Here is a 69888-nt window from a genome sequence, read left to right as displayed (position 1 = left end):
GCAGTATTGGCCTTCCAGGTCCCTGGGCTTGTGTTCTGGGAGAGCAGAGCCATATACCCAGAGGCTGTCTCTGGCTGGATAATCACACATGGTGTCTGACTGGGCCTCGAAGTTGGTCAATAAAAAACAGAGATCTACCAGGTCAAAGCCTCACTTGAGGGCTAATAGAGTCAAAGAAAAGCCACTCAGAGAGAGCTCCCAAGGATGCCCCCAAAATTATTAGCTTCTGGTGCTCCTGTGAGTCCTGCTGATGACGAAAGCTGAGAGCAACAGGGTGAGATACCGAAACTGGGGAGGTACTTGTTATTATTATAGAGGAGTTAAGCTCCCAGGACTCACATAGTGACTCACAACCATCTGTAACTCCAGTTCCATGGGATGTGATGTCCTCTTACATTTGAAGGTACCAGGCGTGTACATGCACAAAGCACACATACAAATAAAATAAATCTAAAAAATTTAAAAAAGAAGTCTGAAAAAGTGTTTTCACAGACCAGTCAAAATCACAATGCCCACCAATATTATTCCTTGCCCCTGAAATTCCATTTTTCCCTGGGTATGTCTCCCAGTTTTTCTAGAGTAATTCTGAAGTCTGGAACAGATGGTTGTAAGAGGAGGAAGAACCTGGCACCCTCTGCTGGCCATATCTGATACTGCCAGAAGAGCCCAGAGGTCATAAATTCTTGGGCTCACAGGAGCTAGACAGCTAGAGCCTCAGAACTCTCAAGGCAAAATCACAGGTAGAGGGACACGAATGATAGATGATATTCATTATGGAGAAATCTCTATCCACCAGATGCTGGTGGGAATTCTATATTAATGAATTAATCTGCATTTTAATTTTCTAACATTTGCTCTCAATAGCACTAAAAGATTTTGTAGAGCAGAAGCAAACCTCAAGTGTAACTGTCTACAATTAACATTCTCTGTCCCACCTGCAGTATTTCAGTCCAGCCTTACAGGTGCCCCAACTTGAGTCATGATCTTGATACCAGCTTGACAACCCATTTCTGATTCCCGACTCAAACTCCAGCTGAACCCCAAGCAAGAATCTACCGGCCTTGCCCCCTGTTCGTAGAGTTTGCATTGGCTTACCTCGGGGTGGATAGCCCTTCTCCCTAGGAATCCGACTCCTTTCCAAGCTTGACAAGTTATTTCTATATGTCATCCATGGCTAGCAACCAAACAGAGAGAGAGAGAGAGAGAGAGAGAGAGAGAGAGAGAGAGAGAGAGAGAGAGAGGAGGAGGAGGAGGAGGAGGAAGAGGAGGAGGAGGAGGAGGAAGAGGAGGAGGAAGAGGAGGAGGAGGAAGAAAAGGAGAACAAGAAAGAGGGAAAGAGAGAGCTAGGGTAGGATGGGCTGGTAATTTTTCTGCAGGAGAATATAGCTAACTGGGGTAATAGGAGGGGGTGAACACCTTGAATTTCAGCCAGTCCGAGGTAACGTGCAGTCATGACTCTTGAAGACATTGAAGGCCTATGGCTGCTGGGAGTGAGAAGACTTAATCTCAAGCAGCCATGATCTCAGCAGGAAAGCCCTTGACATATTTTGACACTCTGGGGGCAAACCTAGCAGCACACTCAATGTAGGGGTGTAGATGCTTGCCCTGATCCCCACTTCTCCAGTGTAGCAGGTGGTTCCCACCTTTTCAGCTGTGTCCTTGAGATCACACTTCGTCACAATGGACAGCCTTGTCAGTAGGTCACAGCTTTGCTTTGCAGGAATGACTTGGTATCCCCTGGTTACCACAGTGACTGATTAAAAGCATCGCACCGCTCTCTGTAAGGAAGGAGCTTGAATTGCTTTAGCCCCAAAGCTGGCACTATTGCTGAATGAACAAATACATTAATACATAAACATAAAAATAACAGATGTAGGTTTCATTTCATTCATGTGAGTTAGGTTTCCTTCCATGTGACTTTGGAGCCCTGTGATTTGGGCTGTGTTTTCTAATCCCATAGCTTCGTTTTCTTCATTCCAGCATGGAGATAGTACTGACATCCTTCTCATAGGGCTGTAATGATGAACTGAGATAATACATGTAGTCCAGGACCTGGTGTAAGGTAATTCCTCAACAAATCAAGTCTAGTGTTTTCAGTTGCTCTCTGGGCTCCAGTTTCCTGCTCTGGAGAGAATGAGCATAATAGTAAACTTCCTACCAACGTCATAGGAACCAAAAATATAATGGGTGTATAGTAGTCATGAATGCCTCCTTAATGACATGAAGACATCTATCTATCTATCTATCTATCTATCTATCTATCTATCTATCATTTTGCAAATTTCATTAAAGTTTCTAACCATGTAACTTTCAGGGATTTTACCTTGGTTGTGTGTTATGGATTTGTCTGTTTTCCCTTCCCCAGCTTAGGGCAGAGTCTGTGGTGTTCTGACAGAACCAGCTGGGATGTGCCTCGTTCAAGCTTACACACTTTATGGGGTATACTCTGAGATTCCAGTGCTTCATGACACTGGGGTCAGCCTCTACTTTCCACAAACACTCAACTCTGAGTTCTTCCTGTCCTGTGCCCTCTGTGAATGTGGGACTTAGGCTGCTTCCTCCTGAGAGATTATTATAGTGGACAGAAATTTGGTTATTACTATTGCCTTCTGATTATAGCAAAGGTAATTAAAGCTAATAGTTGGCCAAATTTGAAACAGAGAAGTTATTCCACATGATTCAGGTTGGCCTAGCCTAATATGATGGGGCCCTATGAAGAAAAGCATTTCCTTTGCTTAGTCCTGGAAGTTGAAGGCTTGGGGGAAAGGAGGGTGTGGGCTTAAAGGAGACATGCATCAGAAAATCAAAGAGCTGAGTCATACAGTCAAGACTGGCAAATTCAGCCAATATCCTGAATGAATCTGGAAGCAGATTCTTTCCTGAAGCCTCCAGCTAAGAGCCCAGCCCAGCTGACATCTGAACTCAGTCTTAGCAGGCTCTGAGTAGAGCCTGGATCTGAGTCACATAACTGTGAGGTAATTAGTGGGTGCTGTTTTAGGCTATGGAGTTTGTGGTAAGATGTTACAGCAAGAAAAAAATACCTAACTTAATCTTCAAGATTCCTGTTCCTTTAACCAGTCTTAAGGAATATTCCACCTTGAGGTCCAGAAGTTTCTGTTCTTTCACCTCTAAGCCTGTGTAGATGGACAGGAACATTTGCCTCCAAGTGAATTGTTGGTGAAGTCCTAAGAGACCTATCTTTTGTAAACAAAAAGGGACAGAGGTTTTTGATGACTCCTGGTTTAGACCCCTGCAATTCAAATAGCTTCATGTTCAGGCAATGCAAACATTTCAGTTATTTCCTGAAATAACTGAAAATGGGAGGGATGATGCGTTCAGTTCCCCAAATGACTATTTCAATTACATCTCTTGCCATATACTGAAGTACCTTGCTTGGTGCTTGTTAAACACTGAGGTGGTGGGTTTTTTTTTTTGTTTGTTTGTTTGTTTTAGACTAAAAGAATTGACTTTTATTTTTGTCATTACAGAATCTTGAGATTGTGTTCTAGCCTCGCTACCTAGCACAATTCCAGACTGTGAAAGCACTGTCTTCAACACAGTGATGGGAACTGCTCCATAACTGAAGGACCGCATAGAGTGACATCCTGGAAGAACAGAAGCAGAAGAAGATCTGACCTTGAAACTTATTTTCCTGCATCCAGGCAGCTGGAGCTGGCCCAGTATCAGTGTACTTGTGCTGCTGCAGAGGAGGAGTCTATGGAGTGGCAGGAGTCACTCACTCTAACAGAGCCCCCAAGGGGGTCAAGTGTGTCTGGCACATTGTACTGACAATAAGCTTATTTCACCTCCCTGAGTCCATGAGGTAAGTGATGAAGCCATTCACATCGTACCCCTTCCCCATCCTAGTGCCTTGTGATTTGAGGGCAAAGATGGTAGAAAAGGCTCTTGAGGAACTGGTACCTATCTTCTCCCAGCATTCTCTGTTTCAGCTCTCCTCACCAAATATGTATGTGTGCACCTACCATGTACCAGGCAGTTTGGGCCCTGACAATATAAAGATGAATGAGGTAAACCCAGTGCCAACATTATGAATCTTATATTTTATTAATAAGTCACAAAATAATTACACATTTTAAAATGTTTTAAAGTGCAATATCCCTTTTACTCTCTCCCAATAATGACACTTATTTTCTAGCTGTATTCTAAGTTACACATCAGGTTCATTTTAAAATACCACCTGGCCCAGCTCGGACCTGAAGTCTGGCCATGCCCTGGAGCAGCTGAAGTGGCCACCTAGAGTGAACATAGTTCAGAAATGATATCAGCCTTCTTTCCCTGTAACTCCAACACTGTCCTGTGCCAGCAGACCTCCTTTAAATGTACAAAGGTTACACCAATAGTCCCAGTGCATTACACTGTTCTCTGTGATCATGGGTGAAGTGAGAGTAAGTCATAGTTACGCTCACGAGGATGCATATGTGTGCAGAAGACAGGAACATTTTATGTGGAACTCAGTCTTGAGCGTGTGTGTGTGTGTGTGTGTGTGTGTGTGTGTGTGTACATTTGCTGATGAGTATGGGACATACGTATGCTGTGACCCACATCCCTAGCTAGGCATCTATAGATCAATTTACCCAAGTTTCTGTAACCTAGCAAATAGGATGACAATTCCTGCAGGCAGGCTTTCCTATTTCCTACCACTCTGGATTTACTTGGGCTGGGAGTCACAGGGTCAGGGTGGGGTCATTACATGCCTGAGGGTCCCTCCCGGACAGCCTTTCCCTCTCCATCCTTAGACATTCCTTCTCCAGGCTCAGCCTCATCATCAGCCTCACCCATGTCCTCTGGCATGGGCCACTCTCGAGTCTGCCACTCCAGCCTTTCAATGCGGTAAGCTATCTTCAGTGCACTGGACTCCAGCTCAGCCAGGAGGCGAGCAAATTTGGTCTGTAGATCATCAAGCTGCTGGTCGAGGCCTTTCAGCCGAGACTCTGTGGCCTCCTGGAGGGCGATCTCAGCTGCCTCAGCATTCACATCCAACTTATTCATTTTGAGCAAGATTTCACGGCCCTTCTCCTCCATGACGGCCTGGGCCTGTGGGTACTCACTCAACACCTCCCGCAGATCCTCCTTGCTGAGGCAGAACAGGTCTGAATAACCTAGGCTCTTGATGTTGGCTGTTCGTCGGTTTCCAGACATGTTCCCTGTGGTCCAAGGACAGACACACACGGGGTGGGGTGGGGTAAGGTGGTGGAGAGAGCAGTTAGCAGAGACAGCAAGGTTGAATTCCACTCCTGAACCAGGATATAATCTCCACATTGGTGCTTCTGAATCACTTTTCCTGCCTTATATTTTTCATTTAGTAATATGCTAGTGAACAAGCCCGGTGCTTATCAGTAACCGCCCTTGCTAGACAATTAATGGGTAGTTATATAACAACATGGCTGGTGCAGTAATTTTTAGCTGGTCTGTTGGTACTTCTACTAGTGCCTGTGGAACATGACTGCTTTGTTTTCTAAGGATCCATCCCACCCACTGACCTTGTCTCAACTGCTTCCTAGGCAACAGATAATCCACATCCTGCTTCTTTTCTGAATCCTGTAGCAGCTCAGACAAGGGTCAGGTCTTCTTAATCTATGTGCCCCAAAGAACCATCTTGTCCCAGGGTTCTGCTATCCTGTCCCTAGCAGTTTCCCTTGGAGACTCACCTTTGATATTAATGATACTGATCTCCCCGAAGTAGAGCCCTGCACCAAGCACAGCATACTGTGTGACACCATCATCTGCCACCACAGCCAGCTGGCCCTCACGGATAATGTACATCTCCCTGCCAATGTCCCCCTTGCGGCATACATATTCGCCTGGTGAGTAGGTCTGGGGCTGCAGCTTCAGCACCAGTTCTTCCAGCAAGCTGGCTTCACAGTTCTGGAAGATCTGTACTCGGCTCAGGGTAGACAGGTGTACGGACACAGCGACCTCTGCCCGCAGCCGCTCAGGCAAGTGCTGCAAGATGGCTACCTCATTGGTCATCTTCTTGTTGATCTGCAGATGCTGGTACCTGGGAGAAAAGCAGTACCATTTCCTCACTGGAATCTAGTGTCTGCCTCTGCCTATTCATCCAGACTCACTTCGGCCAAGAATCCAGCCACACTGGCTTCTTATAAGAGCAATGGGATCCCTTTTCTTTGTTACAGACATTATCTTTTCTACTTCATCCAAGGTGTAGAGGCCCTGACCACTTGATGTAGATAGACACATTTCTTTTCCTCCCATTAGGCTCCACCCCCAGCCTCAGTGTCTTATACCACTTCCACACTGAGTTACGTTAGTCAGCAAGCTCCTACTCTCTTCAACAGGTATGGTGGTGGCTCCCTGACATTGAGACATTTCCTTTATCAGAACATAGTTTGTATTATCATGATATAATTAACCATCTGTTGGCCATCTCCCGGCTGGATAGTTCCCTTCTCTCTCATTCCTTTCAGAGCCTCCCCAATCCTCTCAGTCAGTAGCAGCTCTCATTCTCTGGTCTTTGTGTCACTCTTTTATACAAATTCTTCTGTCAGTCTCTTGCCCATTCTCTTCTCCTAGTCCAGATTCCCTCAGTAGAAGACTCCATTTTCTAAGCCCATTCATAAGCAGACTTATGTGAATGAGTGCCACCTTTCAGAAGGGAGTGAGAGCAGCTTTACAGGACTCAGGTCCTAAGGCCTACCTCCCCTCACCCCCACTACAACCAGCCCTCTCACCAGTCGATAACTCGCCGCTCCAGCCTCCGATTGACATGCTGCAGCTTCATGTACTTCTTTACCAGAGCATGGTCTGGGTAGAAGGCTGCATCTGCAGTGTTCATGTTATAAATGACAGAGCTCATGCTACCCATGATGGTGGCGAAACCCATGACGGCCAGCAGGAAGTCACCCACCATGAAGAGGTACTCTTCCTCTCGGGCTGGCAGTGGCGTGTCACCCACAGTGGTCAGGATCAGAGTGGAAAAGTAGAAGCTGTAGAGATACTGGCGCCGCAAGCGCTCAAAGCCAGGCTGTGCAGGGTCTGGGTATACCCATGCATCCCGTCCGAAGCCCAGGTATCTGGACAGAGCGAAGTATAAGCAGCTGTTCCAGTGGATGACGACAAAAATGTAGAGCATCAGCTTGGCTATGCGGAAGGCATTTGGGTAAGCTGTGCGGGTCTCTGTACGGTCGAAAGCCTCGAAGAGGCGGGGCACTCGGAGAAAGCGGTTTAGCCGGAGTGTAGGGATGTGGGGGCCCAGCTGCACATAGGCTGCATCTGTGGGGACCAGGGAGGCCAGGTCCAACAGGAAGCTCCAGGTGCGGACGTAGCGACTGGCAATCATACCTTTGTCTACCACCAGGATGCCCTGTTCTAGGAATCCTTAGGAGGAAAGAGGGAGGACGGGCTAGGGTCAATCAACCATGGGTAGGTCAGTAGCAGCCTGGGTATGCTGGGTATGCCAAGGCCAGACATGAAGGCAGGTTTCTGGGGTGATCACTGTGTTGTCAAACACAGTGGCACGTGACAGTGCAGCCCTAGAGGTCACTGCATTAACACTTTCTTGGGGAAAGGTTAGTCCCAGGGACTCACTGACCTGTGTGGAAGCGTACTCCGATATCTAGTAGGTACAAAAGGTCACTGGTGTAGTCCAGCACAAACCAGGCCACCAAGTAACTGTGCTGCAAGTCAGGAAAGCAGGCCCTGCAGGGTAGGGTCAGAGGAGATTTGCTTAAAGGTACCAACTATGTAATTGGGTTTTCAGGACAGGTCCCTCAGCCCTCTACTCTGAAAGCCCTTCCACGGAAGACACCTCTCCTTTAGGCCCCACCCTCTAAGCCTGCCCTTTTCTTAAAGAACCTCATTTTAGCCAAACCTGCATACAACGATGATGAGATTATACATGATTGGGAAGACCATCGTGTTCAGCCACCAGTAGTAATAATCCCCAGATGGGTCTAGGACTGGCAGCCACTTCCTGTAGGGAAGAAGAGACTCCTCTCATTTATCCACCAAGCATTCAGTGCTTGGGTTATGACCAAGATACCAAGAAGAAGGAAGCCCCAGGGAGTGAGGTGATTAGACCCCACACAGAGGACCAAATTTCTCACCTGGCTTTGGCTGGGTCTGGGGGTGTGGACTCTGTTGTCTTCACTTTGCTGTCCTGGCTCATGTTTCATGTAGCTTGGTCCTAGCCTGTAGAATATCCAGTACTTCTCCAGTTATAGGTGGCTTGAGAAAGTGCCTGGCTTCCTGGAAGAGGCTGCCTTGGGGCTCCAGCTGTGTCTTTTCTGAAGCTCTTAGCAACACAGCTAGAGTTAGCAGGGATGGAGTAGGTGGAGGCACCTTAGCTCTGGCACCCTGCCCTGTCTCTCAGGGCCAAGACTGGTTTACACCTGCCCAGCTAAACACCTTTAATGAGGTCCCTGGAGATGGTGGGAGGTGGATGCTTTGGAAGGAAGCTTCACTTTTGTTGCTGTCTTCTTTTGCCTTTCCCAAGCCTGCCTTCATTGTTGGTTTGAATTCGGTTTCACTTTATGCAGGCTCTCTGTTTGGGGCCTAGTTATTTATTTAACAATTATGTGCCAAGCAGCTCCTTTATGTCAGGTGTTAAACTCATCTCTAGAGACAACCGGGTGCCTCTCACTTAGTGTTTTCCTTAGCCACATCTTTATTACCTAACCTTTGGGTCTGTGTGGTCAGTCATCTTATGCTACTTTTGTTCCTTTCCTATTATCTCTCATGCCCAATGCTACAGGCTATTGGACATATTTCGTGGCCCCTCAACCTCTTTCAAATTTTCTTGTAAACTTTTTATAACAAAACAAATATATTTCCTATAATCCCCCCCCCCCCCAGACTGATGTCCCTGCTGCCATTACTATGGAGGTCAGAGGTCAGAGTACAACTCCTGGCTTCGGGTTGGTACATCTAGAGAGCAAATTTCAGTGGTGAGGCTCATACTTTTACCTGCCGAGTCATCTTGCTAGCCTGCCCCAACCCCCATCCCCCAAATTTTAAAGAGAACAAGAGGGAACAGGAAAGGGGAGGTAGTGGAGAGAATGAGGCTGAGTGGTGGGCAGAGGCCAGATCAGGAGAGTTTTGCCAGCCATGAAATTAACTTGGATTTTTTTTTTCAAAGACAACCAGGAACCTGTAAACTGTTTTGTATAGTTATGGGATAGTTTCAGATTTATATTTTTGGAGTTTCTTGAAAGAAATATCTATATCCCTAAGAAATTTTTTTCAAAATGCTTTTATCCATAGCTTTTGTAATGCCACCATTTCCTGGTGTTATGTTTATTTCTTAGTCTCTTTTATAAGTGTCTTTGCCCATTCCTTCTAGGTTAGTGTTTCCTAGAGCTCTTAGAGCTCTCTTTCATTTCCTCTTCCACACATGTTCTGGCTGATCTTGGTCACCCACAGTTACCTGGCTATCTAGTAATTCTCATGAACTCCCTTGAGCTTTGGTCAGCCACAGTCTAACTAACTGCATACTAGATCCTACTTTGACATCGCAATAATCACACTGTGTTAGTTACTGTTCTAAGGCTGTGAAGAGACTCCACCACCAGGGCAACTCTTATAAATGATTTGCCACATGTGGTTTAATCCTATTACTTACAGAAGGCAGAGACAGGTGTATCTTTGTGAGTTCCAGGCCAGCCTGGTCTACAAAGTGAATTCCAGGACCGCTGGGGCTGTCACACAGAGGAAACCCTGTCTCAAAAACACCAAGCCAAACCAACTAACCAACCAACCAACCAACCAACCAAACCAAACCAAAACAAAACAAAACATTCAATTGGGGCTTCTTTACAGTTTCAGAGGTTTGGTCCATTAGCATCATGGCCAGGAGCATGGCACCAGGAATGCCAGGTATGCTGCAGGAGCATGGCACCAGGAATGCCAGGTATGCTGCAGGAGCATGGCACCAGGAATGCCAGGTATGCTGCAGGAGCATGGCACCAGGTATGCTGCAGGAGAAGTAGTTAAGAGCTAAATCCTACCCATAGGTGGGGCAGGAGAGGGTGAAAGTGCAAGCCTGGGCTTTTGAAGCCTCAAAGCCCACCCCTAGTGACATACTGTCTCCAACAAGTCCATACCTTCCAATCTTTTCTTCATTTCAAAGAGTTCCAATCCCTGGTGACTAAGCTTTCAAATATATGAGCCTGTGGGGACCATTCTTATTCAAACCACCATAGTCCCTTTCAACCCACTGTATCTGCACCTTTATCTTCCTCCACCTACTCTTTTCTCTTTTTTTTTTTTTCAACACCCATTTTGTCCTTTCAGTCAAAAACCTGATACCAATTATTTAGTATTATGTAATGTGTTGGATATTTAAAAAAAAATGACTACAATTTTTTTTTGATGTTTGTCACTTGTGATTGTCAGCTGATAGAACACACTAAGGGTGATGCTGTGTGACATCTGAGGTTAGACCACCAAAGACACTGCTACTTTCTGGGTAGCATGGTCTGTATATTGTGATCACTGCCTCTCAGGGTCCTGCTCTCTTAGGTGCTGTCTATCACATTGTGAGGAACTTGAGAATTCCGAGTTGAGTTCTGCCTTTCAGTTGTTCTAGTCAAGCACTGAACATACAATTGAAGACGTCTTTAGATGATTCCAATGCTGGCTCAAGTCACTCCCATCCTTTCTGGACAAAGTTCCAGAGAATCATGGGATGGAAATAAGCCACTTCTGCTGCATCTTATTGGAGTCACAGAATAACAGGCCTTCTGGTTTGTGCCACTAACTTGGAGTGGTTTGTTACTTAGTACTATGGTTGGGATCTTACATGTACCCCACAGGCTATGTGTTGAGGTCTTGGTCAATAGCTTCTGGCACAAATGGAGGATGGTAGAACTTTTAGAAAGGGGCCAGGTAGCATGCCACTGAGGTATGCCCTTGGAAAGAATGTTGGGGTTCTAACATTTTGCTATCTTACCTTTTACTTCCAGGATGGCATGAGGTAAACAGCATCCGATGCCATATACTCTGTGGCATGACCTACTTCCTCACCAAAGTTCCAAAAGCAACCATGGGCAGAAATTTCTGAGCCAAGATAAACTTTTTTTAAAGTTATTAATCTCATTTTGTAACATCGATGGACAGCTAATACATCCAACATATTAACTACCACTATTGCTGTAACAATAATAATAGAGAAATATATAGCTTGATACATTTTCACAAATTGAATTTACTCAGCTCAGCAGCACTTGGATCAAGAAGCAGAACTATTATCAGCCTGAGGAGTCAGTCACTCTTCTCCTTTCCAGTCACTGTTACTCCCACTTCATAACAATCCCCCCAGTTCTGGAAAATTGTATGTCCTCGAGTAGTGTGTGTGTGTGTGTGTGTGTATGCACATGTATGTGCATGTGGAGGCCCGAGACTGATGGAAGGAATCATACTTGTTTGTTCTTCCATCTGATTTAATGAAACAGGTTCTCTCAATAAAACAGTTACCTTCCAAGGTCAGATACAGGTGGATCACCACACCCACCCAGTATTTATGTAGATTCTGGGGAATTTGAACTCTGGCTATCACACTTGCTCAGTCAGTGCTTTAACCATGATGGTATCTCTCCAGTTTCCCTTTGTTTTTTGAATTTATATACGTTATCAATATTTAATCCTTTCCCTTTCCTTTTACAGTTACCTAACTTTCAAACCCTTTTAAGGTCCACATACTCCCTTTTCTACATCATTACAACCCTATTTTGGGCTTTGCTTTTGAATGACCATTTGCAAAGATGTCCTGTCCACTTAACCATGTATAAAATTGTATCTCTCTATTATTCCAAGAATACAATACAAAGTAACATGGTCAACCCATCCTGCAGTACTATATACTCCATGTTCATTCTCATCTGATCTTTGCTTTGCATGCTCCCAGACTCCAGACACTGTACTGGTGTTCTCAGGGTCTTGACCATCTGCCTTGCCTTAGTATACCTAATTCTTTAGGGTGAAATTTCCATATCTTTCTTTCTTTTTCTTTCTTTCTTTTCTTCTTCTTCTTTTCTTCTGCTTCTGCTTCTGCTTCTTCTTCTGCTTCTCTCTTTCTTCTGTTTAAATACTTTTAATTTGAACCAATTTTAGGCTCACAGAAATGTCATAAAAACAACACACAAAACTGTAAATTCCTTACCCATGGTCCCCTGTCATCTATCGTCTTATGTAACCACAGAAGAATGATCATAATCAGGTAACACTGACAGAATACTTTCAACTACAGATTTTATCGGAAACTGCTAATTCTCTTAGTGTTTCTCACTCTTCTTTCAGCTAGCATCTCCTCCTGGAAGCCATCTCTCAGCTCTTTCATCCTCTATGCACAGAAATCATGCTAAGTGCTGCTTCTAGATGCTTTTCCTTGTACAACCCTAATACTGAGACAGGGTCTAATGGATCAGAAATCCAGGCTGTCATGTAGGAACTTTTTCCGCGTTCCACGAGGTCACGGAAGCTTCGGGGAGAGCCAGGAAGAGGCAGCCTTCGAGGGTAGGAAGATAAAATCCAACCTGCATGTACAAGTCTGGTGGCAACTAGCTTGGTGGCAAACAGCCTGAGTTCTAGGAGAGTATTTCTACAGCCCTGCCCACAGACTGGTCCTTGGCCTATCCTTTAGGGAAAGCCCTGCCCACTTGACGCCATAAGCACCGCCCAGGGCCTGCGTTCCCACCTCCTCGCCCTCGCCCTCTATCTCCGTGCTTTCCAAGGCCTAGTCTTTCCTGGCCTCAGAAGCTTGTCCCACCCTTAGAGGAGCCTTCTGCCCCCAGGTTCGAATTTTTTTCTTCAGGCTCCGCCCCTGCCCTCAGGCCTCCGCCTCTTCTCAGGTCGTCCCCTATGAAACGCTGGAATTCTCAGGAGGGCGGAGTCTGCGGCGCGAAGGGGCGGGGCCTAGGAGAGTGCAGCGGCTCTTTTTTTGGAATGTGGACTGAGACCCCGCCCCTGCGCTCAGCCGTTGCCAGGAAACGAGCGTCGACGCTCTGGCTGGGGCCTGGCCCGGCCAATGAGCTGTCACGCCGCTGCCCATCCGTGCGTCACTGGGCGGTTGCGTGAGGTGCGCGGGGGCGCGGGCTGCGTGTGGCGCGGGGCGGGGCGCGGCTGGTTCGCCTGAGGAGCGATGGCGGCGGCCTGAACTCACCTAGCCCGGCCGCCGACAGGCCCGGGTAGGGCGGCGTGGTGCAAGCGAAAGAGACGCGTGGGCAGTGGCGCACGCAGAGGCGCAAGGTGCCGAGGGGATTCGGGATGACGGCACAGGGTTTGGGAATTGCTGGTGTTGAAGGGACAGGGTGAGGGGTTAGCAGGTGGTGAGGGGCTGCGAGCGTCTGAGGTAGGGGCAGGGGGACAGCCTAGGTGCTGTGGACCAGGAAGAAGCCGGTTAGAGGAGATCCTGGGCCCAGATCTGAAGGGCCCAGTTGAAGGAACTCATGGCCACCGTTTGCAAAGGTGTGGGTCCGCTGAGCTTGGAAAGGTGAGGGACGTCCTGGGACAAGAGTTGAGGGGATAAGGCCTGTGTGAGGATGGGGAGCGTTAAAGGCCAAGGCGGGAACCTGCGGGGGAAGACTGTGCCTTGATGTAGGAGTTGAAAGCAGGGCAAAGGAGGAAAGAGGGGTTGAAGGTTGTGAGACTTGGATGAGAGATGAGGTTGTTTGTGGGGCCTCCTTGGATGTCCAGGGAGAGCAATAGTTTTAGATCAAGTAAAGTACAGGTGCAAGTGTTGTGCACTTGGCCGTCCTGCGCCCATAGATATTTTAGAGAGAGAGGGAGGAAAAAAATCGCAACAACGAACCCAAAACAGCACACACAAAACAGCATCATGAGCAACAATAACTGTGATAATGAAAATATTTGAGGTTTAGTCATCCACAGAGTAATAATGGAACCACAGTTTCCTCAGGTTCTGCTTTTGTAAGGCAGACTTTAAGATGAGACCCTCATGAAGTTTTTGTTTGTTTGTTTTTTGGAGAGGTGGAGAGATGGAACTACCCATATTTTCTTTCTACCTGCTTCTGGACACTCTTACATTTCTCCTTACCTATGGTAGTCATCTGTGTTGGACTATCGGTTGCTAATTCTACTTTCATGGAAGTCACATGGCTTGTCACATGTGGCACTGTATTTAGATTTGCTCTTCTTAGGAGTTTGAAAAGCAGGAACAAAACATGTTTTTGTGGAGGTAAATTTTTGTACAGTAAACTGCTCATACTTTAAATGTACATGTTTTGACATATGTGCGTATTTGTAAAATCAAGATGCCAAACACTTTGATCACCTGAAAAGTTTTCTCTATTCTTTTACAGTTCACTTTTCCCTCTGTAGCCTGTAATTAAATTCATTTTATTAGTATTTTACAAGCCCATCTCCTTAACCACACACATGAATTTTGGTAAGTTAGTCTCACTCAGTGATATGGCCATTTTCACATCACTGGATCTTCTCTACTGACAGTCTGCTATGTAGTTGAGGCATCTTGAGCCTCCTTTAACCATAACAATATTTAGGTCTTTCTATGAAGACTATCCCTTGAGAATTTGAGACAGCTCCAGTCTATATTCTGTTAAAGAATCTCAGCTTCAGAGTTAGTTATTTTATCCTGTGATATATTTTCTTCTCTCTGGAGACCAAAGAGGTCTGTGATATATTTTCATTTCTTCTCTCTGGAGGCCAAAGCGGCCTTTTTCATAATGTTATGCCTGGCCAGATAATCAGAACTTTTTAGGCCCGACAAGCATAGCAGGTTGTAGTAGTGGTCCCTAAACACTGAGTTGTGGATCCAGTCCATGGTAGTGTTCATCTGTTAGTGAGGATGAAAGAACTAAAGATAAAGTTATATCTTGGGGGTGTGGCTTAGTGGGAGAGTGCCCTTCCATGTTCAAGACCATAAGTTTGATCCCAACACTGCCAAAAGAGGGGGTGGGGTTAACTTACTCTAATATTATTGTTCTTACTTCTTTGGTGTTAAGGTGCTCTTTGCTCTTTCACTGAAGAAATAACTAATGGTAAAATACATGGTAAGTTTAAAGAAAGTCATGAAAATAAAAAGTTGATCACATTTTTTTAAAATAAATATTTCTACTGGTTTATTAAATCTTGACATTCAGAATGATGGTGTGTGTGTGTGTGTGTGTGTTGAAGAACCATGTACTTATACGGTAATTTTATGTAACTTCAGATATCTGAATAGCATGCATGCTTACATATTATATTAATTCATTATAAAATCAAAGTGACATGCTTTACATAGATAGCATCCTCAAAATTTGCTGAAGTTATGTTGATACCTTGTGTAGGCAAAGGAAGGAATTTTAGAGATGAGGAATCAGATTCAGAAGCTAGCAGTTTCACAGGCTAGAGTGACAAAACGAGTCATTTTGGCATCTTCATAGTGCTAGTGACTAGAGGAAGGAAGATTTGTAATAGGAAGTAAAGACAGTGTGGACAAAGGGCACATTATATATTGGAACAGTTGTGATGAAATAGAGGACCTCATACCTGCAAGAAGTATTTCTTTTTGTAGTTGTTCAACTAACAAAAAAATTAAGGGGTGTGAGCATGTCATAGGGATGAGGGCTTTGTTTAATATTGTACCAATGACATGGAATAGGTATGTATAGTATTGGGTGCGTATTACTGATAATTATGTTAGTCATTTGTTAAAGGATTTCTTTGCCTTCTTTCTCTCCTTCCCTCTCCCTCCCCCACTCCTTTTTTTTTTTTCCCCCTCACCCCAGATGAGGTCTCACTGTGTAGCTTGGCTGGCAACAGAGATCTGCCTGCATCTGCCTTCCAAGTGCTAGGTTAAAAGGTGTTCACTATATGACTGGCATGTTAGAGCATTCTTAGGATCTGTCTAAATTCTTGGTTGTACTAGAGAAGGCAAAGAATTGGAAAGCTTTTTGTTTGCTATACTAAACTTTTTGTTGTCATAGTAACATATTAAAATGGATTTTGACTTCTGATATATAGAGGAATGGTAGGTCTGAGAGGATGAAACATGGATGAGGATGCTGCAGTGATAGAAACATTTTTGTGCTGGTGTGTGCACTCTTAATAAGGGCTAGGAGAACAAATTCATTTATTCTTTCAACAAATTCTTGTTATGAATTCAGTCCCATAAGGTAATAGAAATAAGTTGTGGTCTTATGAAGTTGCATAGAATTCTCATTCTGGTTAGGGGATAAAAAGGTAGTTTTAGTTTAAAGGGAGAATGTGAAAATATTAAAAAAAAATCACAATGATGTGATTATTTCTGTGTTTGTCTTAGTCTCTCTCTTCTAAATATGCATATGCACTTATGGATATCTTCACAGGAAATCTTCACAGGGATCTTTGAATTAACATGCCTAAAACAGAACTTAGTCTTTTTGCCCCGAAGACCTTTTTTTTTTTTTGCAACCATCTGCCCTAATATAAATCCAGAGGATGACTTTGGTATCATCCTCTATTTTTTCCTGCTCCTTTACCTCCTAAATTTAGTCAGTCACTAAGATGACCAATATTTCCCTTTGTTATCTCCATTGACATATCATCACCAACTTTTGCCTGAGTCCTCGGCTCCTTGGTGCTTTTTTTTTTTTTTTTTTTTTTTTTTTTTTTTTTTTTTAAAGTCTATTGCTTTAAAAGTTGATCTTTTCTTGCCTGTTCCTAGAATGATCTTTCTAAAAATACAAATTCCATCATGGAACTATGCTGCTTAAAAAAATTGGCTCTTTGTAGCCTGTAGGACAACATCCAATTTCCTTAATATGGCCTCAACTCACCTTTGTCTGTTGCCACTCCCTCCTCTGTGTTCTACCTTGAATAAATCTTTCACAGTTCTCTTAACAAACATGTTACTTTTTTAGCCTTGAAATCTTTGTAAAAGCTGCTTCCTCTGCTAGAAACATCTTTTCTTCTCTGCTCAGTGACCTTTTTTTAGTCTTTAGGATCAATTTCATCCAGTCTTTGACTTCCTCTTTGTCACCCTCAAATAACAGGTATAGAGATAACCATGTGTGACACTGAGGAGTTCACTGTTGAAAAGACAGTTACTGTGTGCTAGCAGTTCACTTTGTGCCTTATGACGATCCACTGAGATGAAGAGATACCTGTAAGAGGCCCAGGTGGTATGGGGAGAGGTGGGCTGTATCCTGAAAGCCCATTTGTCTGAGACATTGAAAAGCAGAGATAGGTATGTTTGAGTTGAGCTCCAGATAGGCTATTGAGAGCCCCCTCCCCCATTTCTTCAGGTTTAATCAGGTCTTTCCACTTTCAGTGTTTGGGGTAACAGCCTTATGCCAATAATTAGTCTTGCTTAGGAAGAGGTTTGTTCTCAGAAGGTCATTTGGTCTCTCCTTGTCTGGTAAGTTATATATCTTTCTATCTATCCCTTCCTGCTTCTTTCTCTTTGCCTCTCCCAGGGCAAAGGTTCTTAAGAGAGGCTGAAGCTGAGCCACTTCCTGTCTCTGCTGTTTTAAGGTTGCTTGGCACCTTTTGCTTTGTGGGCCTATAAAGCTGTATTGTGTTTTGGATCCTGAGGTGAGTGGCTGATCTTGGCTGTGTGTAGATCAGAAAAGTCAACTGCTTCTTCCCTATTCACCTTGTGGTTTAGCCTGAAGATAAATCAGGGAAGACAGAGGAATCTATCTTTTTCTTTGAACTTTGCTGTGGGACAAAGGGCATTAACTACATGGCAGTTCTGCCTCTTTGCCAGGAGTTTAAATAGGTGGTAGGAATACCAAAGAAAGACCTTTTAAATTTTTTTTTCAGCATGTGAACAGGGCCTAGATTAAGTGTTCGGTTTTGACTTCTGAGATGCTAATTTTATGTGGTTCTTGTCTAAGGCTTGCAGGAGATAGTGACAAAAGGCCTGGAGGTCAGTCTTATATCTGTAGGTGCTTTGTGGTGGTTAAGGAGGGGAGGAAGACCAGGTACCCCAGATATTATTGCATGATAGAAACAGTTTGTTAATGTTCCAAAACCTGGGCTTTGTTTTAGACACATGAAAGGCTTATTTTGCTGAGCTTCCTGAGGCTTGAGTGTGCAGGACATTTAGCCTTGAAGTCTTTTAGATTTAGAGCAGGTTAAACCTCTTATCTCAGAGGTGTGAGCACCCTGCCATACAGGATCAGAAAGGAAAAGAGCAAAGAAACAGTTTACAGAGGATTTGCTTTTGCCTGGAGTGCTGTTACCTCATATACTTAAAAGGAATAGTTACTTTGTTAGGAATTTTTTGATAGGGAAACAAGCTCAGATTGTGATTTATTTAATATCACACAGTTGAAAGATGGTACACTGAGATTTAGACTTTTGTTTGAGGAATTTCAGAGCTCAAGCCTTACCTACTATTTGTGTTATTCTTTTCCAAGCATAAGGTTTCTATTTGTTTTCAGTCCTCAAATGAGATATGTTGTAGAGAGTACTTTGTAAACAGTGATATTCTTGTATCAGTCAAGCTCCTTGGCAGGTGGCAGGTGGCAGGTGGCAGATGGCTCAGGCTGGGTTTCACAAGAATTTAATTAATAATGGGACTATATTTACAAAGGTATAGGCAGTGATTAAAGAAACCAACAGAGGCTGATACAGTATCAAAGGCTAATAGCAGTAAGAGGGGAGAGTTTTTATCATTTAACTTGGGCTTTTTTTTCTCAGCCTGTGCTTGTCTGGGACCTCAAATCCTTGGGACTATGAGTAAGTACTTTTTCTAGTGCATCCTTTCTGTTCTTAGCTACTAGTGTGTGCAGTTGTTGATGGTTTATAGGATGCTGTGTATGAAAGAGTGAGCATCCATTCTGTGGCTTTACTTTCCCACTTCTCCTTTCTCCCTTACTGTTAGTCTCCTGAGTGAGGGGGCAGGCTGAGGCTGGGATGGGAGGGTGGGGGTGGAGGATGGGGGAGTAGTAAGCGGGAAGACGCTTCCCTCTGTCTTTGCATTTATATTTACTTAAGGTGGCACTCATCTTGTGCTGCTGTCTTCCGTTCAAAAAGGTGGTATATGCTCGCTCTTTTCTCTGATATCCTATTCCTTATTTTTGTCTACTATTCCTAACTTATTTATCCATATCAACTTTTTCCTTTTTTTGACTAATTTTCTCAGTTGACAAACATCTTTGAAGCTGGCTTGGAACTCACTGATTTTCCTGCTTCAGCTTTCCAGGCCTGAGCCAGCAGCATTCAGTTCTGAACCATATGAACTCTTGACTCCCACCCACTTCCCCATTTTTTTTTTCTATACAAATGGCCCTGTTTTCATCCTTCTCTGTGTCACTGAATTTTTGTTAAAGTATATTTTATACTTTGACTCTCAGTCATTTAACTATTTTTCTAAGATTATATTAAAAAAAATCAATAAAACCAGTGGACAGTTTTCCATCTTCATTCTACTTCTTCTTTTTATGGGATTATGGACACTCTACAGTCTCTTGAAACATCCATTCCCTGGTTTCTAGATGATTATTTCTTAGATATCTCTAATTTTTGACTACCTTCACTCACTATCTTTATTGGGGTTATGAATGGGATATATGTCTCTGTTTTTTTGGAGAGGTAATGTTTCACTCTGTACTCCTGGGTGCTCTGGAACTCTCCATGTAAATAGTCCTGGCTGGCTTTGAACTCATAGACCTTTGCCTCCTAAATGGTAGTTGTGTACCATTAAAGGCATCTGCTACCGTGCCTGGCATTTTTACCTCGTTTTTCTTTTCTTTTCTTTTCTTTTCTTTTCTTTTCTTTTTTTTTTTTTTTTGTGAAATTACCTTGTTATATAACTCAGGGTAGCCTCAAATTGACATTCTTCCCCCCTCAGGTTCTCAAGTGCTGGGATTATAGGGATGCAGATTTCATCTGGCTAAATCTATGTCAATGAATTCTCTTTGCTGTGAACAGGCACCATGACCATGGCAACTCTATAAAGAAAAACATTTGCCGGGCAGTTGTGGCGCACGCCTTTAATCACAGCACTTGGGGCAGAGGCAGGTGGATTTCTGAGTTCGAGGCCAGCCTGGTCTACAGAGTAAGTTCCAGGACAGCCAGGGCTATACAGAGAAACCTTGTAAACAAACAAACAAACAAACAAAACCATTTAATTGGGGTTGGCTTACAGGTTCAGAGGTTTAGCCTATTCTGGTCATGGTGTACAGTCAGAGAAAAAGCTCAGAGTGAAAGCTCTATATCTGAATTGGCAGACAGCAGGAAGAGAGACAGACACTGGGCCTTGCTTGAACATTGGAGATCTCAGAGCTCAATCTCAACAAGGTTGCATCTACTCCAGCAAGGCCAAGCCTTCTTAATAGTGTCATTCCCTATGAGCCTGTGGAGGCCATTTTCATTCAAACACCACACTCTGCTTTCCTAAATCCTGGTGTTTTTATTTTTTAATTTTTTTTGTTTTTTTTTTTTTTTTAAGATTTTGCATTTAGCTTTTTTCATGATAACCATTTGCAGCTTCATTGATCACTTATGGACTGGCAGCTCCTGAATTTTATAGCTCTAGTTTTAATTTCATTCTGAACTTAAGTATGTTATTTTTCTTTTTTTCACATTTTTTTTATATTTAATATTTTTGCCAGTCTCACAGCCCAGGCTGGCTTTTAAGCTCATTTTGTAGTTGAAGATTATCTAGGACTTCTGTCCTTTCTTCATCTCCCAAGTGCTAGAATTGTAGGTGTGTACCATCATTCCTGGTTTATATGGTGCTGGGGATTAAACCCAGGGCTTTGTGCATGTTGGACAAAATACTCTACCAGTAGTGCTGTATTCCTAGCCCATTTTCTTTTTCTCAAATTTAGCATGCTTAAAACTGTTGTCTGTCCTCCTCCTCTTTGTCTCCTCCTCTTCTTCCATCTTATTTGTTTCCATCTGATTTAGAGGGATGCTATTTTTGTCTGGTCTAGTTGGGGACCTGCCATGTAGCTCAGGTTGGTCTTGAACTGGTAGTCTTCCTGCTTTAGTCTGAGTGCTGGCATTTCATGTGTGTACTATACTTGATCTTATCACCTTTTGTGAAGTACAATTCCCCTATGTGTTAAAAGACAATCAACAGTGTTCCCAAGTCTCCAGTGTTAGGTGCATTAATCACCTCTCTTGCTCACCCCTGGATGTGCCAGGTCTTACTGTTTTTATCTTTGACTTAAATCCAGAGGCAGATTATCTTCAGTTATACTCTACCACCTGCCTAATTTGAGGCAGTTTGTCTAGCCTCTCTGGGTTTTGGTTTCCTCATTTGTAAAGTGAATATATTAATAAGTAGTGCTTTGAGCAGAGCCTGGTGTGTGTGTGTGTGTGTGTGTGTGTGTGTGTGTGTGTATGCCATTATTAATTATATTGAACCAGTGTTTCACAAGCATCTTTGAATGCTGTGTTGGCACTGGGATTTCAAGGAGTGAATGATATGGCTCCTTGTAGAAAGAGAATAGAAACAGTATAAATAATTTGCAGAGACATTATAGATATGAGTATTCACTGCACAGGACATGTTTAGATAGAGGTAAATCTAAGATTTAGCTTTTTATTGGTATTTTCTCTTAGTTTATACCATTACTTTTAAAAAAAGAGATCTTTTAAAATTTAAGTTGTCTACTGACTTCTGTCCATCTCTGCTCTACCTTATAATCCTATCTGAAGTATTTTTAAAGGTAATATCTGATCTTATGACTTTGTTAAAAAACATTTTTGTCTCCAGGATGACAATAGTTAAAACTGCAGATTACTGTAGCATCATGCTCAGTGGTGTTTGTAACCTTCACTCTTTCAACTTAGTACCATGCCTCTGCTCTCCATCAATTTGGTACCATGCCTCTGCTCTCTAAGTAGTGATTAAGCTTCACTGAACCTGCAGGCTCACTTTAGATTTGTCATGCATTTTTCCAAGTGCTCTACTTTTTGATAGATTTTTTTAATTTTTGTTTGCTTTATGGAGATTTGCTTTAGCTTATATAGTTCAGGCTATAATAGAAGTCATGATCTTCCTTCTTGCCCTCTCAAGTGCTGGGATTTTAAGGTATGAGCCATTTTGTGTGACTTTATTGTTTTTGCTATGAAGAAAGCTCCTCATGTAACTAGTGTATCATTAAAGACCTAAGTCAGATACTATCTCTGTGGAGCCCTCTTACAGCACCCCAGGCAAAGTTAGTTGCATCTCTTCACTCTTCTATTACAGTTTTGCAAATTTTTCTAGGTATTTTGCCTTTCCTACCCCATTTTTTGTTTTACCTGTATTTTCACTGCTTACTTAGTACAATGTCCAGTACTTTATCTTTATTGTTATACATTGAGTTAATCAATTAAGTATGCCTTTCCTGATCTTTAGGACTGGCCTTTCCTTGTATAAGATCATTTCTACAAAAGGTGTCCTTCAGCACAGTTGCCACCTTCCTTTAGTTGTGATGTGGTAATTGTGAAAGAAATGGGTGAAAGGATATGTTGGTTAATATAACTGTAGGTCAAAGTGGGACTTGAATCAGATTTCTGGGTTCTTTTGCTCCTTTAGAGTCTAAAGAGGAATCACAACTAAACCACATCATTCTGTGAAGAATTTTTGCTCTTTAGAGACAATACTGATGAAGAGGTATTAGGTATGATGGAGAAGGAACTGTGGGTTTTGGTCTGAGCAAGTAGCTACTTTGGTATATGTTATCCATTTGTTGATTCATTGAGCATTGAGCTATTTATTCAAGCATTCAACAAATACATACTATATCTAGCCACTGAGGATGCAAAAGTAAATAAGATAAGCAGATTCTGCCCTCCAAGAACTAATTTCTTGGTAGAGAAAATAGCTAGTTAGAGAAGATAGATAGATTTCAGATAATAGAAACTTTAAGGGATTATGAACTAGAAAGTGAAAGTAGGAAGAAAATTGTTAAGTATGGAAGGCTTCTCTGAGAAGATAGCACTTAAATAGAACTGTTGAGAGTAAGGAGAAGAGGTGGAGAACATTCTAGACACAGAATAGAAACTATTTAAGACCCGTGTGACTAAAGCATCAGTGAGGAGGAGACTGACAGAAGCTTGTAGAGATTATATTGAATAGGCTTCTATAGAATAAAGTAACGAATTAGAATTTACTAGTGTGATAGGAAGCCATTGAGGGCTGTCCAACAGAGGAGAGATGTAGTAAAATCTAGATTTAAAAGCAATATGGTTGTTGAATGGAGAATAAACTCTCAGGATGGCAAAGAGAACTATAAGCCAGGTATGGTGGCATGCATCTCTAATTACAGCATTGGAAAGGGTGAGGCAGTGAGGCAAGAGAATGATAAATTTCAGGCCAGAATGATGAACTGAGGGTTACATAGTGAGTTCAAAGCTAGCCTGTTCAGTATATTGAGAGTCTGTCTCAAAGAAAGCTACATTAGAAACTATTATAATAGACATAGTTTTATTTTTGAACTTTTTTTTTCATCCTTGTTATTTTCTTTTTGAGATAAAGTCTTAACTATGTAACTTCAACTTGCCTTGAACTTTATGTAGTCCAAGCTGGCTTTGAACTCATACTCCTCTGGAATAATAAGATTTGTTGAATGAATCAGATATTAGAAGGAAGAGGATAAACAAGGAGTATGGCCAGGCTTTTGATATAAGCATATAGTTTGTGACATTTACTTAAATAGAAAAAATAGAAAAGGTTGAGGAAGCTATAAGTTTGGTGGTAGAAATTATACGTTCTATTTTGGACATGTTAAGTTTCACGTACCATGTGGAATTGTATAATTTGTGTAATTTTCAGTGGAGTGCTTCTGGGTTATGTTTCAGGGAAGTCGAGAGACGTGAGCCTCTGTTAATCCTTTTCATCTTCTCCCTTTGAATTAGATTTGCAACACTGGACTGGACAGTGAACTCTGGCCTTACTACTACTCTAGTTTGGTGTAATCTGTGACTCTGTGGCCAGCTACTGGCTCCTACAGACCGGATGAAGCAAACTGGAGACAGAAGTGGAGAAAGCCTCCAGCTGGTACATTCTCAGAGTATAGTCCTTTGGCTGCTGGCCCTGTCCAGCCTGCCTCATGGAGAAGATGAACTGGCTGAGCAGGCTGGCCTCCCGGGTCCCTGGGCACCGTGTACCACAAGGGGCCAGTCTACAGACCCCTGTCATGGCTGACCCTGAGACATGCCTCATGGTCTTCAAGAACCACTGGTCCCAGGTAGGAGACTCCATGACAAAATACCTAGTCTGTTACTCCCAGCAGTAGTTCTAACCTTCTGAGTTTGATGTTCTCATCACCCCTTTCAGTTACCTCATCATCTCAAGACTCTTACTCTTTTTTGTCCTCAGGTGGTGGGAATCCTGGAGCGGCAGGGCCCTCGGGCAACTGTTGGAGGTGCAGATGATCTTAGTGCTGTGAGAAACCACACATACCAAATGCTAACACTGCTGGCAGAGGATCGAGCAGTTCCTTCAGCTCCTTCAGGCCCTGGACCCCTGCTAGAATTTGCTCTGCGTGAGGATCTGCTGAGCCGAGTGTTGACATGGCAGCTGCAATGGGATGAGTTTGGGGATGGGGTCGAAGAACGGCGGGCTGAGCAACTGAAACTATTTGAGATGCTAGTGAGCGAAGCTCGCCAGCCTCTGTTGCGGCATGGGCCAGTTCGTGAGGCTCTGCTTGCTCTGCTGGATGCCTGTGGCCGCCCTGTGCCCAGTAGCCCAGCACTGGATGAAGGCCTGGTGCTACTTCTCAGCCAACTGTGCGTGTGTGTTGCTCGGGAGCCTTCATTGCTCGAGTTCTTCTTGCAGCCACCCCCAGAGCCTGGAGCTGCTCCACGTCTTCTTCTCTTTTCTCGCCTTGTCCCCTTTGTCCATCGAGAAGGCACCCTGGGCCAACAGGCCCGAGATGCTCTACTTCTGCTCATGGCTCTGTCAGATGGGAGCCCCACTGTGGGCCGCTACATCGCAGATCACTCTTACTTCTGCCCGGTTAGCAAACCCTAGGATGGGGGTAGGGTGAGGCATATGAACATTGTACAGCATTTTCCTATCCAGGAGACGAGAACAGGCTAGGTATCAAGGAGGGCCCTTTACTTCAGGTTTGAAAGCAACTTCTTGGTGTTGGAATGGGGATGAAACATGAGCATAGTTAGATAGGGCAGGTAGGTGTTGCAGGAGGGGTCCTGATACATGACAACGTAATACCTGCCTTGGTAGTATCTTTTAGTTGTATTCCCATAAAATCTTATGGTTAGTTCTTAAAGCCCTCTTGTTATATTATCTGAGCCTTTGATAACCCTCCTTAGGTGCTGGCCACAGGGCTGAGTGCCCTGTACTCCTCACTGCCTCGAAAGATTGAGGTTCCAGGTGATGATTGGCACTGCTTGCGCCGGGAAGACTGGGTAGGAGTGCCTGCCCTTGCACTCTTCATGAGTTCCCTAGAGTTCTGCAATGCAGTCATTCAGGTAGGGATAGCATTCTTAAGTGCTGTGACACTTGGTTCTTCTTGGAAGTTGGGGTAAGAGGGTCCATTGCCTGGAGTTCTGCTATAGAAATTGGGTTACTATGCCTATCTTTATTATTCTGCTCCCTTCTAGGCAGTGGACTCTTTATAATCTCTTCTCTCTTGTTCCATCTAGGTGGCTCACCCCCTGGTACAGAAGCAGCTAGTTGATTATATCCATAATGGTTTTCTGGTGCCTGTCATGGGCCCTGCCCTGCATAAGGTAAGGATGATAGGTGGTGAGGCATAGGAGGACCCTGGAGGGTGGTTGACCAGTGGAAGGACTTACATGGGAGGCAGTGGTAGTGTTCTCCTTCCCTTTTCCCTTTCTGATACTTCTTATTTCCTAGAACCCAGGGAATATGAATCATTGTATGTGTAGGGAAACCCTAAGTCTCCAAACTTTCCCTTCCCTTCATGCAGACCTCTGTGGAGGAGATGATTGCGAGTACCGCCTATCTGGAACTTTTCCTGCGGAGCATCTCAGAGCCTGCCTTGCTCCGTACCTTCCTGCGATTCCTGTTGTTACATCGGCATGATACCCACACCATCCTTGACACCCTTGTTGCCCGTATTGGCAGCAACTCCCGGGTATGGCTCTTAAACTCTGTCCTGGCTTACTACCTGGGTGAGCCATCTTTCTCTGATCTCTATTGTCTAAGAGTGTTCCTGCTCTTTTTGGGGTTTTGACTCTGTCAGTCATTTCAAGCTGGCACTATATAGCACTAAACTTTTAGTCATTTTGAGTAAAGAATTTAATTTACTTCCCTGTTTTCATACTATGTGCATCTGCAGCACAATTATCTTTCAGGGCTCTAGGCTTTGCCATGATGTAGTGCTTGTAATGAGTATTGCTTCAAAGTTCCCTTAAGCTGTTATCACTCCCTCAGTTGCTGTGGGTGATGTAAGAGTGCTTTGGGTTTTGTTTCTGTACTAATAACTTGTAGGCTTGCTATCTCTCCTCTTTGGATTGGCTGAATTAGAACTATAATCAGGGCACAAATCCACCTGTTCACCCACTTATATTCCCTCTACCTGCACATTTGTATTGATATAACATCCTGTTGGGTCACTGGATGCTGGGGATTTCATGGTAGTCATTGTTGCTGATACCTTAGAGCTTATTTAATGGGGAAAATAGGTAATAAATTAAGTTACTAAAATAGTTGAAAATTGAAATTATTGCTTGTGCTAAATAAATAAATAAATAAATAAATAAATAATGAGTTTAGAAAAAAAATGGGTTGGCTAGAGAAGATGTCCCAGAGGAGGTGATGTTATGCCCAAGATGATGGAGTTATCTTTTGAATATTAGGTAAGAGGAATAGTTTAGGGACTAGTATGCAAAGGGCATGTAATAGGGAACGAGTGTAGCGTGTTTTAGGACTGAAAGATCTTTGTGACTAGAGATGGGCTGAGCAGGAGGGAGAAAGAATGAGAGGGATGAGAGTTGAGAAGATTAGAATCGTGTGTTCTAGAGAGGAGAGAGAAAAGAAGAGAAGGGGAATATGTTTCTGAAGAAACACTTTTATAAAGGTACAAATCTTTTATCCTTATTTTAAAGGTAGGGGATGCCTGTGTCTGAGGTCTTTCTGACCCCATGGGTTGCCCTGACAGTTAATTTCCCGCAAGGTGCATTTCTTTATCATCCTTGGGATTATCTTCCGTTCTGTCATCCTAATCTTAACTTTTGTACTTTTCTTTCATGGTTTTTAGCTTCTAGTACTTCTATTAGTCTCCAAGGGCTCTTAGGACCTCTTCATGTTCTTGGGTTGTTACTTCTTAGTTGCTGGTTCATGTAGTAACTAGGTCTCTTCTGATTGTAGGATACCCATGTTAAACATAGATGCTTTCATTTCCACCTTATGGTCTTTTTAAGATAGTGTGTTGTCCTAGCTTTTGTGCCTTCAAGTGAAGCACTGTGGCTAACTTGTTTGTGGTTGTGATTATCTGTGTTAGTTTCTAATTGCTGTCAGAACAAATGACCACAGACTTCGTGACTTAAAACATTAGTTTTCATTCTGGAATACACATTTGGGCTGTTGTTCTTGTTGTCTGTTGAAGACCATCCCCAGCTTGACTGCTTTCTTCCACCTTCAGAGCCAACAGCTGTGGGTCACATCCCTGCTATATTTGGAGCCCCTTTCCTGTTTCTCTTTTCTTTACAATTCTTTCTTATAAAAAGTACTATGAGTCAAACCCAGGGCCTTGTGTGTGCTAGGCAAGCAATCTACCACTGAGCTACATTCCTAAGCCTTCTTTCTGTTTTTTTTTTTTTTTTCTTTGAGACAGTCTCACATTCTAAACTGTGATGCTGTATATCATGCATACTAAATAAGTACCCATCACTGAGCTACACTGTGAAGCCCCACAAGGTCCATAATTTTAATCACATCTGTAAAGTCTCTTCTAGACTGTAAACGCTTATGGGTTCTAGCGATCAAGTCTTTGAAAAACTACGTTGCTACGCACCCCCCTACTATTCGGGAGTCTGAGTTCTTATTGCTAGTTAAAGTTTAAAGTGGTCATTCGGAAATCTGTGTTGCCCCAAGTGTGAACTTTTTCCAATTATTGATCCCCTTAATTTTCTTAACAGCCATTTAGCAAGCAATGCCAAGACTATACAAGACAAAGATATCTGATATAGTTGCCATAAAGAAAGCATAAAACACTAGGAATTCAGAGCAGTGGGAGTTAGCTTATTGTATGTCTGTTATTTATGTCTAGCCAGAAATGAGTAAAACAAAATTTTATTTCTAAAACAAAATGTTTTCCTGCTCTTGACCTACCTACTTACTTTCTCCCTTTCCTGTCAGTTGTCCTGAGTTCTTTATCCCAGCTCCTGAGATACACTGGTGTTGGAGAGGTGACCCTGACTCCGTAGTCATGATTCCACCTACTTCCCAGTTGGGATTCTTCTAGGTTTCCTCTGATTCCTTATTGGTAGCCATTCAAGTACTGTGTTGACTACAGTCCCTTCTGACAGGTATTTGCTTGGCTATCAGATTGCTATAGTTTCCTAGGAATCATTTACTTTGTTATAATAGTCTTTCTTAGTATCTGTTTCCTTGGGGTCTCATTGGAACATCAGTATGGTGGTCTTCAGTTATGTATATGGTCTGTAGAATTCCAGTGGATCTGACACATGATTATTTCTTCTCTGTGAATGGTGAAGTCTTGTTCACAAAGATTATGTGTCTGTCTACTTGATACTTGTATACTGATTTTGTGCTAGACTTTGGCACTTGGGCTATTCTAGGATTGGCTAGTTGGGCCTGGGGTTGGGGGAATGTAAGTTCCCATTGGTAAATAGTTTGGAGGGGAGAGAGCTCTTATGGTGACTCCCTCCCTCCCCTTCCCCCTCAGCTCTGCATGGTCTCTCTGAGTCTCTTCAGGACCCTTCTGAACCTCAGCTGTGAGGATGTTCTGCTGCAGCTGGTTCTCAGGTACCTGTGGGGGCAGGGCTGAGGGATGGCTGACCCTCAGGGCCTAGTATTTTGTTGGGGTGATGGGCTGTATTGGGGTTGCATATGATTGTCTTTTGGAGCTTGGTTTAGCATTTTAGTTCACTTGGCCTTCTCTTCCAGGTGCTTTCTTTCTTGATCACCCTACATTCTTTTTTTCCTCTCTCCCAGGTATCTTGTCCCATGTAACCATGTGATGCTGAGCCAGAAGCCAGCTGTGCGTGATGTGGATCTTTATGGACGAGCAGCTGACAAGTTTCTCTCCCTAATCCCACGCTGCTGTCGGCACCATGCCCCTAGCCCACCTCGTCCAGAGCATGCCTCATGGGCACGAGGTGGGCCTAGCAGAGAGGCAGGGAGAAGGGAGGACATCACGGGTATGGCCTGGGTTCTGGGTGAGCCTAAAGAGAAAGCAGGGCTTGGGTGAGGGGAGGAAGGTGACAATGAGTGTAATTCCTTCTCTAGGGAGATTGATGAGTAGTCTTGCAGAGAGGATCTTTAGCATTCCCAGAGAAATTTAGGGTAAACTTCTGGGAAGAACTAGCTCTCCTTATTTCAGTCATGTATTTTGTTTGCATATTTTTATTCATGGAGGTGGTGAGGGGGGTGGTGAATTAGGATAAATTAGTCTAGAGATTGGAGAGTCAGCTATCAAAATGGTTCCATTTCTACCCCCTCATTTTCTTAGTTTTTAGTTTCTAGGTCCCTTGTCTCCTCCTGAGCTGTCTCCTTGATTTGCTTATTTTTCTTTTTCTCTGAAGGCCCTGGAAGCCCAAGTGTTGATTCTTCATCAGTGGTAACAGTGCCCCGTCCCTCCACACCATCTCGTCTGGCTCTATTTCTTCGGCAGCAGAGCCTAGGTGGCTCTGAGTCCCCAGGTCCAGCTCCTCGATCACCAGGGCTTACTGCATCCCCAACGTCCAGCCCTGGTCGAAGGCCCAGCCCTGCAGAGGAGCCTGGTGAGCTAGAAGACAATTACCTGGAGTATCTGCGTGAGGCACGCCGTGGTGTAGACCGCTGTGTCCAAGCCTGCCGAACCTGGTCTGCCCCTTATGATGGCGAGCGCCCCCCTCCTGAGCCTAACCCTCTTGGCTCCCGGACTAAGAAACGCAGCCTACTGCCAGAGGAAGACAGGGACAATGTGAGGGAAGGAGAGGAGGAAAACCTAGGGAGTCGGGGTCTAGCTGTGGGTGTAGGGGATACCCCTGGCTACTTACCCCCACCCCAGCTCAATGGGGTACCAGGGCCATGGCCAGAAGGAGCTAAGAAGGTTCGTCTGGTGCCACGATTGGTGTCACAGGAAGGAGTTAGGGATTTGTTAGAGGGTACTTCTGAGGGCATGGCAGGACTAGAGAGCTTTGGGCAAGAGCTCCAAGAGCTGGAGGTGGCATTGAGCAATGGTGGAGCTGGCTCACAGCCTCCCTTAGAGCCTCCACTACCTCCTGAGGAGGAAGAGGCCTATGAGAGCTTCACCTGCCCTCCTGAGCCCCCCGGCCCCTTCCTCAGCAGCCCTTTGCGGACTGTCCACCAGCTGCCGAGCCAGCCCTTCACCGGTAAGCTATTTGACCTAAGCCTTTGCTCTGTACTCTTGCATGTTCTCAACATGTTTGTGCCGATTTCTAAGACCTTTTGGCTATGCCATTTTTGTGTATTTGCCTAGCTGTCATCCATTTTGCTTGAGTCCCTTCTACATACATATCATGTCATGCCGTGCTCTCATGTTTGTTGATATGTCTTTTCATGCTTGTGCTGGTTTGGATATTGACTTACGTCTGAGCCTTATATGTCCTTACATGCATGTTCCTCCTTTTCCTTTAGTCTGGCCATTTTCTGGGATTTGTAAATAGTGCTTGGTGAAAAATACATCTGAGCCACATGGATGATGTTTGTACTGTCCTGTGTGAAAGACATGTGCACCTATTTTGTGCCATTCCTACCAATCTGTGTTTTTGAGTTTGCAATCTTCTGCTAGGTCTCTTATGGTCCTGGAGTCAGCCCTTTTGGAGTTTTCCTTCCTGCTCAGTACCTTGTGTCTCTTCAAAAAGGACCCGATTTTATTTTTTCCATCTACTGTTTTACACTTTCTTGGTTCCTATGATTGTCCAATATAGTTATTTTAAGGACATGATTAATAAGGATTGGATGGTAGGCAATACTTCTCCTTGAGTGCAAATGATAAAGTATGGTTCTGAGTGTCCCTGGTAGGCCCTTTTGGGTTGATGTGCTTGGAAGCTAGACCCAACCTGAGATTTTGGGCTGGCCCTGTTTTGTTTATGAGCAAGACAAGCCTTTATCGGGCTCTAATGTACATCTCAGCATGGGAAAATAAAACAAAACAATTTGGGAAGCAGTGCAGTAGCTAAGGTGAAGACCACAGGCTTTAGATTAAGCAGACCTTAAGTTAGCACCTATTGTTGGTGCATGAAAATCATTTAATATTATATTGACACATTGTGAAAACTCAGCAAATGGTAGCTTTTCACTGGGATTGTCATCAGTGAGTTATGGGAGACTTAAGTTGACTAAGACACCACCCACCTATCCTAGTTGCTGGTATCCAGTTTTATCTGCTGTATATCTTGGTAAGCTTGGGACTATCTTGTTATAGCACTGGGGCCATATTTCTTCTGTTGCAGACTATAGAAGACGGTCTTTCTATTCTTTTAAGCCTCCGCTCTACTCCTTTTTTTAGGAGGTGGTATGCTTTTGTCACAATCTTGAAGTATTAGTTGGTGTCTCTTTCCCTTTTCTTTTTGGTAGAATTATTTGTGCTGTTTACAAAGTACTCCCAGGGAATGAACAGAAGGAAAGAGTTATTTTGTTTAGACTCCTAAGCTAGTATTACTTTTGAGCTATGGCTAGTCGTGTGGGCACCTCCAGCAGACGGTAGTATAAAATCTTTGAGGGTTCACCACCTCTTGGTCATTATTCTAATATCACAGTTGGTAGTACAGCTCTTCTTTTCTTCAAAAACCCTTCATTAGAAACACTGGGATGGCTTTAGTGGTCTAGTGTCCTGTTATGTCTTAAGGCATCTGTCCCAGGACATAATGCTAATCCCTTCTTATCCTGAATCACTTTTCTGTGCCCCAACTAAGCTATATTTTTTTTTTCCTGCAGGGTCTAGTTTACCTCTATTCCCTGTTCCTGAAGGACAGAACTAATGTTACCTCTGTTTCTTTAAAGACTTAATACTTGCTTTGAAGTTCATAGTTTCTTCTTTGTTACATCTCTTTTTTACTTTCTTTGTGACCAGTTTCATGTTACTTTGTCTTACTTGGAACCTGATTCTGTACTTTGGTTCTCTTATTCTTCTGTGGTATTCTTTAGTGAAGCTTCTTAAAATCTGAGAAATACAGTATAGGTTATGATTATAATAAAATGAAAAAAATTGCTGGATCTTGTACTGGATATTTGACATTGATATCTCATTGGTTCTCTTAATTATCATATGAGGTAGGTATATTTATTTTACCACAAATAGGGAACTAAAATGTTGGCGAGCTTTCAGCTTATTCTGTCCCAGGGTACATCTGAAATCTGAAAGCCTAAGATTTGACTCATCAGCTATAATGTCTATAATGCTGGATTCTGGTTTGCCTCAGTTGTCTAGAGAAACTGGTCACAGGTCATTTGACACACTCAGATACTTACATATAATTTTCATCTAGTGGGGGTCTTGCTTGCGGGAGTAATGTGTGCAGTGTGCATTGTGCTCAGGCCTTGTATCCTTGTGCCCACCCCCTTCCCAGGCCCCTTCATGGCTGTGCTCTTTGCCAAACTCGAGAACATGCTGCAGAACTCCGTCTATGTCAACTTCCTGCTGACGGGGCTGGTGGCCCAGCTGGCCTGTCACCCCCAGCCCCTGCTCCGCTCTTTCCTGCTCAACACCAACATGGTCTTCCAGCCCAGTGTCAAGTCCCTGCTGCAGGTGTGCGATGCATGCATGCATGGGTGCGTCCAGGCTCAGTGGTGGGCCAGGCCCACAGCTAGTGACCTTGGGTGGACTGGGACCAGGTGCAGTGGGACTAGAAAGGCTTGTATAAACATAGAACCACCAGAAATGTCATAAAGTTGTGCTTTCTAGGTTCTGGGCTCTGTGAAGAATAAGATTGAGAGCTTTGCAGCCTCCCAGGAAGACTTCCCTGCTCTGCTATCCAAAGCCAAGAAGTACCTCATTGCTCGTGGCAAGCTGGACTGGGCTGAGGGTCCTACTGCAGGATCTGCACCCCGCCGCTCTGATTCCCTAGGTGAGGACTAACTGACCACTCTCCTTTATTTTTCCTAGATATTTCATTGGCCAGAATCTGTTAAGATCCAGAAACTGAAGAGTTGTTGAAAAGCAAGTCTTCATGTCAGGCTTTGGGTCAGAGGATACAATTGTTTTATTAGAAGAGCCGAATTGGCGGTGCCAACAAAGACTGGATAAGGGTCTAGGGACGAGGAAGGAGTGATTGGTATTGATGAGGTATTGTGAGGACTTGATATGTTATGTAGCCCTGAGTAATAAGTAGGGATTGGATAGGCATAGGTGTATTCTATTCTTCTGTTCAGGAGACACCTTAGCTTTTAGTTGGAATAGGGAGTTTTACAAGGTTGTGGAACAATTGGTGGTAAGACAGGAAAACTTTGGCTGGCATGAGAGTGGTTTTTAGAGTGGCAGTTAGGCTGAGCAGAAGTTGGATCTTTCAGTCACTAAGAAATCAGGAGAGATTTAAAAATCTGTATGTGGTGAGTAATTGCACCAGGGATTCAGGAAGAACAGTCAGGACCAGGAAGTTTGAAAAGAAAGGAAGCATATGACAGGGCAGAGTAGACAGGAAGTTTTTGCAGAATATGATTAGCGGTTGAGGAGACAAAGAAGCATTAAATGTGACAGTCCATGTTTTTGAGTTCATAGTTTAGTGCCTGAGAGAGAAGCCTTGGGAAGAAATTATTGACATTAATGATAGTAGAGCAGGAAATCAGTAGGGAATATCACAGATATTTTCAGGGTTCTTCCAGGTGGACATAACTAATCTAGAAGGAATAAAAAAGTAGGAATGGCAAATTGTATCCAGAGGAAGCTACAGATAGATGTAAGGGCCCTGTTAGATTTCAGGTAGGTATCGGCACAGACGTGTGTGGTTTAGAGAATTTGAGAAGAGGTCGGTCAGTGAGACCCCGGTTGTAAAGGGGTCTGAATGCAAGTTTAATAAGTCTGTATGTTGTCTCTGTAACCAATAGGAGAGGTGGTGAATAGAAACATTTATCATCATCTAGGGGTGAGAGTCTAGGCTCCATAGTGATGAAGTCCAGAAAGTTAGACAGAGGACATCATTTTAGACAGCTCAGTTCAGTCTAAGCAAATCTGAAGTTGCCTGGGTATACCCAGTGGGAGGGTACAGGACAAGACTGCTGAGTGATGAAGTAGTAGTGTAAGGAAGCTGGCTCTTGATGGTACTAGAGTGTGAAGAAATGAAGCAGTCCTGATCTACAGTTGTACATGTAGGCATTGAAGGAGCAGAGGCTGTGTGTGGATAAGCTCTAGGTAGGCAGAGCAAAGTAGAAGTAATTGACTATATGTATGCAGGTCTAGAGCAGTGGTGCTCAACCTGTGGGTCGTGACCCTCAGGAGCTCTCATATCAGATATTTACGTTCAATCCACAACAGCAGCAAAATTACAATTAGGAAGTGGCAGTGAAAACCACAACATGAGAAACTATTAAAGTGTTGCAGAATTAGGAAAGGGGAGACTACTGCTCTAGAGGATGATAGGAAACAGGAAGTTGGGCATATCAGACTGAGGAGAGCCATCTTGGTGGTGGTAGAATAGTGATTAAGTTCTTTAGGGGGAGGGGTCATGGAGAAGGAAGGAGTTGTAGCTGGGAACAAAGTGGTTCAAATATTGGCTGTTGAGGAGACTTGATAGAGGGAAAATGCTGAACAAGCTGGGTTTGAGTGTGAGACTAAGAAAAGCACCTCTCTCATCTTTAGTCATCTTTAGAAACAAGACAAGAAATGGACTTCAATTCATTTCTTGTCTGTCTTGTCCTTCTTCCAGAACCCCAGGGGAGAAGTTCAAGAACTTAAGGGGATTGGGGAATCTGCTTCTCAGACTAAGGCAGGTTCCCTGATCCCAGCACCTTCTTGATACCCCTGTTTATTCCCAGTGAGGAGCCGGAGGCCATCCTTGGGGGAATTACTCCTGCGGCATGCACACAGCCCAACCAGGGCCCGACAGGCGGCACAGGTTCTTCAACCTGGGCGAGATGGAACAGGACTTGGACTAGGTGGGGGCTCTCCAGGGGCTTCAACTCCAGTTCTACTTCCCCGGGGCGGGGCTTCTGAGCGCCAAGGTGAGGCTCTGCGAGTCAAGAATGCTGTCTACTGTGCAGTCATTTTCCCTGAATTTCTCAAGGAATTGGCTGCCATCTCCCAGGCCCATGCTGTCACCTCGCCTTTCTTGTTGGATACTTCAGAGGAGGTGTCAGTTCCTCCCATCTCAGGCTTTGGGCCCCTTAATCCTTAATTTTCTTCCATGGACAATCAGGGCCTTCTGTGGCCTGGGTTGAAATCCAGGACACGGGCTCCTTTTTATGTTTGGAGGCAGTGGCAAATGGACTTTTTAATTTATTTCAGATGAATGTTTTATGAGAACTTGTTGCAATATGTATAAAAGGGAAATCTCTATTCTGTGCTCATTCTTTGCCACCCTTTATCTATGGGGCTGTGGCCCTATGAAGGTTGTATATAGGTGGGAAATTATCAGGGGCATTTATTTTTCTCTTGGTGAAGACACTGATGATAGGGTTTCAGGATAGCCCTTTCACTGTTAGAAGGTGAGAGGACTTGATACTTAGGGGAAAATGGAGACTCTTCATCTTTCTGGACCCTGGAAGAAGAAGCACACAGGCCCAGGGTGGTTTGGGGGTGCAGCAGCTGATGTTTATTGGGGACCAGTATCCCTATGCCAGATCTTAGGGGACTTGCCCCCTGCATCTCTTGCCTCAGCTTCATTCGTCGCTGTCGAACTCCGAGGACAGACCCTGCAGCAGGGGCAGGGACATGGAGTGCCGGTCGGGGTCCCCGGGGCCCCCACCCTGGGCTCCTGGTGCGGGGTTGCGGGGGCTGAAGAGCCAGTTCTCTGCTAGGGTTGGGGATAGTCATAGCTTGACTCATGCCCTGGTCTTCCTCCCTAGTCCCTCCCTCTGATTCTCTGTGCTACAACCCCTCCATCCCACCCCTACCACGGCCAAGCTTCCACCTCATCCTCCCCTTGGCTCCCTCAGTCCTTCATGTAGGTCCTATACAAATGCTGGGCTGCTAAACCCATTCCTTGGTTATATTCCCTATACCCTCTCCCTCCAATGGTCTTTCCCATTCTCATCTTCATTTCCCTTAGCAGTACCTGAAAGCGTATAGGGGCCTCTCCGGAAGGGGTTTCGACCCTTATAGGAGAATCTGGTGGGTTTGCCTTCTGGCCCTTCTTGAGGAGGTGGTGTAGGTGGGGCTGGGACAGGTGGAGGTACATCAGCAACTTCAGGAGTATCAGCAGGTACTGATGTGGGGGCCAGAGGTGATATGATGCTAAGGCTAGGTCTAACCCAGTTGGCTCCTTGGGGCAGTGGGTCTTTTGTCAGAGACTTCTGTGGTCCCAGCACACCCTTGGGCTGCAGTGAAAACTTGAGGCAGGAGAAAGCAATAGGTAGTGACCGCTGTAATCGGAGCAGCTGGGGTTCACGGGCTGTAGGCAAAAGCCCTAGCTGCAGCCAGGTGCAGGAGAAGACCTGGTAGATGACATAGATGCTGTGGGTGCTTCGGAGCCAGGGAAGATTCTGCTGTAGGCTCACCTGTCCTGGTGGTAGCAGTAGGAAAGCAACTTTCTTGCGCAGGCCTCCCATATGTAAGCGAATCCTGCAGGGCTGCCCATCTAACATTCGCATTTCTTCATAGGCTATCTCGGCTCGGCCATTTGGTGAGTATTCCCGAGTGCAGTGGGCAAAGACACCCTCAGACCCTGCCTGTTCTAGAAGATTTGGTAGCAGCCCTACTGATTTAAGTGCCCTTCGGCCCTGCCGACCTGGCAAAGCCAGGCGGGTGTGGGCTGGACGGGACTGTTTCACTAGCACGCCCAGTAGATCATAGTAGGCTGCATCCGACAGGAAAGGTACTGCCACTACATTGGACCCAAAACGCTCCTCGATGACCTGCAGGTGGCCAGTTTATAAGTCAGGGGCTGATTTAAGGTCAGAGGTTAACTTGTGTTGTCTAAATTGACCTACCCACCATTGTTCACTGTTTAAGTACATTGCTACAGTATATACAGATCTGTTTCTTATTTCCCAGTTCTCTCCTATAGAAGAGTCTAATGACTTATTTTGTGCCAAATTTTGGTAAATACTTGGATACATAAAAGAATGAGACTTTGTCTTTATCCTAATGTAGCTTGGGCTAATAGAGGAAACAAAAATATGAACAGTAGTTAAGTAAAATAGCAGGATGTGACAAGGACAAGTGATTTAACAGCCTCTGTCTGTGATAGAAAGGTGATCAAAGAAATGTGGTAGGTGGCAGCACTTGAGCTTTGGAGGAATTAGCAGACTGGGCAGTAGTTATTCCTGGTAGAATGGTCAGCCAGGGAAAATCCCTGAACCTTTAGGAACATTTAGGAACACATAATTTCATACTACTTGCGTTTAAGGAAGGAAGGAAGAGGAAAGGCACACAGGAATTAGGATATGGAAAGCCATGAATGTATGCTTTTCATAAGTGACTGTATATTCAGAGGCCAGTGGGCAGCCGCTTACAGGCCCATGGTGGGAAGATGGGGCCAGGAAGAAGAGAGCTGATTTTTTAATAAACATAAAGCAGGAAAGAGAAGTAACTTAAGACTGTTGCAATAATTGCAAGCAAAACACAATTTTAGTTTCTAAACTAAATAATGGGAAAGAGTTGAGGACACAGAATTGGTAGAACTTGGTCTCTTTATGGATGTGGGGGAAAAAAAAAGGAATTTTCAAAGATCATGCCTAGTTATATGGGTAATATTAGTGAAAAATAGGGACACAGATGTAGGCTTATAATGTTCATTCTTTTGGGGGTCAGTTACCTCTTCTGTGCTTTCTATTCTAGCTACAAGGGATAGTTCTTTCTATGTGTGTGTGATGTCTAATCTTTGTATTGTTTCAATATCTGTTTAGGGTTTCTAGTTCCTTAGGTTTGTCATTTATTTATTTATTTTTTTATTTACTTACTTATTTTTGGGGGGTTATTTGTGCTTGGTAACCAGTTCTTGAGAGTACATGGGAACCTTGTAAGATCCTCTTCAGTAGTTTATAACTTAGCTGTTAATAGTTTTGACTCATTATAGATTTCATTGGCTGAGTCTTCTGGTTCTCAGTTATGCTAGATTGCAAAACCATACAGTAGTTCCAAGTAATCTACCTTTTATCTCCCAGATATCACATATCTGTGTTCTTACACTGAATTCACCCAATGACCCCTGAAGTTACTCTGCTCTTATTTTGTAACATAAAGCAGTTTTGTAGTGCTGGCCTGTTGTATTGAAAGAAAGAAATCAGGTACTCAGGGGTGCCCTGCTCTGCTTGAACTTACCATGTTTATCCTGTGTTATTTCTGCTCTGAGTTATTCACTGAGATAATATAAGGAGAGTTTTCGTTTTTCTTCTTCTATAGTGGAATACCTCATTTATGATAATGTAATTTTAGCAGGTCTTATATAGGTACAGACTTCAGCACTGTTGAAACCAATTACTCTTAATCTTGGGAAGACCCTTTCTCTCTTGTTTCTGCCTCCCTTGCCTTTGTGGTTAGCACATTCCCAAGCAATGGGAGTTAATGCCATTAAGGTTGCTTTAAATCTGGTGGATGCTGCTCTAAGGTGATGGTTTAAGATGGGAAATGCACATTATTTTCCCCTCATTGATTTTGATTTTCATCTTAAATTTGTTGCTGTTCATTCACCCATCATTCATTCATTTTGTGTATTTTGTGTCTTTTATAAGTCGATTGCTACTGCTACTCTTGTCTTAGATTTCCCACCTCTTCCTACATAGACATCACCTAAGACCCAGCCTGGTCATACTTTGCCACTTTCCTCTTAGCCCTCTTACTTTACCTACCTTATCCTTGATGAGGGCCCAAGTGGCATCTGCTTCATCCAGTGTTAGCAGGTGGGGGGTACTGACCAACATGGTGGGGAGTGGAAGGGGTTGGGCAAGGTAGTGGCTGCTGCAGGAACCCCCAAGCTGCCCAGAGAGGTAAGGCCCGCCTATCTTGGGCTATGACCTGCTCCAGCATGAGGTCATAGAGGCCCTGCTAGGTGATAGAGCCTTGGATACAGAGAGCACCGTAACTCTACTAGCCTCATTGCAGCCTTTGGGTCATAATATTTACAAATTTTTATTTCCTTTTCCCATTTCTGTTACCTTTTGCCCTTTTATTTTTCCTTTATGTTCCTGCCCTGCCCTGTTCTGTTCTTAAACAGCACAATGATGCTCTCCTCTTTCATCTCTCCTCTTTTCACTTACTCACTCACTCACTTTTTTTTTTTTTTTTTTTGTACAGACTTGCATCATTGTCTTGTGGTCTTCTGCCTCAGCCTGGAGTGGTCATTATATTGCTTTGGGAGAGGAAAATGCAACACATTCTTTTTGTCCAGTCTCATCTGTAGTTCTTGGTTTGAGTTCTTTAAGGAAACAGGGTAGGGCCACTCCTCTTTTTAACTGCTTTACTAGAATAACTGCTATCTAGTTAGTTGTGGAATACTTCTCTTTGAGTTTGCATTGGGGTCTGGAAGGACATAGAAGTATAGATCAAGTCTTACACTGAAAAATATATAAACAGCAACAATATCAACAATAACAGAATCCCAGGGATTCTCAACCTATAAATTACCAGGGAGATTTGAAAATTACTGATACATGTCTCCTATTCTTACAAATTATGATTTAATTCATCTAGGGGGTATGCCTGGGAATCCTAACTTCTAACTTCCCTAGGTTGAAACCAGTTATTAATGAGTAGAAAGCAGGTGTGTGTAGGAGGGTGTTAGGGTGAGCTAGCAATGTGAAGAGTAAGATCTAGATGGAATATGTTCCCTTAGTAACTGGCAGGAATTTTCAGAAAGCCAGAATTACCCAGGTAAACATGAAGCTTTCCTTCATGTTCCATTCTTATCGCAGGCCAATTTGTGTTTAGTAGTTTCTCTCCCATTCTCATTATTACTCTTCTCCCTTGTGCCTTTGCCCAGAGAGCTTACCTAATGTTTTGTTTGAGAAGAATGACTCTTCAAAAAAAAAATTACTTTAGAAATTTTTAGTAATCATTTCCCACTCCACACTTTGTCTTCTGTTTCTGAGGTCTACTGGAGGACTCCTGTCTAGGGGGGTGTCCTGCTACCGCTTGACCTAGAGAGAAATGCTGTCCTGCAAAGCTGGCTATACTCAGAGCCAGCTTGAGGTGGTGTGTGTTATGCCTCACAGAAGGGTATAGCAGTGATGGAAAAGTATTATCAAAAAAACTGTCCAAAAGGAAGTGCCATTGGTCTTAAGGGAAAGGCACGTCTCCTCAGACAGTACTAATGCACGGACAGGTGCCAGTTTTTTGAGCAAATGGTTGACAGTAGACTTGGTCCTGTTTCCAGGAGAGGAATTAATGTCAGATATTTGTTGAATTCTTCAGTGCCAGGATGTGTGTCCAATACTAAGTGTATTATTTTAGATGATCCTTTTAGATGTTTCTTGTTTCTGTTTTGTGTTTGTTTTTTATTCAGGGCTTCACTGTGTACTTCAGAATGGCTCTGAACTCATTATTTAGCTGCAAGCTGCCCAAATCTCACAGCAATCTTCCTGCCTTAGCCTTCTGAATACGGGGATTACAGGTGTGCAGCACTGCCAGCTTCTTTTCTGGAGTGTGTATTATTGTTTAATTTTATAGTGAAGAAAAGGTTCAGAAAAACTAATTAGTCAACAACACATAGTAAGTGATTAACAGCAGATCTGGGGTCAGCTCTTAATATTGAACAGTGGCTCCTTTTGGTGGTGGTGCACTGCTCACTTGAGGGTATAATGAGAGGAACACATGTAGTGTAGTGAGAAGGAAGTGGGCAAGATGCAAGAGAAGCCACAGCAGTCCAAGTGAAAAACCTCAGGTTTCTTAAGACAGCTGAAACCAAGTTTCTTCTTTTTTTATGCCTATTTGGCAAGCCCCTCACACAATACTATGTTTGATATTAGGACTAATTTTTAATGTTTATGGGTGTTTTGCCTGCATGTCTGTTTGGCTGTGCATCCTGTGTGTGTGTGTGTGTGTGTGTGTGTGTGTGTGTGTGAGCGCGCGCGCGCGTAGAGGCCAGAAGAGATCATTGGGTTCCTTGGACTGGAATTAGAGAGAGTTGTGAGCTGCCATGTGGGTGTTGGAATCGAACCCTCATCCTCTGTAAGAGCAGTCAGTGCTTTTAATTACTGAAACATTCTCTCCATTCCTGAGCTAGAATGTCACTGTGTTACTGAAGCTGGCCTCCCACTTGTGTACTTCTGACTTAATTGCTACATTCAAAGATGTATACCATCCTTTCATTTTTGGTTGCCAAGGAAACCAAAAGAAATACAGTGTAGTGTAGTTGGCAACTCTGTTCTCCCAGAAAGAAATTCTGATGAGGAATACTGAGGTGGAATAAGGCAGATACAAACAAGCAGAAGGGACAGAATCATGTCCCTCTGGACCTCAGCAGTGTAGAAGTAGAGCTGACTGAGAATCATGTGTAGATGACAAGGGAAGTCCAGAATGAGAAGACATGAATGAGGTCAGTGCAGAGATGGCTTATTGGTCAAATAGGAAGCATAAGCTCTTAGAGTTTTTGTTCATGGACATGGTTCAGAGGTCAGATTGGGTTTAATAAACTACTCAGCTGGAAGTCCTCATCTTCTCCTCTTTTCTTGCCTTCCAATTCCCATGGATTTCTAGGCTTCCTAAATTCTATGATGCTATACCTTAATATTGAGTAAGTCTGTCTTTCCTTTTTGTTCAGAGTCTGAGACTGAACGATGCTCCAGGAAAACAAATGATAACTAAGTCATGAATGAGTTGGTGAGCCCGAGGGTCGGACTGTTTGGACCATATCTTTCTGGGATTTGTTTCCTGTGTGGCACCATTCTGTGGTTATCTTTGGAAAGAGGCACTGATTGCCTTGAGGATATGAGAGAGTGATATAGATGGAGATAGGAAATAAATAAATAAATAGGACTGCTGATGCAGAGAACATGGGATTCTTTGCATGAATCTTGTAGCATAAAGTAGCACTGACAATAAAGATAAAGAGTGATAAAGCTCCCTAGTGCTCTCTTGATTCAGGCTGCAGGGATAACTACTGTATAAACTCTCAATGCTTTATTTTAAACTTTTTGGGATAAATATGTAATAAAGCTGAGAATTTTTTAAGTTTACAGAAAGGGAATAATATTTCTTATGTTTGGGAATGTCCCCGTTGAGATTCAGGGCAGTGCCCTCTAGTCAAACCTGTCAACGTTCCTTTCAGTTAGATATGTGAACATTTACACTAAGTGAAATAAAGGCTATAAATAGAATCATAATGGTTGGGGCCAAAGTTATGAAAAAGATGTTTCTACAGAGATTATTTATTTTGAAAGTATAGGTGGATGGGCAGTGGGCATATAGTTAATTCTCAGGTTATTATGAAGAACAAGAATGAGAGTGTGCTGGCAGAGCTTTCTGAACACATCACATGATAGGTATGTATGGAAGATCATCAGAACACAAATGTTTTAGATTTTCGGCTTGAAGAAAAAACATTCTCAGCACACAGCTTTGGAACAGGCAGACTGGGAGAACTGCACAGCTAAGAGTTGAAGGTGCCTTATCTTCCCATGGCGGGATGGTAACAGACTCATTGCTCGTGAACATTGATTGCACATGATTTCCCATGTATCAGAGAAGAAAATGGTGCGTGTGTATGTATGTTTGACATGGGGTTATCACACACAAATTCCTTTATATTTCTTTATAAAAATGTAATAAATATCCTACTGCCATACGTGTTTGTTCACATCTCAGTTATTTTCTCAGAGTAGATCAATCAAAGGGTAAGAGAAGTATGTGGATATCACACACGTGCACAGAGGAGCCAGAGCTGAAGGTGGGTGTCTTCCTCTGTCATTCTCCACGTTATGTTTTGAAACAGTTTCTTACTGAACCCAAGCTCACTAATTGGAGCTCGCTGATTGGCTAGGGACCTCCAGGGATCTGTCTCCTCTTGGTTCTCCTTCTCCTCAGTAAGGAGTTACAGATTCACACCTGGTTTTTATGTGGGTGCTTGGAATCTGAATGGAGGTCGTTATGCTTGCAGGCTCTCAATGTTTCTCAGAGCCTTCTCTTCCAGCTCCAGGACTAGTATTTTCTTAGCTTTTTACAAAATAATTTTGTGGAGGACTTTTAAACTTACAACTGCATGAAAAAGGTTAGTTTTGAGAATGATTGAACGCCTACACCAGTGGTTCTCAATCTGTGGGTCGCGACCCCTTTGGCAAACCTCTACCTCCAAAGACACTTACATTAGTAAAATTACAGTTAGGAAATAGAAAGTGAAAGTAATTTTATGGTTGGGGGTCACCACAACATGAGGTACTGTATTAAAGGGGTACAGTTTAGGAAGGTTGAGAACCACGTGGACTAGATGCTTTCTTCACCCAGTCAGATTCAGTGATTTTGAAATCATGCAGACATTTTGAGGTACCTTCCTTATTAATAGGAGTCTATTAAGACCCCATCTAGCCCTAGAAATGACCAATGTCCTTAAGTCATTGGAGCTACCTCCTCTTTGTGGTGTCTCATGGTGCTTGGTCCAGCTTTCTGAGCTACTGGGCTAGGTTGTTTTTGCTTCAGGTTTCCATAACTAACACCAATACTGTGGTTATGACTGCAGTTTTCTCTGAGCTTACAGCTGTGATTCCCTGCCTGTTATATATTACTCCTTCTATTGTCCAGCCTTAACTGAAAAAGGATTCCTTCATTAGCTGCTTCCATTTAATATTCTTCCATGTACACCATGCTGCTTCCAGTGTAATATTCTTTTGGGCAGCTGCAGCAGCATGAAGTATTCTCATTTCATCATATTGTACTGGTATCACATGCTGTTACTGTCAGTGAGCAAGACAGAGAGGAGTGCTGAAGGGGATTTTACATTCTTGGATGAGGGTACACAAAAGGGCAGGTTGACAAGTGATTATAATGACCCTTTAAATGTCGGCATTAATTATTAATTATTATTATTTTATTATTTTAGTTGGACCTATGACTCCCAAAGTCCCAGCCTCAGAGAAAGAAGTTGTAGCTATTGCTTTGGGGGTCTTTGTTGGAAAGACCAAAAAAATTCTTTGATTGGGAGTATCTTAAGTCCTATATGCTGGCTTAATTGGCTTTATAGGATACATTTTTCAGATTCTTACAATGTGGAGTGTAAGTTTGTATAACATCTTTAGAACAGTCTGAAAAGAGAATCTGGTATCTCTAGGTACAGACAGGGGTGTAACTCTAGACAAGTACCTACACATCTAAGAAGCAGAGTGAGACTTGGGTTGAATTGATAGGGTCAGGCAGGAGAGGGAAATTCTCCAGTAGACTAAATCTCAACTAGTTCTTCATCTCCTTATTTTCCCTGCATGGTAATGTAGCCCCTGCTTTTGCCTCCTTTCAAGTAATAGATATGGCTGGCTCGGCCAGAGTTTACAGGTGCCAATGGTAGACACACTAAGGGCTTCACGGCAAATACCTTTTGAGTCATCACAGTGCTGTGCACACAAAGGACAATGACAATATAACCTACATTCCCAGACTCCAGGTTTTGCTCCAAGGGAGTTCCTTACCCCTGTTTACTTCAAGGTCCATCTAAACTGCTTTTTTCTGAATTTGAACATTTCTAAGAATCGGTCCCTGATCTGCTTGGTGCGGACCCCATAGATGAGGGGGTTGAGGGCAGGTGGCAGCAGCAAATAGATGATGGAGAGAAGGATATGCACGGGCTTTGGGACAGTGTGACGACCAAAGCGGTGTGTGAGGAAGGAGAAGAGACCAGGCACATAGAAGGCTAGGATAACACAGATGTGAGAACTACATGTACCAAAGGCCTTTACTCGGGCCTCCTGGGTCGGTAGCCGAAGCACAGCATGGGCAATGAGACCATAAGATCCCGCAATGCCCAGAATATCTACACCAGATACAGCCAGTGAAAGTGCTAGCCCATACATGTTATTGACCCATGTGTTACCCACCACCAGCTCTACAACTGCCATGTGTGCACAATAGGCATGATGTATGATCTTGGCATGAAAATGCTTAAATCATACCACCAGCAGAGGGAAAGGCACTATAACAGCCATGACTTTCAGTGTCAGTGCCAAGACTGCATAGCCCACACGGGCTTTAGTAACCAAGATAGGGTAGTGTAGTGGACGCCCCACTGCTACAGCACGATCACAGGCCATGGCCAAAAGCACACCAGATTCCATAGCAGTCAGTGCATGGACAAAGAACATTTGGATTAGGCAGGCAGTATATTGTACAGGTTGGGGCCCAAACCACAGCACAGCCAGCAACTCTGGGGCTATAGATGTGGCTAAGCCCAGGTCAGTAGCTGCCAGTGTGGCCAGGAGTAGAAACATTGGTTGGTGCAATGTAGAGTCGATTCGGATCACTGTCAGAAGTGTTGTATTACCTAGTAGTGCTAGCAGATACATGAGCCCAAACACTAGGGTCAGCCAGGCCTGGCCATCTCCCAACCCTGGGATGCCAGTCAGTGTAAAGAAAGCTGGGTGTTGGAATGTGGAGTTGGACTGGGAACTTTCTGCCATTCTGTAAGGATGAAGTTTGAGTCTCATTGGGTTATTGTTCCTGTCGGGGAAGGACAAGAGGAGAAGAGAGTCTAGGGATGTTACAGTGCCATAAACCCATCCATGGGCTGGTAAAGGGCCCGGAATATTACAGGAGCATAATCTTTGCTTGAGACGGTTTGGATTGGTAATAATGGTCATGACCATAATTGGGTCATGGGATAATCTTTTGCCCCTAGTTATCCATGAGTGTTATAAGGAGAGCAGAGGCAGAGTTAGAAAGGAAAGGTAAGGAAGTGGGTGACTGATGAGGTGGCTGCTACAGTCAAAGAGTCCTCCCATATGAGGTCATCTGAAGAGATAAAGCTATGACTGCCTTCTCTCTCAGAGTTCAAGGACAGTTTGGTCTCTGTATTTAGGGAGAAAATTGGTGTGGGATGAGGACCATGTTATCTCACTTTGATTATTTATGGGAGGGTCCTTGAACCTCTGTGGTTTTGATTCTATAATAGGGCTAGGCACAGTGATCTTAAGTATTTACTTGAATTAATAGTTGGGGTACCAGTACACTAGGAAGCAAGGAGGAGGCAGTATAGAAAGACAGGGAGAGTAGGGTCTACGGTGAAGCTGGGAGCCTGAAATGACAGGAGAAATTTAGTAGGCTCAAGGGGTGCTTACATTATTCTGCATTTGGTGCTGATGTAATCTTGAACATCAGGAGGAGAGAAGTGAGTAGGGAGCAATGGAGCGAGAGATGGCAGCAAAAAAAGAGAAACATTTCTTCTTGGTATCCTTGCATTCTTCTGGATTCGGAAGGGGGTTCCACTTGAGTCTTATTCCTGGACTGCCTCAGAGGTAAGGCAACTGAAGGAGGAAATGCCAGAGATCCCAGAGTACTGAGAATATGAAGAAACACCTCTGATGGAGGAGGCACGATGAGTAGACGGAGTCCCTGCAAGTGTCTAACCCCCGGCAGAAGCTTAAATGTTGAGTGAAGACGAAACCAGTGGAGGATTTGACTAAGGAGTGACTCTGAGCACTGAGTGCTGCCAGTCTCTTCACCGTGACCAGTGCCTCTTGGGGCCTTTTATAAGCTGTTCTGCCTGCATTCCTTAGGGCCCTTATCCCTTCCACCTGTGCCACGTTAACTCTTCTTTTACTGTATTCCGTGCTCACAGACTCAGCATGTTCAGAGAAAGGAAAGGAGACATGAAAGGAAAACCTTGGAAAAATCTGGGGAAGAGGAACACTTCCTCTGGAAGGTCTTTGTAGCTGGAGAGAACTTGTGTCATTCTATAATGGCATCTGCTCCACTGTAATAACTATTTGTCTTTCCTCACCTGAGTAGAAGTGCAGAGCAAGCATTGCTTCTCCTTAACCATTGACTTGACAGCTTCATATTGTCTGGCACACATGTCTAGGCTATGAATGAACATTTACGACTTTCAGCTGTGAGCAGATCTGTTAGCCTCAAAGCCTAGGATGACAGGTACACTTGTTATTACAGCTTTAGCAGTTAGGCATCCATGGAGAAGAGAAAGTGTTATTCACTATCAACCAGAAGAATGCAGTTTTTTTTTTTTCTATAAAAAGGCATCCTTAAAATGACCAGTATGCAAAAGTCACAGTGAAAACCAGTGGGATTATTGGAAAAATGAAAATAAGGATATAGCATCCCAAAATATCAGTGACACAGCACCCCAAAATATCAGTGACACATGGTCAAGGAGATTGCTCATTGCATAAAGTACTTGCCACACAAATGTGAAGACTGAGTTTGGATCCATGGCACTTACATGAAAGCCAAGTGGATGTGGTGGGCCACCTGAAATCCCAGCAATTAGGAAACAGACAGGAGGTCCCTGGAACAATTTAGCTAGCCTAGAGTATATCTAGGTTTAGCAAGAGACCCTGCTTCCATAAATAAATGGAGAACGATTGAGGATGTCAATCTCTGGCCTCCACATGCACACACACACAGACACACACACAGACACACACACACACACACACACACACACACACACACACACACACCAAAACCTGCAGTGCAATTGTCTTGGGTATTATATGGTTAAAAATATGCACGTACTATACTGTATCTGAAGAAAAGTCTTGAGTTTCATAGAAAGCCTGTCAGATTTGTGTTGAAAGTTACAGGGGTACGCTCAGACAGCTGACAGATGTTTGAAGAAGAGTACATACTGAGTTTTCGTGCTCAGCCAGGATCATCTGGGTGAAGTTTTCTGTGGCTATCAAGTCTCTAAAATGCTGAATCACTTATAAGTATAGAACTCACTGCTCAGTTTCCTAACGTGTCAGCTGTGTTTGGACAAATTTGCATTTCAAAACCAGCACTGTAGCAGAACTGACTGAACCCTTTTTGTTCCTGATCCTTTGCCATGTGGGGGAAGATGAAGGGACCATAACAAGACCTGTTGCTCTCTAGGAGTTTATGTACTGATCTAAACCCTCACCTCCAAACAGATTTTAAAGTATGATTCTTTCCCTCATTTTACAAAACAAAACAAAACAAACACCCTAAGGCACAAGATGAAATAACCTGCCAATAGTCACAACCGATAGCAGAGTTGATACAGAAACTCGTATAGTTTGGCTTTAGTGTATTGGTACTGAGCCACCACTAAGTACTTTAGCCAAAGTTTAGCACGGGGATAGAAGTTTAGTAAAATAGCTAGAGACAATGGGTACTTGTTCCTTCAATAGATAATCCAGGGGGCTTTGGTTTTGGTGAGTAGGTCACAGTTTGATGTAAGCAGTATGCAGTGGGTCGTAGTTGCTTGAGTAAGAAGGGCACAGCTCAGGAGCTAGGAACTGTACAAGGACAGCTATGGAGGGAGTTGGAGAAAACTGCTTTTGGCTTCAAGAGATTCAGAGGTTTTTTTTGGATGAATTAGAGATGACGTGTAAGATAAATCACAACTCTCTTAGATCCAACAATCTAGAATTTAGGTAATTGAGTTCTTGGAAACCTAATTTTGAGTTTACAAGATGCACTAGGAGATTTGTTTTTAGAAAATTCTTTTGTTGGTATTCTAGACCCTAGATCATCTTTATAGAAGTTCTCTGAGTGTATGTTGGGGTCACCTGACTTAAGATGAAGATTTGACAATATGCCCATGACTTTATAGGACTATCATGTTAGGGCCTGCTTCTCACAGGAGAGTGTGAAGCCTCCCAGGTTTGTGGTAGGGAAGAAGTGTTGGGAGCACAAATGTCATTGTGCTCACAGATAGCACTGGGGAAATGAGAGATGTTAAGCACCTTGGGTTGGCCTTTCAAAAAAGATATATAACCTATTTCCTGCCTAGAGGACTTGGGATGGAAGTGACTAATGGCCTAGATAACCCCTGGGCTATCTGTAGGGCCAGGCCATATCTGGCTACTTCCAAGCTCCCACAATTTGGACCAGAGTTGGCTAAAAGTCTAGATGAACTCTGTAATGTCTATATGGCCAGAGGCTCCTCCAAGTTTCCACAGGCAGGACCAGAGGTAGCTAATAACCTACATAACTTCTGTGCTAACTCTTTGGCCGAGACCACACCAGCTCCTCTCCTAGTCCTTTAACATATGTAGCTTGTCTTTAGAACCCATCTTCATGGAAGAAGTGACATGAAATTACATAGAAACTCTTCTTAGAAACTCTTCTTTAAGAAGAGTTTCTATATAATTATGCCTCCTTGTGCACATGAGATTGCGTTACACCAGGAAAGTTTTTCCAAAATGGTACTAAACTTAAACATACCTAAAATACAGTCTGGTTCCAGACTCTAGAAGTTTTAACCAATACCAGCTACTGAATTGTGTTGAATGGGATTTCCTTTTTGCCTTACTCCAGTCTTGCTGTTTGCAGAGACCTCTATAAAGAAGAGCACATTGAACCTCTCAGTTGTTTCAAGACAGAAAAATAGGATAGGGGAGGCTCTGTTTTGAGATTGACTCTGACTCTCTTACTTAGACTAATATAGCTTCCACCGTCACTTTCCATAGACAGGGATGTCAGATATCAGCATGTTTCCACGTGGACCTCTTCTGTGTTGGTTTGTTTTACTTTAAATGGTCTGTAAACACTACACACATTACTCATTTATACAGTAGATTACATTTCAGAAAACCTTGGGTTTAGTGGTGCCACACAACACTGAATCCTCTTACAGAAACCTAAGTAACTCTGGAGTACCAAACCACAGTGCCCAGGTCAGTATGAGATGCCTGCAGACCTAACAGCATCACAGCAGTCTTGAGGCTTCATCTCCCCTAAATCCAGAGAAGAGAGGGGACCTTGTAAGGTCAGGTGGCATTATCATATGGAAATGTGGAAAGATCATGGAATCACCACACCCGCTCTGTCTTCTAGCATCGATCACCCCGCCATCTCCAGCCTTCCAATCCTGGCATGTGAAGGTCCTTAAAATAGTCTATTAACCACGGGGCACATCAGTCTCTACTTCATGGAGTATATGAGCTTGGACTGAGGGCACTGATTTGAGAAAGGAACTGTTTATTCTCCATCTTTATTGTGGGATCCTGTGGAACTCAAGTTGTGTTAGGACTGTAGAATAGGTCATGTCTATATGTATGTATGTAGTATGTATGTATGTATGTATGTATGTATGTATGTATTTTTTGCCTCACTGGGGGTTGAAACTTGGGCACATACATGCTCTAGGCAAGTTATTTACCATTGAACTATATTCCTAGTCCCTTATGTTTTTCTTGAGCTATGCACTCAGTAATTTACCCAACTAGTACTGGAACTTACTACATAATGTAGGCTGGCCTCTGACTAATGATCCTACTGCCTCAGCTTCTGGAATAGCTGAGATTACTGGTGTGTGCTACCATAACCTGCCATGTCTAATTTAGTCATTATCTGCTCTCCTGCGCTCTCTCTCTCTCTCTCTCTCTCTCTCTCTCTATATATATATATATATATATATATATATATATATATATATATATAAAATCTACCTCTGCAACAGAATTGTTTTTTCCAATTATACTCTGAGACTGACACCATCTTTGATCATATTTAACTAGTGACTAAGATTATCCTGCATGCTGATGTCACAGTCTCCTGGTGCACACTGTACCTGTGAGACTAGGTTAGGCCACTAAGGAACCCCTTTAACATACAGAATAGGTTTGTTTTTTTTTTTCCAGGAGAGGCATGGAAGAGGATTATTTGTTTATTATTTATTTATACTATTATTAACTAAAACATAGTCCTGTACTGGGGTGTTTCTTTAAAAGCTTATAGGAGATATAGGTTCTTGTAAAGGTTCTTTAGCTTTTAGAGAAAGACTCCTGAAGTGACTCCTTTTATTGGAATTTGGCTGAGGCCATCAAGAAGGATTACTTTCTATCCAGACATGGTGGCTCATGCATGTAGTTGTAGCACTTGGAAGGCAGAAGCCTGGAGATTACTATTTAGTTTAACACTAGCCTGGGCTGCAGAGTGAGACTGTTTCAAAACAACAAACAAGATTTCTCTGAGGTACTGGACAGTACTTTTACTGTTCCCACCAGAATCTCTTTCCCTATGAACTCACTGTATGGTTGACTTATAAGCAGGAAAACTACTAATTTTAGATACAGAATTCATCAAACATTATTAAGAATTCATTATATGCCAACACAGTACTGCATATGGATAAATATTCTTATTATTTTTGTTGGTGAATATACATTTATGCTCTCAATTCATTTGTTGCACCAATCCCCACTGTGATATTTGAAGATGGGTCTTTGGGAGATAATTAGGCTAAACTGAGACCATGAGACTCTCTGAATGAGATTAGTGTCCTTAAAAGAATTGGAAGAGTAAGCTTGCTCTCTCCCTACCCACATCTTATATGGAACCAGTGGGAAGACAACAAGCTGACCCTAAATCAAGGACAGAGCTCCCACTAGGAGCTCCTCAGTTGACTCCTTGATTTTTGACTTCTCAGCCCCAGAACCATGAGATAGAAATGGCTGTTGTTTAAGCCACAAAGTCTGTGGTACTTTATCACAGCAGCCTGGATATGCACTCAAAGAGCCACCAAGGCCAGCTCATTAGGACCTTATGTGTCTGAGATCCCTGTGTCCACTGTCTCTTTTGTCTCATACTTATTCTGGAATATTGTAGTCATCTCATTACTGATCCTCTTGTCCCTAGTATTTTTTTGTATTTTATTTTAAAAAATCATACTTTTATCTTAGAAGTGACCAACATATAAATGTACAAAGAAAGAATATGCACAAGTAACAATAAGCCCCAAATTGTCAATTGTTAATGTTTTATTCAACTGCTTTTAGATATTTTTAATATAGGCAATAACAATTACAGATACTAAAGTCTTTTTTAACCCTTAAAATGTCCTGTTCTCGCATGTTAAAAAATTATTATGAATTTTTAATGCTTTTCTTTGTTGGTGCTTTTATATATTTACATGAAGTAATCCCTATTATATGTAGAAATTATGTTTTTGAGTGATTTTTATACAGGTAAGCAGATTTTTATTACCCATTTAAATCACTGTAGAGCTTTATAGCTTATGATTATACCAAATATGTATTTTTAAATGTATTTAAAATTGCTACTTGCTGTTTTGCTATGTATAGTATTATTGACAACTTTGTATACACCTTCTGTATAAATGGAGATGTGAAAATTTCATATGTTTTTCTTTAGAAAAAAATTTCATATATCTGTCTTTGGCAGAGTACTCTAAAATTGCTCTAATTTGGCTTCTCCTTAGCAACTTTATATAAGATCTTATTTTTTTAAATACTATTGATGATTTTGTATCAGACTGATATTTTTATGACTATAACTAATAATATTACTTTGTTTTAATATACATTTTACATGTTTTTATTGGTTATTTATGATTTCTATACTGAAAATCTGTCAGTCGTTTCTTTGGTCTCTTTTTCTAGCCAGCTGTTTTCCTTCCTGTGTAAGTATGTGAATGGTTATTAGTATTCTGGACAGCAACTCTTTATTTTACATTAGAAATAGAACCTCCCAGGCTTATGTCTTTTAATTTTATTTGTGGTTTCATTTATCTTGAAGGAAACTTAAATTTTAATAAAAACACGTCTAGGACATATGCTTTTTGTACATGCTTTATTATGTGTTTTCTTCCCCTGAGGTTGTTAAGACACTGCTATTTACTCACTCTGAACAACTCTCAAGTCATGAGATATCAAACACTTCCTATGAGTCAGGTTTAAGCTAAACATTTGTACATATATCATCTTAGTGTGGAGCCAGATGCTATTATGTCTACATTATGTCTGAGACAATTGATGAATGAGTAACTTACTTATGACAACCAAACATCGAATGAATCTGAATTTAAATTCAGGTCAGTATGAGTCCAGAATGGTTTTTCTTAATGACAGCATGTTTCAGGGTTATGTGAATTTAATAAAACAAAATCAGCTTGGGCCTCATCATGTGTTTCTGGAGTAATCTCATTTCTCCTCAGCTTGCACTTCCTTTCCTTAGAACAACACCCTGTTTGAGATTGAAGGAGCAGCCCCAAGTGCTTTGCTTGAAATCAGTAGGCAAATAAATGGCTTTTCTTCTCTCTTCTGTATTTACTTGACTATCCTCACATCCGCTCAAATTATATTTGAAGAATCTTGTACATCATGGTTCCTGTCTATGAGACACACACACTTTCTGCCCGCACTCCTGAATTCTCTTTTAAATTTGTTGAAATACTCCCTGTTGAAGACACACAGATGAATCTTCCGGCTTTTCTAAAATCCATTCAGTACCCCAGTTCCTTGTCTTGTATCTCTTATCACCTCCTTTCCTTGAGTACTGAACAGCGGTAGACAGTTTGTGGAACTGGCTGTCCTGAAAGCATGGGGCTCCGTGCTGGGTAAGAGTCATTGAAAATGTCAATTTTCTCCATTATCATATTACTCAAATACACATTTTTTTTTCCAGTCTGCTTCTTCCACTTCAGCACGGGCCAGGCTGTGCTTTTCCAGTTCTGACTGGCGGTACAGAGTCACAGAGGTGTGTGGTGCCTGAGGATAGGCAGTCCTCGAGTCCCTCAGCTATCTTCCTCTGTCTGTGATTGCTTTTGTGTTGAGTCTTTTATCACAGAACCTTTCCTTCACCACCAGGTCTATGAAAAGAAGATTGTGTTTGCCTCAGTTTAAAATCTCTTTTTATCCCATCATAACTGTATCCAGGCTGTCCTCTGGTTGTGTTCTTGCTGTTCAGTGTTTCCTTTTATTTTGCTAGGTTGTTTGCTTTTAAATCATCCAAATATATTTTAAAATGTTTATTTATTGTCTCCTCTTAAAACAGATTTCACAATTACTTCTTAAGTAGAAATAAAGGCATGTAAAGACCAAATTAATGGCAATCTCTTTCCATCTTGTCCTTGTATGAGCAGCTCCTCTATGCCTTGTCGGGCTGTGGAAGGGTATCCTGGTTCTTGGGTTGTGGGTGTTCGGCCATGCCCCCAGAACCCAGGCTCCTGACACGAGGTCTAATCTCCATTCAACCTGCACCCTTCAGGCATGTAGGGCACAGGTAGAGGGCATGATTAACAGGTTTACACCTCCAGAGATTAAAATATTAATGAGTTATCTAAAGGTGTGTGTGGGGGGGAGGGTATAGCTAATTAAGTTATTCCCTCCCTTTTCCCCCCTCCCTATAAAAGCCAGGCTTGAACCATCTACACCCACTCACCACGTCATGAATAATAAAAGCTTTGGAAAACTCAAGGACTCCACGTGTCTCCTGGGCCTGCCACCAGGTTCCCATCCTGAACCTCCCTGTTGCAGCCGCTGGCCTTCCTGCAGCTGTGTGAATGTGGGACCCTTCACTGGCAGTGTGGGAAGCCTGCCAGGGACCCTGCCGCCAGCCCTCGTGACTTTGTACCCGCCACTGGACTCCCCCCGCGAGTGTTTTCCCACGATGCCTAAGATACTTTTATTAATATCTCACACACCCTCCTCTTAGTCACTGACTATTAATGACTGCTGTCTTTATAGCAGGCACTACTCTTGTGTACTTGACAAGAACACGTTTCAGACCTTCAGGTCAATAGATATAACTTTTTTTTTGAGGAGAGCTTTTTTACTTTATTTCAAAGAGAAGAAGCCTTTATGTAGTGAGAAAATACAAGATAGCTCTGTTTCCCCTTCCTATGAAACACTGCTGCTTAAATAGCCAAGTGAACTGTTTCAGTTCACATCTTGAAGTCACACCACACTCGCGTGGGTATGGATGTCACTGGCTGCTGAAACTCAGGCCCATTAGTGCGCAGGGTAACACAGTTTTCTGAGTAACAGTTATAGAAAATCCCACTTTCATATAGTACATCCTTGCACACCTCTAAAAATAGAGTTGGACAAACATTTTTCAAGTATATTTATATGTAATATATACACATTTGTATATACGAACTTTATTCACATGTTGTTCAGAGTTTTAAAAAATGTACATATTTATCACAAAATCATAATGAAGACTGGATAGTGTTTTGCTCATTCTGGGAATGTGAAGCTCGGTGAGCACAGCCCCGGAAGCCACCAGAGATTGTGATAATCCTTTCTGCACAGTCATATTCTTGCAGTAAGCCTGGCAAAACTGCTTTTCCAGAACAGAAGGGGAAGTAACATGAAAGAAGCATACCTTACTCATCTTGGCAAATGAAATATGAGAAGGATCTTCACGCAGAAGCCCACAAACACCCGTTACTTCATTATCATAACGCTACAATGAAGGATGCAAATTTTGTCACCTAATTTTGTTCAGTTGATTTTGTTACTTCTTTTTTAAAAGGTCTATTATTTTTTAAATTCATGTTTGCCTGTACATGTACATACAGAATCCAGAAGAGGACATTGGAGCCCCTGGAATGAGTTACAAACAGCTGTGAGCCTCCATGTGGGTGCCAGGAGCCAAACCCAGATCCCCTGCAAGAGCAGTAAGGGCTCTTAATCCCTGAGCCTCCACTGCCCTCCCAATTTCTGTTCTTAATGTTATTGTCTGCCTATGTTTACTTCAGTTAATTTCTAGTATAGCTCTCCTAATAAGTACAAAGTTTATTTTCCATTTTTTTCCCTAGCTTTTTGGGATTGGGAACTTGGATTACTGATCTGGGACCTTTCATTTTCTAATGTAGGTTTGCAGTGCTATAAGAGTTCTCTTAGAGCTGCTTTTAGCTGTGGCCTCACACATTCTTCTGTGTTATTCTTTCATCTTCATTTATTCAGTCTTTGCCTTTATACACAGGAATGAACAGCTGGGTCATATAGTTGATTACTTTCAGATGATGTCCATAATGTACACTAGTGTTTACTCTCACCAGCAAGAAGCAGAGTTCATTCTCCATTCTTCCATATCCTCACAGACCTTGCTGGCATTTGTTTTTCCGAGTGTCCTCATTCTGACTGGGGTGACGGGATCTCAAAATAGCTTTAACTTGGTCATTTGTATTTCTCCTTTGAGAACTGGCCATTCAATTAATTAGCCCATTTATTGATTGGATGCTTTGGTTCTTCAGTGTTTACTTCTTGCTGGCTTGTTTGTTTTTCAAGACAGGGTTTCTCTGTGTAGTCCTGGCTGTCCCAGGACTCACTTCTGTAGACCAGGCCAGTCTCGAACTTAGAGATCTGTCTGTCTCTGCCTCCCAAATCCTGGGATCAAACGTATGCACCACCACCACCCAACTCCATCTTTTTTTTTTTTTTTTTTTTTTTTTTTTTTTTTGAGACAGTTCTCATATAACCTAGACTAGCCTTGATCTTCAAACTCATATTGTAACCAAGGCTGGCCTTGAATTCTTGATTCTCCTGCCTCTACTTCTCTAGTGTTAGGATTACAGACACTCACCACCTTTCTTGTACTGTGATTCTAGGCAATATATTCTAGGTGTTAACCACTAGTTTCATGTATAGTTAGGAAAGATTTTTTTCATTTGTCTATTATTTAAAATAAAATTTGTGTGTGATTATACATGCATGCCAAGCTCTCTCTCTCTCTCTCTCTCTCTCTCTCTCTCTCTCTCTCTCTCTGTTTCTCTCTCTGTGTGTGTGTGTGTGGTGTTGGACCCACCCTTCACCTTGTTTGGGACAGCATCTCTTGTTCATTGCTGCACATGCTAGGCTAACTCACAAGCATTTGGGGTTCTTCTGTTTTACCTCACCTCTCACTGTAGTGTGTACTGGGGATAGAAAAATGAGATCTTTAGGCTTGTGTGGCAGAGATTTTGCCCTGTACCTCTTTACCCCATTCTTCAGTCTTTCAGACTCTCTGTTCCCTCTGGGGATGATTTTTGTGCAGAATCTTTCAATTGTAATGTAACACATTTGCCACCTCTTGAGATTTTATGTGCTGCCCAGCTTTCAGTTGCTATGGGTATGTGGCAAAAAATGGAGTTGCTGGGTCATATAATAATTTTAACTTTTGAGGAACCAGTGTACTAGGTTATATAGTAATTTTATGATCTGAGGAACTGGCATGCTGATTCCAGAGCAGTTGTGCCATTTGGGATTGCCATTAACAAAGCATAGTCTCTAACACCCTGGCCAGAACTTGTTATTTTCTGTTCTTTTAATCTTAACTTGAATTTTTAATGGTAGCTCTCCTAATGAGTACACAGTGGTATCTCCCTGTAGTTTTGATCTGCATTTCCCCGATAATGATCATGAACTTGTACATTTTGCTTTTAATGGTGCAAGAATTTTAATCAGGTTTTCCTTAGTTCTGTCCTTTTTCTTTGAGATTACTTCAAGGTATTGGCCCTTCAGGGTTACTTCATAATTAGTTGGGGACTGAGTTTATGACTGAGTCTGAACACTTTTATGTATTCAGTTTTAGAATTTTATATTTTTCCCTTGATGAACTATTTAGTTCACTCTCAGCCTATATTTTTTATCTGAAAAAAATGGATATATTAATAGTGCTTTTAATTATTGGGTTATTTTGAGAATCAAATGATACAATTTGTGCTAAAAACTCAAAATAGTGACAGGGATATAGTAGCTGGTTATCACATCTGAATGTTACTATGTTATTTTGTTGTTAGGATGTCCAAAACTGCTCTTATGTTGTGTCTTTTTTTCCTGGTGTTACTAATTATCCATAGAGTTAGTGTTCCTGGTGGCACCAGTAAAAAGGTTTTCATTTCCCCTGAGGTTTGCTGGACACATGCTCTGTGATCCCAAGGGTGGCACTGATAGCTGCCTCCAGGAGAAGACTGCCCATGGCTTCTCAGTATCTAGCTATAAAGGTCCGGCACAGGCTCGGAGCAGTGATACCCACACAAGCCACATGATCAGCATGCCGACCTTTTTCCTGTTGTTCCTTTCTTCTCAGAATGAGTGGGTCTTTAGCTTTTCTCAGGCCCTCAGCTGATACTGTGGTATAATAGGTGAGTGTAAGAACACTGGCGGTGAAGGAGGAACAGGTGGGGATGTGTGTATCTACAAAGGGCAAAAACTGGGGCTGGAGAGGAAGTGCTTGTGGGAGAAAGTAAAGGAGCTAAATAGACAAACTGTGAGAGAGAGGGATTACACCACATCAGAACAGACAGGGAGACATCACTGGAACTTACACTGGACACTGGAGGAAGTAGAAATGACAGTCCAAAGAGGGGACTGGAAAGTCCCAGGAGGATGTGGTGAGGAGTCAGCTCTTGATAAAGATTTGAAGGCAGCTCAGATCAGACTGTAGGAGGAAAAGGGGTACCAGAGGAATCCTCATAAAAATAACATAGGTTTTAACCATTGTCTCCTTTTGGTGGAATAAAATACCAGATGAATATTAATCTACCAGTTTTGTAGGTTATTGATTCAAATAATTCTTTTTTTTTCCCATTAAACTGGGGCAGAATCACACGGGGAAAGCGGGATTCAAACCGGGAGAAAGAGAGCAGAGGGCACGGGCTTGCCCTCTGCAGGCAGCTAGCTACCTTAGCCACTGCACCACCACTGGCTTGCTTCAAATAATTCTTAAATGCTAGCATGACACACTCTCTCTTAGTGCCACGAACTCCTGTCCTAAAGTGAGAATTCCCTAATTTTTTTGTTTTGTCTATTTTTGTTATTTGTATGTGTGTGCTACATATGTGTCATGGTTGCTGCATGTATGGAGATCAGAGGACAACTTTTGGGAGTTGGTTCTCTCCTGTGAGTTCTGCAGATCTAAATCAGGTCCTGAGGCTTGTGTGGCAGGGCTTTTACCCACTGGGCCATGGCATTAGCCCAGGTGAGAACTGTTCAAGACAGTTTTTCTTGGTAATCTGGGAGTCTGGTTTACTCAACTTCTAAGCTCATTTGATCCACTGTCTTGCATTTTTGGAGAGCAGATGTAGACACTGGGAGAGAGGTTGCTTATGGAGCTGCCACAGTTTTGGTACATCACAAGAGCACAGAGATGGCCATCCCACATGACACACTGGGTCATTTCTGTTTGAACACAATCACCAAAATACTTATAGAGAGTGAAGCCAGTAGGTAGGTGGACATTTTTCTTGAATAGCTTATTCATTAAAACAAGAAAAAAGGGTTATGCTGAGCAGCAGAGGGTATGAGGTACAGGGCTTAGAGAGACATCAATAAGGACATGTAAATTTTTGTTAGGCAGAGGAAATAAATTCAAGGGTTTTATTTTTCACCATAGTAACTGTGGTAAATAAGGGCATATTATGTATTTAAAATTGATCAGAAAGTAGATTTTAAATGTATGATGTAAAATAATACAGATAATTCTTCACTTTATTAGAGATGCTACAGTAATTTTTATACATAAATATATAATTATATATATATACAATATGTGTATGTATATAATGTTGTATACCATCCATAAATTTTTATTTGTTAAAAATGACTTACCAATTCTCTAAAGATGTGGTAGTGAGTCAGGGGACACTTGGTGTCTCTGAAGTAACTCTAATACTCACTTTTTGATTGTGAAACTGTGGGGCATGCTGTCTGAGTGCCTGTGGGCATGAGTGAGGACTGAATCTGAATTTGTATCCATACATGAAAAAGAAAACTCTTTCCAAGTTGCAAACTTCGCCCCATTAATGTGTACACTTAATGCACGTTAGTGAGGAAAGTCGAAGAGAAACCAAGTTCAGTGATACAGCTCACAGTGAACCTACTCTATCTTCTACTGTTGTGTCCATCAGATGCACAGCTTCAGTGTGCAGGCTAGAGAGTCTGACGAGTGAAAAACACTTGAAATGTGAAAGGAAGATGACAAAGTGAAATTGATACATGTATTAATAAGTGTCCAGGTGATTCAGCTAGGCAAAAAGCAGCTCATACAGTCACCTAGGAGTTCCATAAGATGGGACTTATGTGTATACTCTATTATATTACTATGATATTAAGTCTTCCAAATTCAGACTGTAGAGATACAAAAGGTCTTTGTGTAACTCCAGATGGAAGGGACAATGGCAGTGTCTGTAGACAGGTAGGACTCCACACGGAGGAGGAAAAGAACAGCCCTGGATAGGAGCCACAGGATGCCTTGGTTCCTAGCTTGGATGGCTTCCCTGTGGCTCCCACTCCAGCTTCCTTGACACCGTGACCCTTGTCACCCCACCATGTCCTAGGAACGTCTGTAAATTATAGGAACAATTTCTCTTTGTTTCTGCTGATTCAGATGGTTATTTTTCAAAGCACTTGCTTGAATTCTGCTGGGTTGTTTTGAGCCAGGCGGAGCCTGGGCATGAGTTCTGAGACATCAGGTCCACCCGAGAGACCTGTTTGCTGGTGACTTTGGAGCTTCTTCTGTTCAATTTCCTCCCCGTTCCTCCTGGGAAAGGTGTTTCTTTCAGGTCCTATCTGGGTGGAGAATAGTGTCTCAGCATGGTGTTCACTCTAGCATGGTGCACAGGTGTTTTCCTTTATGATAAGTATAATAGGATGATGTCCAAACAAACAATGATGATACGATAACATCAATAGACCTCACCGTTCCAGCTCGCTGTTCAGGAGAACTCTGTAACCGTCACAGTTACCCCTCACAGCTGATTATTGTCCTCTCATTGCTGAGGAGAAAATAGAGGCACGGAGGAGGAGGGTGACCCTGAAAGTGTTCCTACCCAACACTGTCTCCTTCATTCACAAGGCTCTTGCTCCCTTCTCTACCACTCTGGCACCCCATCTCTTTTGTAAAATTGCTCTAATTTCCCTCTAGAGCCACGGGAAGTACTTTCTGTGAGGCCACATGTGCCTCTTTGTGACCCCCACTCCAACAGCCATGTGAGCCCAGTGCTGTTAGTCAGAGAAACAGCAAGGGCGAGACGGCACCCCTAGGAAGCACACAGTGAAGTGACAGTCCTTTCCAGTCAGTAGCATTCTTTGAAGAACAGCTTCCCAACCTCTTGGCATCTCAGTATTATGGTTATGCCATGTAGTGGCAAGAGGAGAACTGGGGTTAACTGGGGCTTTGTATCAGCCTATACTGCTTTATTTTACAAAAAGAATAAATTAGTAAGTAGCAGGGTTGGTAGAAGTAGTAAAGATTTAAATACCAGTATCTTTCCTTCTGAGAAAAGTGAGTTAGTTTTCTGGTGTGGCTTTTGTTTGTATGGCTTTGAGGGAGTTCCTTCAGAACAGAGGCAGCACTGTTCAGCACATCTGCTCTTCACTGCTTATTCCAGCAAAGCTCAGTGTGTCCTTTGAGTGCATGCTGAGCACATGCTTAAGAGATCTGGCTTGAGAGGGATTGCATGGCTTGAGAGGGATTGCATGACGAGTCTGCCTGGCTGTAACCTGTCAGGATCTGGTTCTGCTCTCTCCCTGGTATCCACTTGTAGTTCCACTGTTCCTTCTTCAAAGCTGGTTGTAGTTCAATCCAGTACATTTCTAAGAGGATGGACTCTTGAACTGAGGATTTTATTCCTTTGCATGGCTTCTTCCGTAGGGCTCCTGGAACATGTTTATCAGGATGTCTGTCTAGTTTTTATGTTTTGATACTTTATTGTTTTGATTCTTTCTTTAGTCGCTCATGGCATTTTGTTTGTTTGTTTATTTATTTATTTATTTATTTATTTATTTGAGATAAGAACCTATTTCCTCAGTCTGGTCTGCCTGGAGCTCACTGTGTATTCCAGGTTAGCCTCAAATTTGTGCCCATCCTCCTGACCCAGCTTCTTGAGTGCTGGGATGACAGGCACATGTCACCATGCCTAACCCATGAAATCCTCATCAAGGTCCTGTCTACATTATCAATACTAACCCTTCTGTAGTCTAAATAGCAGGCAGTTAATTAGCTTCAGAGACAAGCCTTCCATGAATGTTGGACAAACAAGGAGGATTTAGAATACTTTTTAGTAACAGGGAGACTTGGTTACTTTGGAGTGAAGGAACAAGTAGGGAGAAAGCTATGTTGGAGCTAGTAGAAGGCAGGGAGGCAGAATGGATGATTCTCTCTCATTAATACAGTTTGTCCAGAAGAGAGGTCCATGGGCTTCAGGGTTATATGGCTAAAGAGATGTAGAACTGATCAAAAGGTTTTTGTGTGGAATGTTCTGAAGCACAGGTTCATGAGGAGAGTGATAAAAATTACTCCTTCAGTTTCATTGGCTGATCCCTATTTACTGCCTTCAGGGAGGCTGTGAATCTGGGTCAGGGTAGATGGATCCATCCCTTAGTTGCCTTCCAGTGTCCACCTGACTCCCCATGTCCACCAAGGGAGTCATGAGGACAACCGTTCTGAGAAAGGCTCAAGGTAATAAGCGGATAAACAGTACGATTTCATAATCAAGTTTCAAGACATTTAGTTAATATGTCTTCAGGAAGGAGATATATTAAGAACACATTACAGAGTGGTGTGTTTTGAGGAGCTATTTTAAGGCTAAGATTGGGGCAAACAAGAGGAAAAGGAGAAAAATTGAGGTAAACACAGAACAAAATATTGTGGATGGAACAAGTACAAACTAGATAGCAAGCATGTGGAAATGGTATGTGGAAATGGTAGAACTAATGTTGAAAGATGGGGGATGGGTCAGAACACTGGGGACAGGATGAACAGAGGCAGGTCTAACTTCGATTGGTTCTTAAAGCACATTGCCACAGAAACTGTACAAATGAAACACACAGGGCCAGAAGCTATTCTAACACCCTAGCCACTAGCCTCTAGGTGAACTTTCTCTTGGGAGCTCAGCAGTTCACAAGTTCACATCTGTCTCTGTGCCTCTGCATTACACTCAAGAGTTCTTTCTGTTCTTTCAGCACTGTAGTGAGCATCATGATTCACAGCAATATCACCATCATCCACCCTGCAGTTTTTGTGCTACTTGGCATCCCTGGGTTGGAGGCTTATCACACCTGGTTGTCTGTACCCCTGTGCCTCATGTATGTCACTGCAGTCCTCGGAAACAGCCTCCTGATAATGGTCATCATCACAGAACGGAACCTTCATGAACCCATGTACTTTTTCCTTTCCATGTTGGCCATCACAGACATCTTACTGTCCACCACTACTGTGCCCAAGGCCCTCGCCATCTTTTGGCTCCAAGCCCACAACATTGCCTTTGATGCCTGTGTCACCCAAGTGTTCTTTGTCCACACAATGTTTGTGGGGGAGTCGGCCATCTTGTTAGCCATGGCCTTTGACCGCTTTGTAGCTATCTGTGCCCCGCTAAGATATGCAATGGTGCTAACATGGCCCATAGTTGGGAGGATTGCTCTAGCCATTGTCATCAGAAGTGTCTGTATTATCTTTCCAGTCATTTTCTTGCTGAAGCGACTGCCATTCTGCCGAACCAACATTGTCCCCCATTCCTACTGTGAGCACATTGGGGTGGCCCGCTTAGCTTGTGCTGACATCACTGTTAACATCTGGTATGGCTTTTCAGTTCCCATTGTCATGGTCATTGTGGATGTGATCCTCATTGCTGTGTCATACTCACTCATTCTCCGAGCAGTGTTTCGTTTGCCCTCCCAGGATGCTCGGCACAAAGCGCTCAACACCTGTGGCTCGCACCTCTGTGTCATCCTCATGTTTTATGTTCCATCTTTCTTTACTTTACTGACCCATCGCTTTGGGAGAAACATTCCCCGACATGTGCATATCCTGCTAGCCAATCTTTATGTGGTGGTGCCACCAATGTTGAACCCCATTGTCTACGGAGTGAAGACTAAGCAGATCCGGGAGGGCGTGGTCCACTGGTTCTTGGACATCAAGACTCATTGTTGTTCCTTGCCTTTGGGATGACTGGTCCCTATGAATCTTTATATCCAGCTTCACCAAGGAGCACAGATCTCCTGGACAGAGAAGATTGTCTTTTGTTTCCTTCTCCCCCACTCTGCACATCTCCATTGTCTAAATGGCCCTCCTTTCTCTTGCTCATGTTTAAGGTTTGGTACCCACTTCATACATTTATCCTTAAGAACTAGAAAAGATTGACTGTAATTTCTCTGATAGGAGCATTTGACTTTCTCAGTAACTGATGTATCACAGGAGGTAAGGCTATAAACTAATGAATATAGTTAAACATTTAATATATAAAGAGGATCTGTATTTTAAAGTCCTTAAGATTATTATTATTATTATCATTATTTGGTTATAGAATCAAGTAAGTGTGGCTTGGTAGCTCATGCCTGTAGTACCAGCACCGAGGAAGCTAAGGCAGCAGGATTGATCTGGGTTTGAGAACAGCTTGACTTAGTCAATTCAAGAACTACCTGAGTTGTTAAAAAAAAAAACAAAAAACAAAAACAAACCTCTGTCACAAACATCAAACAAACAAAACAAATAAAATTTCTTTGCTAATTTCTATGATGCTATGTGTTTTTGAAAAAAAACAAACAAACAAGACCACATATGTTTTTATTCCTTCTGGGAAATTGTCTCATTCTTTAAATTTCAACCGGAGAACTACTTTGTCAGCAGGGTAGTGGTAGTGTACATCTTTAGTCCCAGCACTTGGGAGGCAGAAGCAGGCAGGGGCAGGGGTTGGGCATGGGTCTGAGGAAACTACCTTCTTTGTCAAGTCTTTCCTATTTTCTCCAGGCAAGCCATGGCTCCTACTTTTGCTTGCCTAGTTCGTCTCATAAAAATCTCCACATGTGCAGAATTAGTTATAGTAAGTTGCTCATGTCTTTGTAACCAGAAATGACTGATTGGTGGTTTGAATATGCTTGGCCCAAGGAAAGGCACTATTAGGAGGTGTGGCCTTGCTGGAGTAGAAGTGGCCTTGTTGGAGAAAGTGTGTCACTGTGGGGGTGGGCTTTGAGAGACCTTCCTCCTAGCTGCCTGGGAGTTAGTCTTTTCCTAGCAGCCTTTAGATGAAGATGTAGGACTCTCAACTCCTCCTGTGCCATGCCTGCCTGGACACTGCCATGCTCCTGATGATAATGGATAATGGACTGAACCTGTAAGCCAGACCCAGTTAAATGTTGTCCTTTATAAGAGTTGCCCTGGTCATGGTGTCTCTTCACAGCAATGGAAACCATAACTAAGACAGACTGTAAATGCTTTGAAGCCAGAAGAGTATGTGTCTTTTATATTTATACCCTTACATGTGAAAATATCTGGCATTTAGCAAATGGGAAGTGAAAGTATGATGACCTTCCTGAACTCAGAACATGAATCTCTAGGACGCACTGAAATAGCCAATGGCATCAGTCCACAAAACAGTGATGCTTTAGTGTCATCAAGGTAAGACAGTTGCTGCATGTAACTCTTACTTCTCACATCTTGGCTCTAACTCAGCACTGGGCAGGGAGACATAGGACATGCTTGACTCTTCTACCTGGATTCCAACAGCCACTTGGTTGTGTTATATGGAATGATGTTTTTGTAATAATGTGGTCAGATTAGCGGAATTGTAGTACTCTATTAGGACTCTTGTTTTTGACCCCTGCTCCTTCATACTTATTTAGGAAAGCTCATGTCCATTTCTTCAGTTAGCACCTACACTGTGGACACTACATTCATGTCTCTATTCTAGAATTTGTTTAAATTAGGGAAGTCTCACCAACTTCACATGCAGGGAACCCTGGAATTCTCTCAACTTCTTTTGAAGTATTCAAAAGGCCTGCTCCTTGATACACTATTATCAATACTACTAATAATGAAATTTCTGCTTCGTCATATAGGTGGTATTTGGAGTCATATAAAATTTTATTTGAATCTTGTTGGTTTCCATTAATTTCTGTGTGCAAACCTGGAAATTCACTTTTTCACCTACAAAATAGTAACTATGTGGTAACACATGTGGTAACTATGGATACTTTTGTAGAGCTATTTAGAGCTAAATTAGATAATCTATAAATACACACATATATCACTTATATAATCCTTAGCTCATATTATACAGCAAATATTTTACTAGTACTGAGTTATTTGTTTAATTATAATGTTATTTTTAACACTGCCTCTGCAAATTACTAAAGAACTTTATCTTATTTACTTCATTTTGTATTAATTTTCTTTCTTTCTTTCTTTCTTTCTTCTTTCTTTCTTCTTTCTTTCTTTCTTTCTTTCTTTCTTTCTTTCTTTCTTTCTTCCTTTCTTTTAGATAGACTTTCTCTGTGTAGCTCTGGTTGTTATGGAACTCATTTTGCAAACCAGGCTGACCTTGAACTCAGAGATCTGCCTGCCTCTGCTTCCCAAGTGCTGGGATTAAAGGTGTGCACCACCACCCCCAACTTTAGTTTCTTAACTGAATTAATGTTTTATATCTTTTATACCTTAACCTAATACAAGTGACTCTGTGTTAAGCATTGTAAAGGCAGAATACAGCAAGTGCTACTTTGTATCAGATACTCAGAGGATCATTCATTAATTACAGAATGTTTTCCATAGAATATTCTGTAGCTGTAGGCATGGAATACTGGTGTTGTGTAGTTTGATGTTTCTTGGTTAAATAAGGGTGGGACATATTGACATTTTTTGAGTTGTGCACATGGCTGTCCAAGAGAAGATACCATTCATAGTTTTTCATTTCTGTGATCACAACTGTATTGTTGACTACATAGCAATTTACGTTTATAATATAATCTAGTATTTCTTTAAAGTCTAGAAATTAGGGTCAATCATAAAGTAAGCATTAGTTTAATAATATGGTCCTGACTTAATATTCCATCTCTATTTTCAAACATGTCACTGTATAATAATAGATTAATGTAGAACATAGTAAATAGTTTTTGTAGGGGATGGTTCCGATATTAAGGTCCTGTTCCTCAATTTGTTCTTGATCAACAGTAAAGATGCCAGGGGCCAGTTGCTGGGCAGAAGGAGAAAGGTGGGACTTCTAGGTCTTTGCAGGCAGGCTAAGAGACAGAGAAAGTTTTTGCCATGCTTCGGAGGGAGAAAAGGTGACTAGCTATGTGAGATCTTGGGCAGAACAGCCATAGGCCACTTCCCCAGGCGGGAGATTGGAAACACAACTAAGCAGAGGGCAGTTTTGGGTTGTTGAACAAGGAGAAGGTAACTGAGCAACTGAGTATCTGTTGAGGACAGATCTGGGGTGTTGAGCTGGGAGTGAAAAGGGCACGTGATAACCATGAAAGGCTTAGAAGAACCTAACAGTTAAGTCAATAAAGCAGGCTTAAGTGTGTCTATGTTTTTTATCTGTAGATCCAATATTTTCTGGGTATAGGCTGATAATGTGGTCCACCCAGAGCTTAAAGTAAAGTAGCAAAAACTACATGCTACAACTATTAATGATGGTAATAATGACTGTTATGATGTGGCTATAAAATGGTCCCCATAAGAGGCTCTTGGGATAAAGACTTGGCCCCCAGTGTAGTGTATTTAGGTAGAATTTTAAATATATATATATATATATATATATGTATATATATATATATAGAGAGAGAGAGAGATAGAGAGAGAGAGATAGAGAGATAGAGAGATAGAGAGATAGAGATAGAGATAGAGATAGAGATAGATACTGTCACTTCAGACATACCAGAGGAGGGCATTGAATCCCATTATAGATGGCTGTGAACCACCATGTGGTTGCTGGGAATTGAACTCAGGACCTCTGGAAGAGCAGTCAGTGCTTTTACCCATTTCTCCAGCTCAGGAACTTTTGTTTTCAATTAGATGAGTTTTTGTTTCTTCAATTTTAAAAAATGACTCATTTATTTAATTTTATGTGTATGAATGTTTTGTCTGCAGGCATGTATGTGTATCACATGCCTGCCTGGTGTTAACAGAGGCCAGCATAGAGCTTCAGATCTATAGGTAGTGGAGTTATAATTGGTTGTGGGCTACCATGTGGTTGCTGGGAGTCAAATTCATGCCCTCTCCAAAAGCAGTGCAGTCTTTTAACTGCTGAGACAGCCATCTCTCCAGCTCCCTTAGGTTAGAATTTTGAGATGTGATTGGATTCCAATGGCTCTGGTTTTATCAGTAAATTCATCCACTGATGGAGTTATAATTTGGTGGAACTATTGGGAGGTGGCAGAGACCATGTCTGACTCATCTGACTCATTACTATAGTTTTAGCATATTAGTATAAAGCTGAATTTCTCTCTCTCTCTCTCTCTCTCTCTCTCTCTCTCTCTCTCTCTCTCTCTCTTACTTACTTATATGTTCTTACATACATGTCCTTAGTTCCTTCTTATCTATTGTTTCCTCTTTATTCTACAAATGTCTATGCATATTGAAGCTTTGTGGGTATAGGTGTGATCTTAATAATCTCCACACTGAGCAGCAGTATCTCAGATTCAGTGATGCCTGTGTTCTGGTGATCTGAAGTCATCACCAATGCATGTGCAGAAACAGTAGGAAGGATTCTGCTGGTTTCTGAGCTAGTGATCTCTGGAGACTGGCTCTGCTGGGGTTTGTGTCTATCTAACCAAACCAGATACCCTCTACAGAACGCTGGGGAAGAAGCTGTCTCCTGACCCAAAGGACTCTAAGATGAGGTACAAATATGACCTCACTCTACTGCAGAGCCTATACCACATGTGGAGGAAGAACTTTCTCTTCAGCTTGGGTAAATTTTTGAGATATAGATTTCAGTATGATCTTTTATGTCATCTGGGGAGTGAGCTATACTAAATGTATTCATTTTGACATCTTGCTTTGTTGTGCAAAAGTGGGACTAGAGCTATTTTTCCATAGACTATTAAAGTAGCTTAAACTGTTGAAATACTGAAAGCATGCATATTAAAAGTTACAACTTTGGGTTGCTTAAAACAGTTTAATTGTTACAGAATTAGGATTCATTATAGTTTTACTGGCTTTAATAGAAATTCACCAAAGTAATTAAAAAATAATTAGAACCAATTTTGTCATTATTTCTTCATAAATGTATGCATATGGGTTTCTATTTTCTTCTCCACTCATGCTTCAGATATGGCTTAGTATTGTGTTGTCACACACTGACCTGTATTTGAAATTTTGATCCTTTGTTCATTGTGGAGTTTTACTTAGGTTTTTTTTTTTTTTTCAGAAGACAAGTTCATCACTCACTTCATCTTAGGTGACTCAGCATCTGCAAGCCCAAGACATAAAATGACCCTTGTGATGTCTTGAATTCTTATGTGAACTTGAGACAGAAACATTTTGTGTGTGTTGTATGTGTGTGTGTTGGATGTGCACGTGTATGAGCATGCCCTTGTACATATGCAGAGATCAGAGGACATTTCCAACCCTGTCCTGTCACTCTCTGCCTTACTCCCTTGAGGTTGTCTTTCCCTGAACCTAGAAGCTAGGTTAGTGTCCAGCAAGCTCCAGTGATACTCTTGTCTCCAACCTCCATAGTGCTGGGATCGTAGACTTGAAGGACCATGCCTGGCTTTTTAAATGCATAACAAGCACTCTTGCAATTGAGCTGTCTCCCCAGTCCTTAGATTTTTATTTAAAAACAGAATTAAAGACAGTTCCTGTGTGTTCAAGCCAAAGTGGATTTGTGTTTTCTGTTGCTTGTAATATAGTGTAGTGTACCTCATAGACAGAAATCAGATTTTGCATCTGGATCTACGATTAGTTTTTGTTTACTTAATTATATGTCCTCATTGACACTTCTTTTGTGTGTGTGTGTGTGCATATTTTCATGTGTGTAGAGGTACACATGTGTGCATGTGTGTGCATTAATGTAGAGATCAGATGTCAACTTCAGTTGCTTTTCCTCAGGAGAAGAATTTTGGTAAGACAGAGACTTTCACTGAGACCTGGGGTCTCCTGAATAGTGAGGCTGGTCTCTAGCAAATCC

General features: G+C 42.6%; 6 protein-coding genes across 12 annotated transcripts in view; 3 read left to right on the top strand and 3 right to left on the bottom strand.

Annotated features, from left to right (window-relative positions):
- Positions 1–4471: 4471 nt before the first annotated feature.
- Cnga4 (cyclic nucleotide gated channel subunit alpha 4) lies at positions 4472–8286 on the bottom strand. The gene is made up of 6 exons (XM_034508954.2): positions 8085–8286; positions 7850–7951; positions 7571–7677; positions 6711–7356; positions 5670–6019; positions 4472–5165 (listed from the first exon to the last, which is right to left on the bottom strand). Exons 1-6 carry the CDS (start codon positions 8144–8146, stop codon positions 4708–4710), a joined length of 1725 nt encoding a protein of 574 aa, XP_034364845.1. The 5' UTR covers positions 8147–8286; the 3' UTR covers positions 4472–4707.
- A 4767-nt stretch (positions 8287–13053) lies between these two features.
- On the top strand, positions 13054–35534 carry Fhip1b (FHF complex subunit HOOK interacting protein 1B). 7 transcript variants are annotated; one of them, XM_034508905.2, is made up of 13 exons: positions 13071–13221; positions 14958–15005; positions 23782–24113; positions 24245–24883; positions 25201–25359; positions 25534–25620; positions 25821–25988; positions 28764–28843; positions 29033–29238; positions 29623–30414; positions 32614–32792; positions 32949–33111; positions 35015–35534. In XM_034508905.2, exons 3-13 carry the CDS (start codon positions 23976–23978, stop codon positions 35371–35373), a joined length of 2970 nt encoding a protein of 989 aa, XP_034364796.1. In that variant the 5' UTR covers positions 13071–13221; positions 14958–15005; positions 23782–23975; the 3' UTR covers positions 35374–35534. The 7 variants fall into 7 exon arrangements, with proteins under 7 accessions (XP_034364833.1, XP_034364820.1, XP_034364813.1 ...); XM_034508942.2 differs by lacking the exon at positions 14958–15005 and having other exon boundaries at positions 13054–13221; positions 29623–29820; XM_034508929.2 differs by lacking the exon at positions 14958–15005 and having other exon boundaries at positions 13061–13221; positions 29033–29196.
- A 236-nt stretch (positions 35535–35770) lies between these two features.
- Positions 35771–39112, bottom strand: C1H11orf42 (chromosome 1 C11orf42 homolog). The gene is made up of 3 exons (XM_034508881.2): positions 38987–39112; positions 36253–37051; positions 35771–35991 (listed from the first exon to the last, which is right to left on the bottom strand). The coding sequence occupies exons 1-3, from the start codon at positions 39056–39058 to the stop codon at positions 35858–35860; spliced, it is 1005 nt and encodes a 334-aa protein (XP_034364772.1). The 5' UTR covers positions 39059–39112; the 3' UTR covers positions 35771–35857.
- An 830-nt stretch (positions 39113–39942) lies between these two features.
- Positions 39943–46759, bottom strand: Or52w1 (olfactory receptor family 52 subfamily W member 1). The gene is given in 1 exon segment (XM_076939860.1): positions 39943–46759. A coding segment is annotated over 1 exon segment (1164 nt). The 5' UTR covers positions 45917–46759; the 3' UTR covers positions 39943–44752.
- Positions 46760–58011: 11252 nt separating this feature from the next.
- Positions 58012–64456, top strand: Or52b2 (olfactory receptor family 52 subfamily B member 2). The gene is made up of 2 exons (XM_034517348.2): positions 58012–58125; positions 62945–64456. The coding sequence occupies exon 2, from the start codon at positions 62961–62963 to the stop codon at positions 63927–63929; it is 969 nt and encodes a 322-aa protein (XP_034373239.1). The 5' UTR covers positions 58012–58125; positions 62945–62960; the 3' UTR covers positions 63930–64456.
- A 4130-nt stretch (positions 64457–68586) lies between these two features.
- LOC117720656 (olfactory receptor 52B2-like) overlaps positions 68587–69888 on the top strand; it is a 4634-nt gene continuing 3332 nt past the window's right edge. Inside the window, exon 1 of the mRNA XM_034519276.2 lies at positions 68587–68667. The gene's annotated coding sequence lies outside the window, so the exon portion shown is untranslated. The remainder of the gene's footprint in view (positions 68668–69888) is intronic.

This window comes from Arvicanthis niloticus, chromosome 1 (genome assembly GCF_011762505.2).
Source record: "Arvicanthis niloticus isolate mArvNil1 chromosome 1, mArvNil1.pat.X, whole genome shotgun sequence".
NCBI lineage: Eukaryota > Metazoa > Chordata > Mammalia > Rodentia > Muridae > Arvicanthis > Arvicanthis niloticus.
The sequence above is the reverse complement of the archived record's forward strand: the minus strand, read 5'-3'. Positions and strand labels throughout refer to the sequence as shown.

Coding starts and splice junctions, on each gene's coding strand:
- Cnga4 (XM_034508954.2), bottom strand. CDS start 8,146: ATGAGCCAGGACAGCAAAGTGAAGACAACAGAGTCCACACCCCCAGAC. Junction 7,952..8,084: donor CCAGACCCAGCCAAAGCCAG/GTGAGAAATTTG, acceptor TCTTCCCTACAG/GAAGTGGCTGCCAGTCCTAG. Junction 7,357..7,570: donor CGGAGTACGCTTCCACACAG/GTCAGTGAGTCC, acceptor TTTCCTCCTAAG/GATTCCTAGAACAGGGCATC.
- Fhip1b (XM_034508922.2), top strand. CDS start 23,976: ATGGAGAAGATGAACTGGCTGAGCAGGCTGGCCTCCCGGGTCCCTGGG. Junction 25,360..25,533: donor TCTGCAATGCAGTCATTCAG/GTAGGGATAGCA, acceptor TGTTCCATCTAG/GTGGCTCACCCCCTGGTACA. Junction 30,415..32,613: donor GCCGAGCCAGCCCTTCACCG/GTAAGCTATTTG, acceptor CCCCCTTCCCAG/GCCCCTTCATGGCTGTGCTC.
- C1H11orf42 (XM_034508881.2), bottom strand. CDS start 39,058: ATGTTGGTCAGTACCCCCCACCTGCTAACACTGGATGAAGCAGATGCC. Junction 37,052..38,986: donor GGGCCCTCATCAAGGATAAG/GTAGGTAAAGTA, acceptor GGCCACCTGCAG/GTCATCGAGGAGCGTTTTGG. Junction 35,992..36,252: donor AGGCCCCTATACGCTTTCAG/GTACTGCTAAGG, acceptor CCCCAACCCTAG/CAGAGAACTGGCTCTTCAGC.
- Or52b2 (XM_034517348.2), top strand. CDS start 62,961: ATGATTCACAGCAATATCACCATCATCCACCCTGCAGTTTTTGTGCTA.